Here is a 54,576-nt window from a genome sequence, read left to right as displayed (position 1 = left end):
AACCTCAACCCTTTTTTTCCATACATGAAAATAACTTGAAGGGATCTATGAACCTAAATAAGAAAGCCTAAAAGTATAAAACTTTAAGAAGAAATTGAAAGGGAACATATTCATGAATTCAGGGTAGGCAAGAACTACCTAGGATACAAAAGACAAGATATATAAAAGAAAAAAATTGATAAATGGGATTCCATCAAAATTTAGAACTTTAAATGACATCATTAAAATGAAAAGTAGTCCTTAAACAGACCATATTTACAATGCATATAACCTATGACCAGAATATATAAAGAATTCTTAGAGCTCATTAATAGACAACCCAATTAAAATGTAGACATAAGAAGATGATAAATAGCCAGTATAGCACAAGGAATGGTGTGCAACTCTAGAATCAGAAAAATACTAATCAGTACAATAATAAGACTGAATTATACACTCATTAGGGAGATGAAGTCAAAAGTTTTAAAAGCCTTGTCATGACTTTTTCTTTTTGTTGGATTCTCCCCCTTTGCGTTTACTTTGTCACACCCAAAGGATTCATTCTGCTGGGTTTCCTGGGGTTGTGATCCTCATTGTCTTTTCCTAGGGTATTGTCTAAAAGTTTTTGGAGTGCCAATTTGGTATTCATGAAGTTCCTGAGGTGCTCTTTATCATCAAAGTATCTTATTTCTCCATCCATTTTGAAAGATAGTTTTGCAGGGTACATCAATCTGGTTTGGAGGCTGTTTTCCTTTGAGGCTTGAAATACATCACTCCAAGCTCTTCTCGCCTTGAGGGTTTGCATTGAGAAGTCTGCTGTGATTCTGATGGGCTTTCCTTTGTATGTGATTTGTTTCTTTTCTCTCATTGCTTGTAGAATTTTATTCTTCTGTTGGATTTCCGGAATCCTAACTATTATATGCCTATGTGTAGAGTTTTTTTGATTAAGGCTAGCTGGAGTCCTATATGCCTCACTTATCTGTATGTCAAGTTCTTTTCCCCTCCTTGGGAAATGTTCTGCCATCACTTCTGTGAAGAGTTTTTTGATGTCATCTGCACTCTCTCCTCTTTCTTCATTGACTCCAATCAGTCTTATGTTATTCTTCTTTGCATCATCTAGCAGCTGCTGGATTGATTTCTCATGTTCCCTTACAATTTTAAAGCAATTTTTCTTTTCCTCCTCACTAATTGCAATCTTATCTTCTATATGTGAAATTCTATCCTCACATTGGTTCATTCTGCTGCGCAGACTTCCGATGGAGTTTTTAATCTCTTGGAAATCTGTTTGTATCTGTTTTATGGATTCCATTTGTTTCCTATGTTGGGATTCCATCATATTCCTCAGATCCTCTGTTTTTTGGTCTGTATCCTCTCTAGATTTATTAATCATGTCTTGCACCATGAGCAAAATCTTTGCTGTTATCTGAGTAATTATTTCTGATTTCATTTTTCCCAGATCCTCTTTTGTTGCCAGTTCAGAGAGTCCAGGTGGTTGAGTATCAGAGTGTTTCATCTTGTTTCCCTTTGGAGTTGCTGTAGGTGATCCAGAAGTCTGTTTTTGAGGCTTGTTTATGTGTCTTCTCATTTCCATGTTGGGGGGCTCCTTCTGGCACCCACGAGGCTCACCTTCTCTGCCCTAGGAGCTTGGGATGGCAGTGGGGGAGCTTCCTTCTGGGCCCTGAGACCGGCTGAGCTTCAGTGCCCTAGGAGCCTGGGATGGAGGCGGGGAGCTTCCCTCCGGGTGCTGGGACCAGCTCACCCTCTCTGTCCTGCCATCTTCTGAAGCAGTTTGGGATGTCCTTTTTCATGAGTGTCTTTACAAAGTGTGATCAAAAATACGGTGAATGAATGTTCCTGCTGAGTGCCATTCAAAGGAAAGGCAGGCTCATGAAAATGTTACGGCATGTCTTCAACTCCTTTATTCAGCAGACCTGGCACTGAGCGCTTCTGGCTCTTCCCCAAAGTCAAAGTGCCCATGGAAGGCCAGCATTTTGAATCAATTCGTCGAAGCTGCCATGACAATCCAACAGTAGCAGGAATAATGGGATGAGTATGTTCGAGCTGAGGGGTAAGATTTTGAGGGAGATTCATGGTAATGTGTCTGCTATTGCAGTAATTTTTAAAATTTAAACATTAACCATATACATCAGCCTTTTATAAGGCAGAAATTCTATCACATGCTACAATATGGAGGAACCTTGAAAACATTATGCTAAAAAAGTAAAACAAAGCATTTGCAAAAAAAGATAAATATTGCATGATTTCACTCACATTAGGTATCTAAAGTAGCGAAAATCATAGAAACAGAGAGAAGGCAGTTGCCAGAGCTGGAGAGAAGGGAAAGGAAACATTAATGTTTAACAAGCTTAGAGCTTCAGTTCTGCAAAATGAAGAAGTATTGGAGCTCTGTTGCACAATACCATTAATGTACTTAATGCTATTGATCCGTATACTTAAAAATGATCAAAATAGTAAATTTAGTGTAGTATGTTTACCACCATAATTTTAAAAATAAAATTTGGCAATGTGTATGCATACATGTTTGTAAGATACATGTAGTAAGTCTATAAATATATTCCTTATTGGGGAAGAAAAATAGGCAAAGAAAATAAGGGGAAATGTAAATGACACCAATAGTAAATGTTAATAATTGTGTTTCTGTGTTATCTTTCCAATTTTCAAAAAAATGAGACAGTGGGGATTTGTGACTCACTTAGAGTCGTGTGGCAAGGCCCTCGGCCAATCTATGATTATAGCATGTTTTACATTAAGACAGCAACCCCATGGGAAGAGGGGCTCAGCCCACAGGTCTCCACTCTGGAGGATCTGCCCATCCCCCTGAGAGCATGCACCTGTTCCGAGTAGGACCTCCGTGCCAGTGCTGGCCAGCACACCTGGCCCTGCACATGGAGCCCCTTCCACTCCACACAGCTGTCCGGGCCTCGACGGAGAGAGGGCTGTTCATGCAAAGTTTGCTGGGTGGGATCCACACACCCCCAGGAGGTTGTGTGGGCGGAGAGGTGCAGGCCAGCACCTGCTTCTCACACCAGCCACCAGAAATAACCCACACTCGCATCGTGTCCTGCTCAGCAGCGGGGCAGCAACTGTGGAATGTGTGAGCCTCAGAGCCCAGGGAGGTATCGGTGATGTCATGTAGGGGAGAGCTGTGTGTGCAGGAGGAAGATGAGAAGGAAGGAGGGAGGAAGGCGGGGGAGGAGGAGGAAAAGGAAGGTAGGAAAGAAAAGAAAAAGAAACGCCCTCTCTCTGGAGATCTGCATGTATGTATTTATGATGTGCATATATATATACACACACACATAAAAATCTGAAAATATAGACATCAAACTGTGGTTATTCTTAGAGTGTATTTGAAGGTAAGAATAAGGATTTCATTTTTAATACTATTTCCTTGTAGAGTGTATAAATTGCCCAAACTGGTTTATTATAATTTGAAATTTCCCATGAAGAAAAATTAAAACACTGAACTCTTTAGAGAGGGGGCTCCCCCTGAGGGAAAAGGGCGGCAGCTGCTGCCACTTGAAACAATTTAAGCAAAGAGGATTCTGGTTTAGATGCCAGCAAATAACAACTGGCGGGCCTCGTGGGGGCGGCCCCAGGTTTGGTTATTAAAGCTATGTTGGAACACAGCTGCCCCCATTGTGCTAGAAACTGCCCTCTTCTGCAGTTGTGGCAGAGCCCGTCTTAGCCCACAAAGCCAAAAATGTTCATTATGAACTTGCCCATCCCTGCTCTAGATTCTTCTTAGCCCCCAGAATGGGAGCTGTGCAGTCCACATTAGGCCACTGGCCCACAACGTCAAACTTGGAAAGGTAGGGAGAAAGGGCAACTTTAAATTTATTTTATGAAATCTGAAAGTTCAAATCAGTAGATGTTACCTCATCACCCACCCCTGTTTATCATTCTTCTTGCCTTTCCCATCATAGTGCAAGAACATGACCACAAGAATCTTCTCAGGCTTGTTTATCCTGATATCCCCAGGGCCAAGAACACTGCCAGAAACAGAGTGAGAGCGCTGTCTAATACTGGGTGGGTGGATAGGTGGATGGATGGATGGATGGATGGATGGATGGATAAATGGATGGATGGGTGGATGGATGGATGGATGGATTGATGGATGGATGGATACACAGGCAGATGGATGGGAAGGTGGGTGGGTGGATGGATAAATGGATGGATGGGCGGATGGATGGATGGATGGGCGGATGGATGGATGGATGGATGGATGAGTGGATGGATTTCCAATTCTCTGGCAAACTTTTAAATCAGGGTGAGGAAAAGAAAGATGTGGTCAATAGCAATAGGAAACAGACTCTAAGGGTAAACAAAAAGAGTAGCCAATCTACAAACATATTTTAAAGCTATAAACTAAAATGCTTTGTGCTTGTGTACATGTGACTCTATTTTTCAGTTGAATTCAAAACTAATAAGGAGAAAAGTGCCTGCCTGGGAGAACAGACACTAACAAAATGCAATAACTTTGGCCACAGGGTGGGGGTCCTGTATTAGGATTTGCTTGTCTGAGGTAGGTCCCAGGGGTCTTTGCCTGTAGAGGAAAGTGGGAGGAGCCATTTCCTGGGCTGGGGTGGTCTGACTAGAGGAGAAAGGAAGTGGCAGAAGCATAAGCTGGAAATCCTTCCTACCTCTTGACCTTTTGAATGACAAAGCTACCAGGTGGAGTCCAACACATTCCCAGGTCCTTCCTTCCCTCAGACATAAACCGTGCACAGAGGCGGATAAACCAGGAGGCCATGTCCTTGAGGCCCAGCTGTCCCAGGATGTCTTGGCGCCTGAGAGGGATGCCCCACGAGCTCTTTTCCAACTCTCCAGTGATCCCGCTGAGGCCAAAGTGAGTCCTCAGATGCTTGGGTTACCAGTTACTTTCCAGCCTTCTCCACACTCCACTCCTGGGTCCCTTCTGAAGGGAGCAGAGCCTAGAATCGTCCCTCTTTTGCCAGGCAGAGCAATAGCTGGAAGAAGACCTTGAAAGAAATTAGAACATTGTGCTTAAGAACACAGAGAAAAGATAAAGGAACTGTGAAGCCTTCCCCCTCTGGGAAGAGAGCTCAGAGGTCTCCTGAGAATTGTTATTAGGTTTCGCCACGGATCAAAACTATCTCCACAGGGAACCTCGAGCTGTTCAGTCTCCCCAAGAACTGTTGGGTAAAATCGTCATTATTCATTAAACTTTCGCTGCCTTAGATTTGCTTCTGGGGAATGATAACAAAGTTCCTGCCTCGAGGTGGGTGTAGGGTCAAGAACAGAGATTACTCACTGTGCCCGGTGACATCTGAGGTACAAGAATAGCCTATTGTGTTCTGCAGCCCTGGAGTTCTTATCTCAGCCTTAGACGGAATGCAGAAAAATGTGCAACCTTGAAATACAGAGACCCATTCACTTTTGTAGGTGAAACCCAAAAACCTTGTACTGTTTTAGAAACAAATTAACTCCCAGTTGGCTTGCAGATAGGGAGGAAGACAACAACTCATTGAAAGGTAAATTAATCTTTTGTACAAATAAGCAAACTCGAATACCAAAACTAGAGGGAACTCACACACCCATTTCAAATCTCTCCAAACTCCCCACAATATGCCCATTCTCTCCTGTGAACAATCCGAGTGTTTGTCTAAAGCAACCTGCATATATAAGCCTAGAATCCTGTATTTCTGTTAACCTTCTCACTGCAGAGCCTCCCTCAGGCAGACACCTGATTAGCTTCCACTTTGATGAGAAAATAGGAAAGTTGGACACTCAGATTTAGTTTACAATCTTAAAAGAATCCAGTTCAAAGATCCTTACCTTTTTTCATCTTCAGGCCTCTGCTTTGTCCTGCAGTCACAGCATTTCTCTGCTACAGCTTCCCCACGGGTGATAGGGTATTTATAACCATCTTCATTACTGACTTGGGCCTCCAGGAAATAAAATATACAGATGTACCTTCTCCCTCCGAGCCTGTCACAAAAATAAATATACAGATTTACTTTTTCCCTCATTCCCTATCTTTGTTTCCATTTCAATTTAGCAGCCTCTGTTTCAGAGATTCCTCTAGACTGACATCAGCCTTTGCCAGTATTTGCTCCAAGTTTTCAGTAATCACCTCTTTCTCCCTCACCTGGGTCAGGTGTCCTTATTATTTCCTTTCTGTTTGTGGTTGGGGTTGAGGCGGGTAGAGAGGGAGGTTGGTAAAGTAATACAAAATGTGATTTAAAAATATAGTTAAGGGCCAGGGATTTAGCTCGGTGGTTTCGCTGCCTGCTGCGCAAGCGCAAAGACCCGAGTTCGATCCCTGGTACCAAAAAATAATAATAATAATACAGTTAAAGTTTAAATTTAAAAAAATTATTACAGTAAAAGACACATTGCCACTCGTCCCCCCTCAAAATATTCCCTATCACTATAAACACACTTATCCCATTCTTTTCACTACTTCCTGCAGCACCTCTGGAGTCCTCTTTCATGAGTGTCTTTAGTTGTGCTGTCATGGCTGCCTCAGTGTCCTGAATTGAATCAAAACATTTCCCTTTCATGGTTCTTTGGATTTAGGGGAAGAGCCAGATGTCACACAATGGCAGATCCAGGGAATAAGGTGGATGAGGACACAGTGTCACATTTTCACAAGCTGCATGCCTGTCGGATGGCACTCAGCAGTGGCATTCATTCACTGTGCATACTTTCAATCACACCTTATAAAGACACTCATGAAAGAGGACTCCCAAAATTGCCTCAGAAAGAGGCAAGAATGATGGGATGAGTGTGCTTGAAGTGAGAGGAGGATTTTGAGGGGGATTAGTGACAATGTGTTTTCTGTATAAATCTTTTTTATTTAAACAAGTACCAAATATTTTGATCGCCCCTTGTCTATGACAGTGGAAAAGAATTCAGACGTACAAACAAGGGCACAAAATGAGAGACTCACCCACATTCCCCAGCCCGGAATAACCTTGTCAGCATGTGGGCATGTGTCTTACAGCCCCGTACACATGGTCTATGCACCCACAGACACATAAACACCGGGGAATGGGCCTTGTGCCCCGCAGCTCCCTGGAATTCATAAACTCCGTATCAGTAAAGCATCAAAGATACAAAGTTTAAGGAAAGGAAAACTTTTATTGGAAAGAGGTGAGAGGGGCTAGATGGCTACTCCAGTAAGAACTGGAGCGGGGGCCAAAGAGCTGGTCACGGGTGGGCCTTTATTCCCAGCTGCGTTTATAGGGCCGTCAGAGACCCTTCCCCCGCCTGAAACACGCCCTAACCCGACTGGCTTCCGGGTCCTCTGCCTGTGTCACCTCTTCCAGTGGTCTATGTCCACCTTCTGTCTGTCTGTCTGTCTGTCTGTCTGTCGCTGACCTACTTTTCAGGGCCTTATCCCTAGGGTGGGTGGCGGGTTGGCGAGGGGGTGCCTTATTCATGGTTAGCTTAGAGTTACTGAGGAGGCACGTGGACGTCTATTGTAGTAATGTAGAGCGGCTCTATAGTGAAGACCCGTGCATGTGACATATGTGTTAGTGCACAGGTGTGAGCACACACATACATCAGAGCTTCTCCCAAAGCTGGTCAGCCCCTCCCTGATGTCTGCCCTGTACAGTACAGGAGAGAGAGGCTAGCTCGGGTTTTTGCATTTGGCTCTCTGTGCCCTGCCTGTCAGCTCTCTCTCTCTCTCTGGTCTCTTGGTGCAAGTCCCAAGGCCATTTGGTGCCTTTCTTTATTGAGTTTGTCTCTTTCTCTATCCCTGTCCTCGATCTATTTCCCAGGGGAATTTCCCTGGTACAGTTCTCACTCCTTCTCGTCAGGACTGACCAGAAGACCTGCAAGGCCCTTACTCTACACTTGCCCTGCTTACAGACCCTCCGCCGAAAGACGTGTGCACACACAGGGTCCTACTGGGTTTGCGTTGTGCGATTTGCTATTCTTTTCAGCTTCTCTATATATTCATTCATTCCTCACATATTTCATGAGTGTCTACTCTACCTCAATGCCCTCCCGGTCCTGGGAAGACACCAGTGACCTAAATAGACAGTAATCCTGTCCTCATGGAGTCTGTGGAGAACACAGACAAGAAAAAAAGTAAGGACAGTGCTCCAAGTGGTAATAAGTGCTGTTAAAAAGGAGGAGAGGAAAGATAGAGTGGAATATTACTATTTAAGGAAGGTCATAACCCAAGTGTGGTACCACATGTCAGTAATCCTAGCACGAGGGAGGCTGAGGCAGGAGGATTGTCATGAGTTCAAGGCCAGCCTGAACTACATAGCAAGACCCCGTCTCAAAAATCAAATAAATAAATAAAATCAGACATCTTCTCTTTAGTAATAAGATAATTGAAGGGAAATGTGAGGCTCAGGTCACACAGGGAAGGTGGAGTAGCCGGAGAAACTGGGCCAAAGGGAGGCACAAGAAACCAGGCCAGAGGTCAGGTGCAACGTCAGGGGCTGTGGCAGGAGCCCAAGTGCCAGGGCTGTGAGCGCAGGAAGGCCTCGTCTCCTTGCAGCCCTCAGAAGCCACGTTTGCTCCCCCATCGCTCCACCGCCTGCCCTGAACATTTTAAAAGTACCCTCGCGTCCGCTGAGTGCGCCACTTAGCTGGAGAGCCACAGACCCTTCAAGGCCTCCAGTGTAAGTCAGCAGCTCTCCGTCCTGGCTGAACATCACAAGCACCCGGGAGCTTTGTGAAAAACGTACCCATGGGGTTTGGGTACAGTCTGCAGAGATTCTGCCTCGCTTGGCCTAAGAAGGACCAAGGCACCAAAATTTCTTAACTCTCTAGGTGATTACAATAAGCAAACAAGACATCATTACAGAGAGAGATGACAGATAGATAGATGTGCATTATCTGCAGTGTACTATGCGAAGAAGACAGGACATGCGGTTACAACATGGAGAACAGTATCGTAATTGATCTTTCTTATACCCTCGAGCTTCAGCTCTGACCTCCTTCGTGCAGCCCATCTCTTCAGCTATTCATCGCTATGACGATACCTAGACATGAACCCTATATAACAGTCTCTCTGTAAGGTCAAGTTTAAGTCTCCCACTCGCCCGACAACTCTCCTAGCTCCAGTTCCAGTTCTACAACTCTCGTAACTCCCAGACCTCCCGGAGGTCTGTCCATGCAGCCTCACCAGCAAAGTCTCTCCACCTCCTGCCCAGCCCTCGAGGTCTCCCCGGCTTCCTTACCCAGCTTGATCCCCTTTATCAGCAATCCCTGCACACACCCTCAGCTCCCTGGTCCCTTACCACTTCTTTCCCTCCCTGGAAATTACCAAAACTGATGAAGAAGCAGTCTTCACTTATCCACCAATGTCCAGAGAGTTGGATTCTTCATTGTTCCCTCTGCGCCTCTTTCAGTCTCCTGCACATAAGCCAAAGACTCGCAAGACCATTTCCTTTTTCCTAGAACTTCAGACCGTTTTAACTGAGGACCCTACTTCTCCCACTCTGCGCTGTACAGTCTCTCATCTGAGTCTCCGCTGGGACTTGCTGACTCAGAATGTCAGCCTAATAACATCCAAAAATACTTATGTTTCTAAATGACCAAACTGATACAAGCTTATACCACCACAAAACATAGGGGAATTATTGTAAACATTGCTAGAATGACCCGGTTGTTTGTGTCCACCTCCCGGTTCTGTCATGGCCCCACTGGCGCAGAAAAAGCACAGTAGTGTGTCCTAACCTTGTGAAGGACACAGAGCTACTGGAGCGATCTCAGTCAGATGCACATAGAAATACTGTGAATTTTAGTTTCATCCCTGTTATATTCCTTGTTCCTCTCACCATGATAATTTCCTGCCAAACACAGAGCACAGTCTTGGGCCCGTTAGTGACACCTGGGGTTCCTTACACACATCTAGGGCTGCTGCCCCCATGGACAAAGGAATGAAGCCCATGTGGACTTTACCTGAGCATCTTTAATATCTAACAGTAAAGCTGACACAAACAGAATAACAACGTATCTAGTCCTATAACTCATGGAGAACTTGGATTCAGGTGAAAAACCTTCCCCAGAGAAAACAACTGACCCAGAAGATTTCACCAGTGAGAATTCTCAAATATTTAAAGAAACAATAAAGTGGATCATTTCCCATCATAATCTGAACCCATAATATAAAAAGAATACACAGGAAAGGAAGATGTTAGGTCAGTCTCTCTCGTGAAAATGGATCCAAAGAAATCTAAGCAAAATAGTTGACTAAACTCTCACGGTTGGTCTGAAGTCCTCATTGAAAGGGGCATAAATGCAGCCTGAGGTGCAGAATTGGAGCCAACAATTCATCTACTGTGGGTCCTTGCGGTTTTACTTGAAAGGTGCTTTTTCATACCCAAGCCACCATCAAGGGAGAGGGAAGGGAGTCCTGTCTCAGTAGGTCGAGCAAGTAGTAAGAAGAAAAATGCAGCCACTTTGTGTGTCACCCTGTTTGGTTGTTCGGTGGAATTTCAGGGCCAGCGTATGACTCCGCGCAGGGATCACCGAGGAAGAGGAGCGTGGCTCCCCAGCACGGGGCCTGGCACTGGAGCGCACGCCAGACTCAGCCCCAGAGAGGCGCGGTCTGCAGGGCGCGTCCACTGCCTTCTCCGAGTGTGCAGCATCTCAGCGCCAGCGCTGCATCCAGGAGTCTAGAAACGGGCTTTCTTCACACAAACCAGCCTAAAACAAGCCTTTGCCTTACTGATAGTTTCCCAGAGAACTGGGGAAGACAAGGTCCCCAGCTGCCTCAGAGAGGGGCCAGCGCCCCACTTCTCCTCTGGGACCTGCCTCCCCGCTGTGCTCCATTCCCGTGGCCCTCCCCGGCCTCACATCCGCCCTGGAGGAGCCAAATCCAGAGGACCAGGCGGGACTCCCAGCTCGGAGCAGAGGCTCCACCACCACACGAGAAGGTGACTTCCCTCCGGCACCGGGCAAAAAGTCGGCATCCGCAGTGGAGCCCAGGCGGAGGATCAGCGCACGGAACTGTCACATGGACGGGCCTGGCGGGGAGACAAGACTCACCTCGGCCTCTCCCTTCCCATCTGCCGTTTCCATCGTGTGTTGCAGGAGCCGCTAATGGGACCCAGCCTGCTGCTGCTCAGGAGCCGGAGTTAAATGCTGCTGCTGTGCTGAGAAGCACCCCGGTCCACGTGGGCTCCTGACACCCCATCGGGAGGATACCCAAAGAGGCGATCCCCGCCTCCTAAGGTCTATCTTCCTCTGCATCCTTCTTCCCCTAAAGCCCCCTGCTCAGAAATACAGTAGCACCAAGCGTGGAATACCTCCTCCGTGCCAAGCGCTTCAAACCCACTGCCTCATGTAATCTTCACAGTGCCCCAGGGCAGGGACTATTATTTCTACTTTGCAGAAAACAAAACTGAGTGAGTGAGGTTAAAAAAAAGTGGTCCTGGGTCACGAAACTACTAAGGTCTGGGACTGGCATTCAAATCCAGATCTGGTAGATATCGAGTCTCATGCTTTTAATTACGAGGCCGTGGTGCTCCTCAGAAACAAGTGTCCAAGGCCAGGAGCCAGGAGCAGAAGGAAAACAGCATTGCCTAAAGCTAATGAAAGCTTCCACTCTTTGGCAGGACGTTCACAATGGCTGGGGAGGTAAGGAAGAGGGATGGAGCTCCTCTACCCCTGCAACTGTTCCAGGGCATTCCAACGTGCAACACTGCTCCCGGGAGCTGGGTTCTCAGGCTGGTGACTTCCTGGACCCCGGACCCCTGACACCCACCAGTTAGGCTGCCCTGTACAGCATGATTAAGTTCAATATTTCTGTGCTACAAAGACAGGGACTTGTCACCCATCGTGGCCAGAGGCTCTCTAACATCCCAGTCCAGGCTACAGGAGAGGAAGTCCTTCTCCGGGGCCCACGGCCTTCACGACACTCCCCAGCAGCCCCTCCCCGGTCACTTTCAGAGGCTCGGGCCAACTTGGTGCCCTTTAGGATCCACCCTAACATGGAGGTCTCAGCTGTGGGCCTCCGGCAGGTCCTTCTGCTAGTAGGAGGTTTTATGCACGCAGACCAGGAGCCTCTGGTCTCCACTCCTCTCTGTTCCTCTGTCCCTGACTCCTGCTCTAATCCCACCCTGCTGCTGGCCCACCAGTGTCAGACTCTAAGGACAGGGGCTCTGATTCAGGGGGTCTGGGGCGAAGCCACTTCTGCATTTCTCAGGAGTACCAGTGTGGTTGATGCTGCTGGTGCAGGTCACACTTCAGCGACAAGGTGCTAAAGATCAGCGTCCACAGTGGGTATCTGTCACATCTGGCTGAAGGGAAGAAGAGCAAGAGCAAAGAGCAAACCAGGCAGAGCCCCTCTGCCAGTGCCTCTGTCTGCTCCCCAAAAGGCAACACTGAAAAGTCCAGCAAGCTTGGGAGCTCGGGCATGAAAAAGCCAGAAGTTGCACACCGAGGTGTCTTGCAGAGGATCTCCAAGGTGCAAGATGCCAAACTGCTTCAACCCAACTGGTTTATGGCAGGGGCTGTTTTGTGGGTGAGTGCAAAAGAGTGGCAGCTGTCTAAATGTCCCCCACTAGGGGATGGCTCAAATGGACATTCATAAAATGCAACATTGAGCAAACTCTCCCCCAAAATGGCCAGCCTTTAACTACTGACATAGGAAGATTCCCATTATGTGTTATTAAATTTAAAAAGCAAAGTGCAGAGAAATATAGAGAGTTTGTCACATGCGTATTTTCGTGCTTTTGAATCATTTACAAAGGGAGAGGAGAGTACGTAGGCACACACTGCTTATGTAAGCAATGACTAAGCATGGAAAGATACTCAAGAAAAAGGGAAGTTCTGAGGAAGAAAGCTGCGTGTCTGGAGAATTGAAGGCAAGAGACGAGGGGAAGGGTTTATTTTCACGCTTGTCCCTTCTGAATTCTACAGCACTGAAACATATTTCATACTTGAACCAAAAACTCAAATTGAGGCCGGGGATTTAGCTCAGTGGTTCTGCCGCCTGCCTCGCAAGCAAAAGGTCCCGAGTTCAATCCCCACTACCAAACATAAAACTGAAATTGAAAGATAGTTTCCTTGTTCTTCTTTCGTTGGTCCAGCCACTGAAAAATTCAATGACACTGTTTTATGCAACAGACACTGTGGAGTATCCTCTTGGTGAGTCCCCTGCAGAATTAATTGTTGGAACAGCACTGTCTCATGTCATTGCTAGGGAGCCCCAAAAGCGTATGTCCAGAGTCCCAGGTTCTGAGGGTCTCCCATGAGGGACCCAAGAGACCTGGCACTGGGAGAGCAACGGAAGCTTGAAGAAATCCTACATACCTGAGTCCAGGCTGGTCCCTCAGAGGACAGGGGACACAGGGGCTGGGGACCCTTCCACACAGGCAGGGCTGAGCTGGAGTCTGTGCCCAGCGACTGACAGTGGAAGAACAATTGCTTCCAAAACGCTTTCTTGTGACACACCGTGCTTCCTCCGGGACACGCCCCCTCTTCCTGATGATTTCTGGTTTAAATGTCTGACTTCGGCTGTCCAGTTCCGGGTTGGCCTGCACTTCCCTGGTTACCGTATCACCACAGTTCTCCCAAAGTCATCTCTCTCCCTTATGCATCCACTTTCTTCCTGAGCCAGATCCCAAGCCAGAGAAGAGGGGATGGCGCCCAGGCCTGGCCATCAGGCCAAACTTCAGCTCATGTATTTGAGGCCTGTGCAGGTCAGGTGCTTCACTGATGGGTCAGGCCAGGAGAGCACAACACCATCTTCGCCTACTCTGTCATCGGATCCCTCGCCGCTCAGCATGGTTAGAAGCACGTCTTTCTTTCCAAAGCGGCTTGCTCCCCTGTATCCCAAAAGCACACCCAAAAGTCGCCTTCTCCCCTTCACAGAGGCCACATCCTGGGACTGGGGGTGCTCACAGTGGCTGCCGCTGTCGCGCCTCAGAGCCTGAGGCACTGGGCGGCTCGCGCTCCTCGAGCAGCTCGCTCTCCTGGCTCCTCGCAGAACGCAGAGTCTCAATGCAAACCGGAAACCCTGTGGCCTCCGCAGCGCCAGACACCAGCAGCATGCTTTAACATTTAGGTGTTCTGTGCACTCCAAGAACTATCTAAAGCTCTTTACTAACTGGTTGTAATATTTTAAGTTGTAAACTTAGACCTTTTTCCCTAGACCACTCAAGTATTTTTCAAATATCTGAAGTGTAATTATATATTCACTAATATTTGTGTTAAAATCTAAAACGATCACAATTTATCTTTGACTAACGTTCCCCTAGCCAAAAATTGTAACACATTAAGTCCCCTCAAATAATTTAAATACTGTTTATAATCAAGTTCTTTTCATTCAAAGTTACCAAAAAAAAAATCAAAGGAAACAAATTCTCCTAAATATTTAAGCACTATTTATAAACTTAATTAATTAAATTCTCTTAAAGTTTTTAAACTACAGTCACAAATTTAATGCATCTGATTCCTGAAGTTCTTCAAACGGCTTCATAAGCACTTAAACAACTTAGGAAAAATCCACCAAATTAAATCATATACATTGAATAAAGCAAATGCTTGTCTCCATTTTAGCAGTCAAATCAAACATAAATTTAGTTAATTCAACTGAACTAATCGCCTTCAATATTTCGAGTCAAATTAAGCGAATACTCTTCAACGTTTCAAACACCTTAAGCAGTATACACATTCAGTATTCATATACTCAAATTTGCTTTAAATAACATAATTCTTTCTTTTCTCTTGGTACCAGGCATCGAACTCAGGTCCTTGAGCTTTCAAGACAGGTGGCAGAACCACTGAGTTAAATCCCCAGCCCTGAATAGTATAATTCTGACAGAATGTATGCATTGTATAAATAGATCACACACAGAATTACTAATAAAGAAGGCAAAACACACATCCATCTAAAAAGAATCAACCCAAGGTTTCCACAGCCTCTGAAGCTACAAACTAATGGTTGTCAGAAGCTCGAGACAGGGGAGGCAGAGATTCAAGGATAGAGCCCAAAATCAAGACAGTCGGAGGGGAACGTGGATGCCTTCCTGGAGGATGCAGCCACCCTAGCAATTGTCACGCTGGGCCTCCTACAACCAGGCTCTGCTGCCATGGCAACAAGGCTGAGCCCTCCTACACCAGCTTCTGTTGGCATGACGACAAGGTACCACAGGCCAGTCCTGAGTTTCATGGCAGGGTGCATTGTGGTCTGATTTCTCCTCTTTCTCAATCTTTACCATAACCATTGTATGCTTTGTATTTATTTATTTATTTATTTAGGTAGTGGGGATCGAACTCCAGACCTTGCTTTTGCGAGGCAGACGGTGGAACCACTGAGCTAAATCCTCTGCCACCATTGTATAATTTTTATCTCCCGCACACAGCAAATGGAATTCTGGGTAGTAATTACTCTGTCTCCTGATCTGCTCTGAAGAGGCTCTTCGTCTTCTTTTTTTTTTTTTTTTTTTTGGTACCAGGGATTGAACTCAGGTCCTTGCGCTTGCACAGCAGGCAGAGAAACCACTTAGCTAAATCCCCAGCCCCATCTTCCTCTTCTTTGTAGATTCCACTCTCTCATTCATTCCGCAGCTGTTTAGTGAGGGCCTACTGTGTGCCGATCACTAGAGATAGAACAATAAGCAAAATCCTAATGTCTGCACCAAGATTAGTAAGTTGTGTGTGTGTGACGTTAGGAGAGTAAGTGTGTTAGAGAACAGAGAAGCCAAGTGGACCGGCAGTAGAGGGTAATCACAGTGACCCATGCATGGCATCTTCTCCAGAAGCTACAGCCAATGTCATCTGCTGACAGTCAATGAAGGCTCGGGGGAAAAAGGGCAAAAGTGGCTCAGAGTTTTGGCCCAAACAACCGAAAAGACTGCACTGTGATTACCTGAGTGAGGAAAGCTCCCCTACCGGGCACCTTGACAGACAGGAGGCCACCTACAGGGAGCCAGAAATCCAAAAAGGAAGATGCATCATTCAAGACGATGGCCTCATTGTGCATCCACTTAGCTATAAATGTCTCTAGTTTCTCATTCTTTATGGCTGAGTAGTACTCCATTTTATAAAAATACATATATATCTTCTTTATCCAGTCACCAGTTGATGGGCAACTGGGCTGTTTCCAAGTAATTGAAATAAATAGGACACACGTGTGTAAATACCAAATAGTTTCTCTGGTGTGAGAAACAAAGTGTAAATGAGGATAAAAATGTGTAATTGATAATGTGAAATAGGAAGAAAAGGTCCAAAGGGAAGGGGAAGTGGGAGGGGTAAGTGGAGGAAAGAAGGGAAAAGAAAAAATATGAGAAAAGGAAAAAATGGAAACAAAGTCTTTGTAAATAGGGAGGGGTGGAGGGAGTGAAGGGAGGGCAGGGGAAGGGGGAAAAAACAAGATACATCGTAAAGGTACAAATCTCCAATGATGAATGTCATCATACTGTAAACCTAAAATGTACCAATAAAATTAATAAATAAAAAATTAGTGTCATTAATTCAGGTAAGGGACTATATCTATAAACTCCATGGGGAGAGAGGAAGACAACAGAGCTCTGAATGGGTTTAGAGACCAAAAGACACTCCAAGAGGAAATCACAGAATGTGGGAAGGTGTAGACCATGAAGCTTGTAGGAGAAAGGTGTTCAGAACTGCAGTTGGGTAAAGAGGACAAGGTAGAAGGTAGGTGTGTCACAGGGGAAGCCGGGAGGCTAAAGAGTTCAGACGTTCACTGTTAAAGCATGGAGCCGACACAAGTGTCCGTTGGTGGGTCAATGACAAGCAAGAGATGTCACATGCACACCACACTCTACAGTTCAGCTGCCCCTCGTCACACCATTACGCGGTGCATCGCAATAATGAAACATCTGAGGCTGGGTACCTTTAGAAAGAAAAGAGGCTTATGTAGCTGACAGTACTGGAGGGTCCAGGGCCTGCATCTGCTGGTGACCTTCTTGCTAGAAAAATCCCAAGACAGCCCAGTGCATCAGATACTAACAGACAGGGAGCAGGAATGGGGGTCTGCCCTGCTCTCCTCTTCTCCCCTTGTTTGTTGTTTTTGTTTTGTTTTGGGGGCGTAGGGGTTAAACTCAGGGCCTGGCCCATGGTAAGCCAACGCTCTACCACTGAGCTGCATCCCTAGCCCCTGCCTCTTCTTGTAAAGCACCTGTATTCAACCAAGAGGGCTCCACCTTGGTCCCCTTATCAAATCTCAATCACCTCCCAAGAGCCCGCCTCTATACCGGGTTAAATTCCCACCTTCTTGATACTGCCCAGAGGGGGTTAAATGTCAGCACATGCATCTCCTATGCAAACCACAGCACCCCACGTGGGATGTCTGTCCCGGCATTTCCTCCAGGCACAGCTGGGAGATGCCACTCATCAACTCCAGCTGTGCCCAGAGTAACCACCTCTCTGCCCTCCCTATGGACTGGATGGGAACTAAGGGGCACAAGATGAAGGCCAAAGGTAGGCGAGAAAGAATCCCACAGCAGTCTTTGGGCTACAGCATAGGGAGACTCCCAGGCCCTGCCTCCTCCGTGGGCCAGGGCCCTGGACTCTGACCCTTCCTGTACAGGGTCACAGATCCGGTTTCACCCTGACTCTTCCAGACCTCAGAGAGACTGGCCACCAGCTGAGCACGCCAGAAGCGAGCCTGGCTCTCTGGTGTGCCCGGAAGAGGTCTGTGAAGAGGCATCTGCTCCGTGGAAGGTGAGCAGTCACTCAGAGCCCTGCTCCTCCACTCCAAGATGCCGATGAGCGTGATGCCTGCCAGCCCTCCAGAGTGGTCGTCACTGAGTAAACTCCATGCCCACAGTCTGTGGGTGCTGCGGGATTCGTGATGTGTCTGAGATGTGATCTCAGGGTCTGGATAGGAGGGTTTCGCTCCTGGGTTATTTTTGATCTGACAGCGTAGTCTGCTTTTCTGTTATCTTGTGACTTCAAGCCCAAAACTACAAGTCTTTGTAAAAATGACTCAGACCACTCTATGTACACACAAAGCACCAGCAAACAACAGCTGCGAGCAAGGCTGGAGGGCCCTTGAACTGAGCCGTCTGTCGGTCGTAGGTCGAACGGACCAGGGAGGAGGAGCAGAGACAGACTCGGGTCTGCAGCCAGGCTGGGTCCTCCACAGTCTCGGGAGCTTCTGCTCCAGCATCGCTGCTTGGGACCCTGCCTCTCTGGCTGCCCCAGTCACAGGGCTCGGGGTCCCAGTGCCCAGGTGTCCCCAGTGCCAAAGCCCCAGACACCCTCCCATTCTCAGCATTGGTTTTTCAGCCAGAGATTTGCACTCAGTGCGGCAGTCGCCCCTCACGGTTAAATCCAGCTCGTGTGTTCCCAAGCACTCTCAGTGTCCCCGAGATCAGCACCTCTGGGTCACTGGTCTCCTCACCACTTCGAGTCTGAGGCAGCTTAGAATTCTGGAAAAGGCAAAAACTCCATCTTGAGGGTAAAGCAAAGCTGCCTGTTCGTTCACGCTTCCTCCACAGCAGAAATCGCTGCTCAGGTTGTTCCCACATCTCAAAGAGCTGAGTCTTCACAGCAAGCACCGGCTGGAAGATTCCTACAATCCCAGACCTCTCGGCCTCACCTTCGCCAACACAGTACTTGCTTCACGGTTCACTGCATTTCCTCTGTGCTGCTTCCTGAGGCCCTGTCTTCTGTCCTGCCTTCTCAGATTGCAGCGACCAGGACGATCACAGCTTGGGAAAGCGCTGAAGCTGAGCTATGAGGTGTCACACGGGGAATCTCCAAGTGTCCGCGCGTCCACCGTGGATGAGTGGCCTTGTTTCCAGGGTGAGACCGAGGGAAGTGCCAAAGTACTGGCACCGACAACAGTGCGGGCAAGAAGCACTTGGAGGTGAAAAAGTGGGATGAGGAGGCCTATGGGCCTGGGGCCCTGTGCCCGATGACTGTGCCACCTGCAGAAACCGCACTGTGGAGCTCTGCACAGAGCGCCAAGCCAGCCAGGCGCCCTCGGGTCTGAAGAGGGCACCATGGCCTGGGAGTCGCAACAGTGACTTTTGCTCACTGCATCCCTCCCTGGCTGAAAACCCAGCAGGTGTGTGTGCAGGACAGCAGAGTAGGAATGCCAAACTATGGGCACTAGGAGGGTTCTTCCACCCAGATGAGAGGCTGTTAAGCGACCCACCTCCTGGTGTTACAGGTTAGACAGCACCGTGTCTTCCCGCTCCTCTTCCAGTTTGCTGTCTCCCAGCCGTGGTTGTGCCTGTGTCAAATAAAGTTCCACTGGGTTCTTAAAAAAGGTATGGCCAATGCTGCTGCCAAGCACCATCCAGCTGAAAGCAGGCTCCAAAAACAGGACGCCTGTCACAAAAGAGAAATGTTTTGAATAGACTCAGGGGTTTTTTTTTTTTTTTTTTTTTTGGTACCAGGGATCGAACTCAGGTCCTTGCACTTGCGCAGCAGACAGCGAAACCACTGAGCTACATCCCAGCCCTTAAATCAACTCAGGACATGGAGGCAGCCAGGACAGTACAATGAAAGACACTCTCGAAAGAGGACTCCAGAGCTGCTGCAGGAAGTGGCCAGGACGATGGGTGAGTGTGTTTGAAGTGAGGGCCCGGGTTTTGAGGGGATCCGTGGCAGGTTGTCTTTTACTGTGATAAGTGTGTTTTTAAACATTTGCCGTATGTTTGAATCACACTTGCTTTGCTCAGCCAAGCTCACAATCTCCGGTCGATGAGCTCAGCCAGGGCTCCCACAGTGCAGCGGAAACAGGATGCGTTCATTATCAGCTCCTGGAGGGCAGAGTGGTGACCTGGACCCAAGGCCAGCCAGGAGCCAAATACAGAAGAAGGCTGGGACTCCAGAGCCTAGGACAAGAAAAGAGCTCCATGCGTCAGCGTCAGAGGTGAAGCAAGAGCAGAGCTGCCCCTGGGGGCGGCAGAACATGGGATTCCTCGTCCTAGACACCTCTCCAGGGGAAATCGGCTCACAAGGAGAGATTCCTCCAGGCTGGAGCTTTACAGACGCCTGTTTGGAGTGAAGCTTCTTTTGAAAGCTCCTCTCATACACAGGGTGCTAACGTGGACCTCTCTGCCCCCTCCGTGTGGCCCAGAATAAAGACGGTGGCAGCAACAGCGCTTCTGAGACAGGGGGCACACTACTGCTCAATAGCAGCTCCTTCCCAGGACCCTGGCTGGTCGTGAGCACTCCACTCCCAGGGACACACAGAGACACAAGAACGTCTGTCCCAGGGACCCTGCTGGCGTGTTCCTGCAGATTCACATTCTACAGCCCTGTGCACCACTCTGCCTGCCTGTGGATCTCCCCTCCCACCTAAACTGTGGGTCCCGGAGTAAAAATCAAACCCAGGCCTGGAGCAGTGCCTCGTACTTGATCAGGGATTCGGGAATGTTTCTTTACATGTAGCTAATCTCTCCCACTTTGGATTTTAGGCTTCTAGGTAACAAATGATAAAAAGAATACAAGGTGGGTTTCTTCCATAAGGATCAGGAATTTACTCAAATATTGTTGCTCCCTGAGGAAGGTCCTTTCCCAAAGATGATAAGTACTAGCTCGTATTTATTGACTATGTTATATGCCAGGCATTGCAGGAAGCACCATTCATAATATCCATCGTAGCACCGAACACACTGTTTAATTAAACACTGACCGTTCTGAGAGTGGATGATGCCTATATCACATATGAAGAACTAAGGAAATCAAGAAATGAACTTGCCTCAGTTCTTAGATCAGCATTGGAAGAACCAGGTCAGGTGACCCTAAAGCCATGGTCTCTTATGGTACCTAAAACCTCTTCAGGTTTTCCAGAGAATTATGCAACAAGTTTGCATCTCTTCTGCCTTCAAAAAATCCGAAGATCTGGCCCAATGTTTGCCCTCAGCGTTCACCTTCCTGTTAACCCAATAGAGCCTGACTACTACCAAACGTCTTGACGTTCTATAGAGAATAGGAGGAAAGAAATGGGGTAGAGGGGACAGAGAAAATCAATGGGTTTGGAGGCACCATGGTAGCCAACATGGTGCCTCTGGCCACCACAGAAAATCCTAATTCCCCTAAGCTAGTTCCCTCTTCCTCCTCAGTCCCTTCCTGTACATCTTTGTAACGCTCACATGGAACTGTCTTTGTGAGTCACAGCAAATAATGAGGCTGCTTCTTCTCACAAAAGAAGTCCAGCCTGGCTCCAAGAACAGACAAGCAGTGATTCACTGATTAGATCAAAACTTCAGGACTAGAGGTGATGTTGCTTAAAGAAGCCTGCTTTAGTGTTTCTCCCCCAAAAAGAGGGTGAGCTCTTGCTCCAGAACAGCATTTCTTCTTGTGAAAAGATGATGTTTATAAGATGCTTTCCAGCCCTGGCATTTACATTTAATCTGAACCCTCTTGGCAACGCCAGTGGTTTCACCCACTGATGAGGTAAGTTCTGTGCACAGAAGCAATGGTAACTGCGTTCCTCAGCAGTTGTCTTAGAGAAATAGAGATGTGCCAAACAAGAAGAAGCAAAATATCCTCAAGTTACCCTAGGGAAACCGTAGATTGTCAACTGGTAGCTGTTGAAAAGACACCATTGAGGCTACATGTGGGGGCCCACGCCTACATTCCCAGCACACAGGAGGCTGAGGCAGGAGGATGGTGAACTCCAGGCCACCTTGGACTATATAGTGAGACCCTCTCTCAAACGAAGAAGGGGCCGGGGATTTAGCTCAGTGGCACTGCACCTGCCTTCAAGCACGAGGTCCTAAGTTCGATCCCTGCTACCAAAAGAAAAGAGGGAGAAAAAAAGATCACATTGACCAACCAAAGCTAAGTTTCCGAGGCCTACCATCATAAGAACCTTACTAATATCTCAAAAAGAAGAGGTCAATGAAAGATATTTAACGGATTTGGGGCTCTGGGCTCAAGTGATTTTTTTTTTGTATTAAATTCTTTTATTGGTACATTGTAGGTATACAACACAATTACATTTCTCATTGGGAATTGTACCTTTACATAATGCATCTCGGTTCTTATTTTTTCCCCATTCCTAGCCCTCCCTTCACTCCCTCCACCCTTCCCTATTTACAAAGACTTTATTTACATTTTTCCATTTCTCATCATTTTTCCTTTCCCTTCTTTCCTTTCCCCTGCCCCTCCCACTACCCCTACCCCTTTGGACCTTTTCTTCCTATTTTACATTATCGATTATTCATTCTAATCATTGGTACAGTTTAGGTATACGATATAATGACATTCATCATTGGAAATTTGCACCTTTACATAATCTCTCTTGGTTCTTATTTTTTCACCCTTGCCCAGCCCTCCCTTCAACCCCTCCAGTCCTATTTACAAAGATTTTGTTCCTATTTTTCCATTTTCTCATATTAATCCCATTCCCTTCTATCCTTTCCCCTAGCCCTCCCACTTCCTTCCCCTTTGCCCCTTTTCTTCCTATTTCACATGACCTATTATACATTTAGTCCTTATTTACACTTTCAGTTTCTCACACCAGAGAAACTATTCGGTATTTACACATGTGTGTCCTATTTATTTCACTTAAGAGTATCGCCTCAATGTGCATCCACTTAGCTATAAATGTCTCTAATTTCTCATTTTTTATGGCTGACTAGTACTCCATTTTATAAAAAACCACATTTTCTTTATCCAGTCTCCAGTTGATGGGCATTTGGGCTGTTTCCAAGTTTTAGCTATTACAAACTGCGCTGCTATGAACATGGGTGCACATATATCACTGTGGTATGATTCTTTTAATTCTTTGGGGAAGATCCCCAGCAGTGGAATAGCGGGGTCAAATGGGATTTCCAGTCCTAGTTCTTTGAGGTATCTCCATACTGATTTCCACAGTGCTTGCACCAGTGGACACTCCCACCAGCAGTGGAGCAGGGTTCCTCTTTCCCCACAGCCCCACCAGCATTGGTTATTGGTGGATATCATGATAGTAGCCATTCTTTCTGGAGTAAAGTGGAATCTCAGCATTGTTTTCATTTGCTTCTCTCGAATGACCAGTGATGTTGAGCATTTTTTCATGTATTTATTTGCTATTTCTACTTCTTTGTGTGAGAAATGTCTGTTCATTTCAGATGCCCATTTTTAGATTGGGTCTTTAAATTTGGGAGGTCTGATCTTTTAAAGTTCTTTATAGATTCGAGATAGTAGACCTTTGTCTGAGGAAGAGCAGGTGAAGATTTTTTCCCACATTGTGGGTTGTCTCTTCACACTGCTGGTGGTTTCTCTTGCTGTGCAGAAGCTTTTTAATAAGAAAAGATCTCATTTGTTGATTGTTTGTGCTAGTTCATGGGCAACTGAGGTTTTGTTCATAAAATCTTTTCCTACACCAATGTCTTCAAGGGTTCTACCTAACCTCTGTTCCAACTGGTTCAGAGTTTCTATTTTAATATTTAGATCTTTAATCCATTTTGATTTTAGTTTAGTGCATGGTGAGAGATATAGGTCTAGTTTTAATCTTTGGCAAGTTGAAGCCCAATTTTTCCAGCACCATTTATTAAAGAGGCTATCTTTCCTCCAGTGAGGGTGTTTGGCTCCTTTGTTGGAGATGGCTGAGTGTGTCTGGCGTTATTTCTGCATCTTCTAATCTGTTCCACTGGTCCTCAAGTCTGTTTCTTTGCCAGTACCATTGGGCTCAAGTGATTTAAAGTGGAGTTTTCAAGGTAGGGAAGGGGTTAGGGCTGGACAAGGCTTGTTTCGCTACAGCTTAGCATGGCCTTCAGGGGGAGGGAAGGGTCAGGAGCAGCCCCCAGGGGTACACGTGTGTGTCAGGTGCACCATGTGGCCCGGTGGGCCTTCCATTCTCCTGACAGGGTGCTGTCTGCCCGAGGACAGAGGCTTGCATGGAATCCATGCACTACCCAGGGAAGCTACACAGAGAGGCTCAGCACTCTCTCCCTTGGCCTGGATTCCCAGAACCATTGGTTAAGTCATTTAGTCTTAGTACCTCGTCCCAGTAGTTAAGCCATGTGGACATGGAAGATCTCAATTCTCACATTCAACTTGCTACTTTTAAAATCTACTATAAAATAAAATAAAATAAAATAAAATAAAATAAAATCTACTATAAGACGCTATACCATTCCCATGGAAACAGAAAGGCACTCCCACCCACCGCTGCCGCTGTGCCTGGCTGTAAAACTGCCCGTATGTCCCACGCCACTCCACGGGAACAGTTCACTGGGAACTGGTTCCACTGGAGGGATCCTTCCATGCCCTAGAGCCTTCATGAATCATCAGCAAAATGGCTCCAGGACACCTAGTGCACCTAGGAACATCCGTTCTGTACTAAGGTAGTATCCAGGAATGTCTAGGCTACATATTCTTTATCCAGAAAGAGCAGTCTCCAGCCCCGGGATACCTTAACTTGCACAAATTTTGGCAAGCGCCTTTCCCTCTCTGGCCACTTCCCACCCCCACTCATCCCTGCTTGACATTCCCTGAGGGTCTTGCAACTCAAGCCTTCTGGGACTCTTGGACTTGACTTCTCTAATATATATCTACCCTGTACCAAAAGAGAAGTGAAGATGATGAAGGACAACCATTGGGCTGCCCCCATCACTGGACAGGGTCTGAAGGATCCCCCAAAGAAGAGATGGGGCCCTCAGTTCACCCCACCGATGGGACAGATGGTGGGTTCACTGCATTACATCACAGGAAAGAATTGCAGAATGTAGCAGCGAGGGGCGCAAAGATTTATTAGGCAGAAAGAAATCTATGCTCAGGAGGGGTGTGCGTGCTCACAAAGCTCGGCACATCACCATCTGGGGTTGCGGTTTTATGGGGTCTTGGTGGGTCCTCAAGATGGGTGACCTAGGATGTGTATTCCTGCTGTCTGCCAGGGTTTCCCAATCAAGGGCTGCTTAGCATGCAAGCCACCTGCATGTGTTTGAAGCTTAGAAATATGGCGCCCACTTCACCGAGCCGTTTCTGAGGGTGGAGGTCTGTGGAATCCACGTCTGCAGCATCTGAGGAGAAACTGCAGGCCCCATCCTCAGGTGAAAAGCACAGGCCCACTTCACAGGCCTACTGGGTCTTTAAGATCCTTGGGAATTTTTAGTTTTTGAATGAGTTTCCAGAAAGGAAAAAGGTATTGTGACCTTGGGTAATTTTGATTGGGATCCAAAGCTGCAGTTTTCTTAAAAGTTCGACTGAAAAACTGATTTTTCTTGTGTTCTTCATTCTCTCTGTCCTACCTCATTATCTGTCCTTCATGAGCTTAGCATCCAAGACCATGGAGACGCAACTCAGAGAAGTCACCACCGTGCCCGGCACCAGGGACATGGAGCAGACTGCTGGCTTCTGCATCCTGCCCAGTAACACAGACGGACGCATGGATGGATGAATGGACGGACGACCCTTGGTTCTGCACCTCTCACTTCCTGGAGGACCCTGCCAGCAGATCTGACTGCAAGAACATAAATATTTCACTTTAAGAGAGCTTTTCATGAGAGTTCTGCTGGTCAGGCTAGCTGGGGGCAAGAAAGGGAATCCTCCCAATCACAGATGGGCCTGCAGGCGGCTGGTGCTTGCTTCCTGGCTAGGCAGTTCGCTTGGCAGAACGCTTAGGGGGGAAGAATCCAAGCGAGACTTTCTCTCGGCAACAGATCACCTGTCAATCTGGCTTACAAGAAAAGGCTCACAGAGAACCTGCCATTGCAGAATAGTCTCATATAAAAAGGACACAGTGGAGGTGGCAGGTTTGGAAGATGTACCAGGCAACTTGGGCTATTTGGGTGGCAGCAGCAAGATGGGAGGGCCCAGCCCTGCATGCCCTCTGTCCCAAGGAACAAACCCTCTCTTTCCCGCAGAAAACCTGAGCCATCCATCCTCTGCAGGCAAGACCCCTTCTGGGCGGCAGCCTGGAGTCTGAACCTCTTGCACACAAATAAGCATTTGCCGGACAAGGCCCTGTGCTTTGCAGGGAGACTCCCTCTGAGTTGTGAGTTGTGAAAATGGGAAGTGCCAGGCTCCCGGGGAGGGGCTCGGGCTTCTTTCCCACTGGGAAAGCAGGATCTCTGGGGGCCTCCAGGCCCACACCCATCCCAGGAGGCGTCTGAGTCCTTCAGTGAGGTGGACACAGCTCACTGTCAACCAGTGCCCACAAGATGAAGACCACAAAGCCGCACATGCAGCGAGTGATCCACAGCTATAAAATACGAGGCAGTGCTGGAGGCTGTTGTTTTTGATGTGGGAAAATGCGTGCACCGGCCTGCTGAGTGGGAAGGTAGGCGACAGAACAGCTTGTACAGTGTGGATCTGCTCTGCTCCGTCATGAGCCCTGGGAGGGACTCACAGAAAGGAAGCGCTCACCAGCTCCCGTCCTCTGCTCTGGTCAGGATCCAGATGACATTGATGATTCTTTTCCATGGTGATTAAATCTGTTTTGCAACATGTGGTTTTGTTTTTTGTTTTTTGGTACCGGGGATCGAACTCGGGTCCTTGCACTTGCACAGCAGATGGCAAAACCACTGAGCTAAATCCCTGGCTCCAATACGTGTTGTTTTTATAAAGACAATAAAGTTTGGGCTGGGGATTTTGCTCCACGGGTTCCGCCAGCCGGCTTGGAAGTGCAAGGTCCCAGGTTCAATCCCCAGTACCAAAAAAAAAAAAAAAAAAAGACAATAAAGCTATTTGGTGAACCGGAGAATCATGCTTTTTACAAGGTAGAGTTGTATCTTCAATATTAAGTGCACGTATATCTGCATGTATGTGTATCTGTGTATATCTGAATATATATCCGTACCTGTGTGTATTTGACCCTGCGTTATTGTGGACTTAACTAACCAAAGATCAAAAATACCAAGGGAAAAGTTATGTCTGTACTGAACATGGACAGACCTTTTTTTCTTGCTATTATTCCCTAAACACTGCAGTTAATGACTGTTTACATAACATTTACATCGTATTTGGTACTGAGTAGCCCAGAGGTGACTGAAAGACATGGGAGGGTGTGCATAGATACTACACAAATGCTTCACCATTTCCTACAAGGGCTTGGGCATCTGTGGTTTTAGAGGGGCCCTGAAGATGATCCCCCATAGCTATGGGGAAAGAGACAGAGACAGAGAATAAAATATCAGCAACCAATATCACCGGGCATCTTTCCCAAGGATATTCTGAGGGTGAATGGCTTAACACTTGGGGAAGTCACACCTGGACCTTCAAAGACCCTGCGGTGTTGCTTACTGCCATCATGAGCACTGCCAGCCATCCCTTGTGGAGATCTCCTCTTGGCCTGGAGAGCCCCTGCTGGCAGGAGTGACTGGGATTGAGCCCGGGAGTTCTGAGCTACATCTCCAGCCCTTTCTCATTTTCTGACAGGGCTCTGCTACACGGCCCAGACTGGCCTCAAACTTGCAGTCCTTTTGCCTCAGCCTCCCAAGCAGCTGGCATTCCAAGTGTGCACCGTCAGCCTTGGCCTGAGGAGCCTTTCGAGGCTCGGTAAAGTGCAGGGAACGGACCCTGAGAGTGAAGAGGCTCTGTCCCAGTTTCCCAGGTCCCCAGATCTCCCCGAAGTCCCTGGGTGGCCTGCAGCTCTGTGTCTGTCCCAGGAGAAGCAGCTACAAATTCCCACAGGTGTCTGTGTGACACACGCCCCAGGCATCTGGAGACAGGCACTTTCCCGGGGCCTTCATTACAACTGTCTGAGGCAGTCCCCTGAGGAAGCTGGTCAGAGGCCACCCACAAAAAAGGAAGAGGAATGTCCCCAGGAGTGTCCGGTGACAAAGGCTGTGGCCAGACGGTTTCCAGTCAACCACAGGTAAGTGGGCTGAGGGTGAAATGGCGTCACGAAGAGGCCGCACACTTCCCCAAGTCCCTTCCGCCTGAATCACTCTCGGGGTTCTTTAGACTCCATCCCAGCACCTGGGTGAGTGGGGGAAAGAGCTCAGAAGCAGTGTGCAATCAGTTTGAAACATATTTCCTGAGGAATGTTCCCGGAGCCTCCTGTAATCGACCCACATTCTCCCTAGCACACCCTAACCTCTCACGGTGCCCACTCCCGGCTCTCGTTTGACCCGGGAGACTTTGGGGTTCACCCTGACAGCCCTCTCTAACCTCTCACCAAATCCTGGTGTCTCCCAGATCCATTTACCACTCGCTGTCCGTCTCCAGCGCCCTGGTTTAAGCCATGAGCCCCACCTGAATGGCTGCCACATGCCCCCAGCCCAGGTCGCCGCTCCCTGCCAGCCTGTGTCACTTCTCTGCAACTGCAGAGCGCACAGTGATCTTGTCCACGCTGTCTGTAACGGTAACCCACCAAAAAGCACACCCCTGAACATGGTCTAGGGCGCTGGGTGACTGCATGGAACTTGACCACCTCTACCCAAACCCCAGCTCTGCACTTACGAGCTGTGTCTCTCGGCGAGTGATTTAACTTCCTTTTGCCTCGGTTTCCTCGGGTGTAAAATGGAGACGTCCTAGCACCTCCTGTAAGGTTGTTGAGAGGATTGAAAGCAATCATAGACATTTGAAATGCTGCTTGACACACACAAGCACTCAACACGTACAAACCTCTCTGCCGCCCAGGCTCGGCTTCCACCACATCCCTCTCTCTGCCCTCCTCCCACCTGGGCCTGACTTAGCTCCAGTCCCTCGCAGCGACCCTCAGACCTCAGGGCCGTGGTAGGCTCAGCTCACTGTCCCCGGCCACAGAAGTCCGCCCTGGGAGGACTCCCTTCGCCCCAACCCCATCCTCCAGGCCTAGGCTCACAGCATTGGGCTCCTCCACTCTAGAACTGTTGTCCCAGCTGACATCTGTATGATTATTTTATTAATTTCCGTCTCTTCTTCTAAACTGTACAGAAGCAGGGGCCATGTCTGCTCCTTCCTTCTCTCTACCTGCTACGCTGGGCCTAGCACATGGGAGAGGCACAGGAAGCATATTTTCAGTGACGGCCACACCAACCACCTTTAAACTTCATCTTTTGTAGGAAACTCCCTTCTAAGCCCCAAGGAAGTGTAAACAACCTGTCCCATGACCAGTGTATTTGAATCCCCCAAACTCACCCTCTCAGGAAAGGCCTTCAACACGTCCTGCCTCAGACCGTTACCTACAGGAGGGTCCATCGCCCCTGTCGCCTGCTCCCCAAACCAGGAAGCTGGAACAGCTCCCTGACCATCCTTCAGCCCACACATCCAACGAATGAGCAAGGACTGGAAAATCTGTGAGCCAGGCGTGGTGGCACACGCCTGTGATCCTAGCACTCCAGAGGCTGAGGCAGGAGGCTTGCTGCAAGTTCAAAGCCAGCCTGGACTGCATAGTGAGACCCGATGTCAGTAATAACCAAAAAAAAATGATAAATCCATCCCCTACATGTTTCCTGCATCTTTCAATTCTTCAACTCTGAGGGCAAAGATCCTGCATACTTTAATCACCATTATTTCCCGTGTTAACAATAGGACTTAACTACTTGCGCGTAAATAGAAACCCTACTCCAGCTAAGGCCCCAGTGACTGTTGCCTCCTGTATCCCCTGTCTCCTCTCTGCTTCCCTCAAATGCATTCTTATAGCTTAGTCTGGCAGCATCACCGTCCTGCTTAAAACCCTTCTACAACTCTGCAGAGGTCCAAGCCAGTCCCCAGAAGATGGACACCCTGTCCTGCAACTCAGCGATGACCAGGACGGGTTAACAAATGTTTGATTGTCTACTTTGGTTTTTGTTATTGTTATTTCTTCTCTTAAATTCATTTTTGTATTGGTCCATGCTCGCAGTACTTTTTCTTTTTTTTTTTTTGAGATTAAAGAGATACCTTTAAGGCCTTAAGGCTTATTTTAGGTTGAAGGCCTAACTCTATCTGGTTATCACAATTCTTTTTTTTGTTTCTTTGTTTGTTTTTTGTGTTTTTGTGTTTTTCCCCCCCCATTAACTTTATTGGTACATTTTAGGTATAAAATACACTTACATTCATCATTGGGATCTTGTACCATTACATGAGTCTCTTGGCTCTTATGTTTTTTTCCCCTTCCCTTGCCCTCCCTTCACCCCCTCCACCCGTTCTTATTTGCAAAGACCTTGTTTCCATTTTTTTTCTCTTCTCATATTTTTTCCTTTCCCTTTTTTCCCTTCCCCTACCCCTCCCAATTCCCCTGCTCTTTTAGACCTTTTCTTCCTGTTACACAATATCAGTTATACATTTTTAAAATTACAATTTTAAGATCTAGGAGACATTACCACAGATTTTACAGAATTTAAAAGGATATAGAAATCATATTACAAAAATCTTTTTGAAATAAATTTGACAACTTCTAAGAAGTAACTTAGAAGACAAATTAATGAAACTAATTCTGGAGGAAATATAAAATTTGAATAGTGCCTATTAAAGAAAGTATATTCCTAGCTTGAAAACCTACCTATATGACAACAGCAGGCTCATAAACATTTTAACTGATAAATTGTATCAAACATTTAAAGCAGAAAAAAGAAGGAACACTTCTCCCCTCATTTTAGGAACTCAACATTGTGCTAATCCTAAAACTGGATAAAGATAATAGAAGAAAAAAGTATGAACCTAGATAGAAATTTGTTTAACAAAGCAAACTCTTAGAAGTCAGATCTGGCAGGATGTAGAAAGTTTTATTATAAGGATGGCAGTGTTGGTTCAGCATTGGAAGATCCACCCCCAAAAGTCATCATTTTAACAGAGGAAAGGAGAAAGCCATATGATCCTGTCACTAGTTGGAGAAAGAGTATTAGACTAAATTCTACAGCTGTTCATGGTAAAAGCTATCAGGAGACTAGAAGTAGAACAGAAGCTTCTCAACAGATCAAAGAGATGTACTCCATACTTCCAACAAAAACTCCTTCTATGAATGGAGACGATACAATGTTTTCTCCCTAAAGTGGGGAACAAGGGCAGATATGCCTACTCTTCATCTGTCCATTAGACTTTGAAACATAGGTCTAAACCAAAATAGTCTGGCAATAAAATGACACAACTAGGATAGGATTGGCATGGCAGAAGCAAAATCTTTATATGTAGATGAAATGATCATCTACAGAGAAAATACTAAGAAATCTCTAGGAGCCCCTAGAACTTGTACTTGAATTTAGCAGGATTAGAAAACACAAGATATATATAAAAATTCAGGTCTGTGTATACTTGCTATAAATGAAGAACTGGATATTGAAATTTTAAAGTTATGTGGGAGTACAAAGGACCCAGAAAAGCCAAAAACAAAAACAGTGTTGGAAGACGTTTAGAACCCAATTTTAAGACTTCTTCTAAAGCTACAGTAATCAAGGCAGTGTTGGTGTAAGGAAAGACATATAGATCATTTGAATAAAACAGAGAATATAGAAATAGAACCACACATACATGGTCCACTGAGTTTTGAAAGCTTATTTAACATTAGCATTTTATAGAATATAAACTCAATTCAAGAGCCGAGGAAGAGATAGTGTCTTCAGCAAATGGCACTAGAACATCTGGTATCCGTATGTAAAAAATTAACCTCAACCCTTTTTTTCCATACATGAAAATAACTTGAAGGGATCTATGAACATAAATAAGAAAGCCTAAAAGTATAAAACTTTAAGAAGAAATTATAAGGGAAAATATTTATGAATTCAGGGTAGGCAAGAACTACCTAGGATACAAAAAACATGATGTATAAAAGAAAAAAATTGATAAATGAGATTCCATCAAAATTTAGAACTTTTGGGCCAGGGATTTAGCTCAATGGTTCCGGTGCCTGCCTCGCAAGCACAAGGTTCCGAGTTCGATCCCCGGTACCAAAAAAAAACAAAACAAAACAAAATTTAGAACTTTAAATGACATCATTAAAATGAAAAGTAGTCCTTAAACAGACCATATTTACAATGCATATAACCTATGACCAGAATATATAAAGAATTCTTAGAGCTCATTAATAGACAACCCAATTAAAATGTAGACATAAGAAGATGATAAATAGCCAGTATAGCACAAGGAATGGTGTGCAACTCTAGAATCAGAAAAATACTAATCAGTACAATAATAAGATTGAATTATAAACTCATTAGGGAGATGAAGTTCAAAGTTTTAAAAGCCTTGTCATGACTTTTTCTTTTTGTTGGATTCTCCCCCTTTGCGTTTAATTTGTCACACCCAATGGATTCATTCTGCTGGGTTTCCTGGGGTTGTGATCCTCATTGTCTTTTCCTAGGGTATTGTCTAAAAGTTTTTGGAGTGCTGGTTTGGTATTCACGAAGTTCCTGGGTGCTCTTTATCATCAAAGTATCTTATTTCTCCATCAATTTTGAAAGATAGTTTTGCAGGGTACATCAATCTGGGTTGGAGGCTGTTTTCCTTTAGGGCTTGAAATACATCACTCCAAGCTCTTCTTGCCTTGAGGGTTTGCACTGAGAAGTCTGCTGTGATTCTGATGGGCTTTCCTTTGTATGTGATTTGTTTCTTTTCTCTCATTGCTTGTAGAATTTTATTCTTCTGTTGGATTTCCGGAATCCTAACTATTATATGCCTATGTGTAGAGTTTTTTTGATTAAGGCTAGCTGGAGTCCTATATGTCTCACTTATCTGTATGTCAAGTTCTTTTCCCCTCCTTGGGAAGTTTTCTGCCATCACTTCTGTGAAGAGTTTTTTTATGTCATCTGCACTCTCTCCTCTTTCTTCATTGACTCCAATCAGTCTTATGTTATTCTTCTTTGCATCACCTAGCAGCTGCTGGATTGATTTCTCATGTTCCCTTACAATTTTAAAGCAATTTTTCTTTTCCTCCTCACTAATTGCAATCTTATCTTCTATATGTGAAATTCTATCCTCACATTGGTTCATTCTGCTGCGCAGACTTCCGATGGAGTTTTTAATCTCTTGGAAATCTGTTTGTATCTGTTTTATGGATTCCATTTGTTTCCTATGTTGGGATTCCATCATGTTCCTGAGATCCTCTATTTTTTATCTGTGTCCTCTCTAGATTTATTAATCATGTCTTGCACCATGAGCAAAATCTTTGCTGTTATCTGAGTAATTATTTCTGATTTCATTTTTCCCAGATCCTCTTTTGTTGCCAGTTCAGAGAGTCCAGGTGGTTGAGTATCAGAGTGTTCCATCTCATTTCCCTTTGGGGTTGCTGTAGGTGATCTGGAAGTCTGTTTTTGAGGCTTGTTTATGTGTCTTCTCATTTCCACGGGGGTGGGTTGCTTCTGGCACCCACGCAGCTCACCTTGTCTGCCCTAGGAGCTTGGGATGGCAGTGGAGGAGCTTCCTTCCAGGCGCTGGGACCAGCTCAGCTTCACTGCCCTAGGAGCCTGGGATGGAGGCGGGGAGCTTCCTTCATGCTTGCAGTACTTAATGATTACAGACCTCGTATGGAGTTGGTCTGCAGACATGACACATCTCAATTCCCTTTTCATCCTCTTCATCTCCCTTTCTCCAGTTCTTGGCCCCCTGCCTTTTTGCAAAAGATCTGGCTCCCTATTTCCTTTTATCTGTCTTTTATTTTGCTCTTTGTTTATATTTTGGGTTTCTCATATCAAAGAAACCATCCACTATTTAAGCTTGTGTGGCTGACTTATTTCACTTAACATCATATCTCAAAGTGCATCCGTTTTCCTACAAATGACTCACGTTTGCCCTTTTTATGGCAGAGTAGAATTCTATTGTGTGTAAATACCACATTTTCTTCATCTGTTCATCTGTTGATGGGCACACAGGCTGTTTCCAAGATCTAGTTATTATGAGTCATGCTCCTATAAACATGGGTGTGCATGGATTGCTGTAACATGATGGCTTTCACTCTTTTGGGAAGATATCTAGTAAAGGAATAACTGAGTCTAATGGAATTTCTAGTTTTAGATTTTTGAGGAATCTCCATTCTGATTTCTATAGTTGGTTGTACTAATTTATATTCCCACCAACAATGCAGAAGTGTTCCTTTTTCCCTCACAGCCTTGCCAGCATTTGTTATTATTTGATTTCTTGATGATAGCCATTCTTTTTGGAGTAAAATGAAATTGAATTCTCAGTGTTGTTTTTTAATTTGCATTTCTCTAATGGTCACCAACATTGAGCATTTTTTCAGGCATTTATTGGCCACTTGTACTTCTGAGAATTGTCTATTCATTTCAATTCCCCATTTTTTCATTGGGGATCTTTTATTTGAGGGATCTAATGTTTTTGAGTTCTTTATATATTCTAGATATTAGTCATCTGTCCAAAGAATAGCTGACAAATTTTTTTCCCATTCTGTAGGCTGTCTCTTCACTCTGTTGGTGGTTTCCTTTGCTGTGTAGAAGCTTTTTAATTTAATATGATCCTATTTGTTGATTCTTGATGTTATTTCTTGTGCAATTGGGGTTCTGTCCAGAAAGTCCTTGCCTATGCCTATGACTTTAAGAATTTTACCTATCTTGTCTTCCAGCAGGTTAAGTGTTTCTGTTTTAACATTTAAATCTATGATCCATTTTTATTTTAGTTTAGTGCTTGGTGAGAGGTACATGTCTAGATTCAATCCTTTGCTTGTGGAGAGCCAGTTTTCCCAGCAGCATTTGTTAAAGTGACTATCTTTCCTCTAGGGCAGGTTTTGGTCCCTTGGTCAAAGGTCAGACAACTGAATGTGCCTTGAATTCTTTCCCATCCTCTACTTTCTGTTCCACTGGTTTGCTCGTCTGTCTTTTTACTGATGCTATGCTTTTTTTCTCACTGTAGCTTTGTAATATAATTTGAAGGCCAAAATTGTGACTCTCTGCATTGCCTTGTTGCCCAGGACTTTTTCTGTTCTGGTGTTTACTTTGGAAGGAAGAAACAATAAGACTCCCTGGGGGTGTAAGACCTGCAGTCTCTTCTCCCAATCCCTAGAGCTCTTTCTATAGAAGGAAAATTATTTATGAAGGCAGCTGAGACTGCACACCGGTAATCACTGTGCTTACACAAAGAGTCCCAGGTACAGCCCCCAGCACGAGTCCCCATCTGGTGCCCGGAAAAGAGGGGCAGTGTAGGAGAAAGAACTGGAATATGTCCGTGGGGGCAAAGGATGGTCAGACATTCTCGGGGACTCTCCCATCTTTCAGGAACTTCCTCTCCAGCTGTGCTGAGCCCCTCTCTCCTCCAGCCAGGACACTTCTGCTCGCAGTCCAAGTCACTCTCAGTGCCGCGGCTGCTGCTCAGCTCACCAGAGCCTCCACAGAGAAGCGCGATTATTCCTGGGAGCCAGAGTCCTCTCGGGCCCCCCAGCCCCGGGTTCCCACCACTCCTCCCTCAGCCCAGGCAGCTCAGGGTGCGGGCACCTGTGAGCCCCGCTCCTGGAGTCATCACAGAGTCAGGGTGAACAGAGCACCCCGACAGCCTCCCTCCTGTCTCTCTGCCGAGGTCTTCAAGGACCACAATTAGAGATCCTGGTTCTCCGTGCAAATTCTGAACCAATTAGGACAGAAAGTGTAGAGGCGAGGCAGACAGGCAGCAGCACGTTACCCGTATCGCTGACAAAGCTCGGTAATGTGCAGTGTGACTCAGACCCGTGGGCAAGTGGTCTTTTTAATACTGAGCCCAGAAGTAGGCAGACTGATCGACCCAGTTCTAAGATCCACGTTACAGAGGAGCGGGACGGAGCAGAACCAGACTTGCGGACAACCTCGTCCCAGGCGGAGGCAGAGGGTCAGGCACCCGCTGGCCCTCCACGGGCAGGAAGCCCTGAGTGGAGACCTTCTCTGTCCCCGCTGAGTCCACCCACAGATTCCAGTTCAGGCGGCCGCACGCGTCGACGGGATGCTGGCAGCAAAGCCCTGGGCGCTCCAGGGAGGCTCAGCTCATTTCCCCTTCCTCCTCGGCGCCGCTCCCCCGCTCAGCACACCGGCCAGTCGCAGCGATGACCCGCAGCGGGAAGGCCCCCTGGACCAAGCCGAGCAGGCTCCAGAGGCCGTGCCCCATGCCACCTGCCCTCGCCCCGTGTTGGAAAGCGAGAGCCCAAGGGTGCCGGGCGGGGGGAGTCCTCGGGCACCGTGGTCTCTTCAGCCTCCGTGCTTAGCCCGAGACCCCGTCTCCATTCTCCTTCGATAGCCGGCCCCTCACCGGACGCCAAAGCCCTGGGACAGAGGCGCTGCGAGCTGTGTTTCCAGCCTGAGTTTGCAGCTGTTCTCCGTCCTGGTTCTGTCCAGAACTTTTACTATTTTACTGTCCAAAACTATTTACTGTCGCAACCTGTTCTCCCGGCCAAAGAGTTTACAATTTCCTATTGTAAATAAAAACACAAACTCTGTTTTATTTTAACTTGTCTCATTTTGTCTCCCTAGATCATTAGCTCTATCCATAGTGAGCAGCAATGCGCAGAGGGGCCTCAAATCGCTGGGCAAGTGACCCTCCTGTCTCAGCCTCCCAGGGAGCGGGGACTACAGGTACCTGCCATAGTGCCCCACTTGAGCCCCAACTTCTGACTCAGGACCCCACAGCTGAAGGGTCCCTAACCGGATGTGTTCGTTTCCTGTGGCCCCTGCAACAAGGACCTCCAAGCTGGGGCTCACCCGGGAGCGCCTTCTCCCTCTTCCGACGCGAGTCTGGAGTCAGAAGCAGCTCTGACCCAGCGGACCCCTGGCTTCCAGAAGCCTCGGGCAGGCCGCTCCTGGCAGCCCGACTCTCTGTGGCCCCTCCTCACCTGCTGGCTCCTTCTGAACCAGCCTCCTCCCGGGTCTGTGTTCACACAGCTCCTCCATGAGGCTTCTGCCTTCTGTCCCTAGGAGGCCGCAGCCGTGTGGCCGAGAGGCCCAGCGTCCTCTGCCATGGCTGCCTCCAACTCGAGGGCATCAGCCAAAGCCGGACTCCCCGCTTCCTGGGTTAGGGCTGTGGGCTCGGCGTCAAGTCCTCCAGAGATGCAGCTGGCCCTGCCACACTGGCAGCAGCGACTGCTCGGCTGAGTAGCCTCACATCCCGACCACGTGAGCCATCTGACTGCCTTTGTCCCCAAACATGCCCAGAGGATCCTGATTCCCTCTCCAGGCCTCCAACGCTCACCCTGATGCTGGGTCCCATGGAGCAGGAGCGCTGAGGATGCCACATGCAACCGTGCAGTCCCCGGACAGACTGAGCCCTAAGCCCCTCTCCTCAGGCTCTGGGTGTCTGACAATCTCCCTAAATGTGAATGACAAGACAGCCATTCTGGGGGTGTCGGGCACTGTCCAGCTTTCCATCCCAGCATCATGGGCTGAACTGTGCTTGCCCCAAATTCATACGCTGAAGCCCTGACCCCCTGCGCCCCAGAGACTGACAGGACACGGAGGCTGGGCCATGGAGGAGCTGGGCAGAGGCCCCCACGTCAGTCTCCCCTATGAGAAGCAGAAATTTAGACACAAAATGGTCCCCAGGGTATGTGCATAAAGGACAGACCCTGGAGGTCTCGGAAGAAGGTGGCCATGCAGAAGCCAAGGAGAGAAACCTCAGAAGCAATCTGGGGCTTTGCCCTCCGGAGCTGTGACATTTCTGTTGTCTAAGCACTCAGCCTGTGGCATTTTCTCACAGAAGGCCTAGCAAAGTCACAGTTTCCACAGTCAAAGCTGCCTCTCCGGCCAGTATGGCCGCTGAGACCCTGCTCATGGCTGTGGTGTTTGAAGAAGAAAGCTGGAAGCCGAGTGTGGTGGTGCACACCTGTAATCCCAGAACTCAGGAGGCTGAGGCAGGAGGATCGTGAGTTTGAGGCCAGCCTGGACTACATAGCCAGACCCTGTCTCAAGAAACCAAAGAGGAAAAGGGGAAGGGGATGAAGAAGAGCAAGGAGAGGGGGAAGAGGAGGAGGAGGAGGAGGACGAGGGACAAGAGAAAGCTGGGAGAACAGGGAAATGGCCGGGGTTCTCCTCCATGTGGGCAGGCCTCCCAGGAACAGCCAGGAACAGCCATTTCCTCTTGGTCACTGGAACTCAGCCTCATGGAAGCCACACAGCTTCGAGGGAAGCTGAAACAGTGGTCGCTGGCTGGACAGTCATCACCCTTAGCGTCTGGGCATCTGTGCCTGGACAGGCCAAGGAGAGCCCTGGTCTCAAACTCGTACAGGGAGCTCATCTTGCTCAGTCTCTGCCCTTGAGCTGCCCGCCTCCGAGGACCCGCCTTGAGGTATGTGCCGCAGCTTGAAGGGTGGGATTTCAACCCGGGGGACACAGCTCAGACTTCAGCAGGTCCCGCTGTGAGACCCCACAGCCTGGCTCCGTGGGGCAGCGCCTGGTTAACCACGCCACTGTCGCGGGGCGAGGGCCACAGCTCCCGTCCCCCACACAGGCATCCAGCCCTCCGCAAGCCCAGCCTCTCCCCCACCCTGCCAGCATCTCTCTCCTCTTTAGCCCACCCGGAGCTTCGCCTGTGTAAATCTATGACAGTCACAACCCGGCAAGTGGAGAAAACCCTGACCTACGGTCCGTGTCAGGACAAGCAGACAAGGCCTGGAACCACGCCTGGCCGGCGAGGTCACGCACATGCTTTGGAGAAGAGAAGGAAAGCAAGTAGGAAATGGGAGGTCCCCCTTGTGTGAATGGAAGGGGCTGACAGATGGAGGGTGGGAAGAGGGCAGGGGAGAAGGGCAAAAAGAACTAAGAGGCTGCGTTAGAAACACGTCCCAGCTCCACCCCGTGAATGTGGACATTATGTGCTGCAAACACGGACTAAGAAAGAATTTCAAATGCTCTTTGAATGGGTGACAGATAAAGAGAAGGGTCCTTTTCAAACATAAGGAATGTCCCTATAAGTTTTATATGAGCCCTTTCCTCCCCCCCCAAAAGTGCATCCATACAGAAAAAATAAATTCTGCTTTTCATTCAATTAAGGTTTCTCAGCCACTTGTCAGCATTCAAATGGGCAAGCTTTGGCTCTCGAGCAAAGTTCTTGACAATTTGGGATCATTGCACTAGAGGCTGTCCCACTTGCCTCCCGGAGTCACCTGCACTTCCGGGCCCCCTGGCCTGGCCGGAGCAGACTGCTGCTGGCCCAGAGCTCTGCCTATGTGGTGTCTGCCTCGGGGATGACCCCTCCCGCTGTGCAACCTCTTCCGGTATCCTTCTCGCTCCTCCACCTAGAAGCCATCTCCCCGCCCCAAAGCTTACTCCACACCAGATGGTGAGCGCTGTCTTTCCACCAAGAGCCTGAGTGTCAAATGAGTTTATTATTACCTGTTAGTTCGTTTCTTCTTCTCTTATGTCCCAGTCACCCAGGCCCTGGCCCAATGTTGGAAGCTGAAAGAATGCTCCAGTAATGCTTGGTGTTTGACCTGATGCGGTACTGCAGCAAAGGGCCAGGCAGAACGTCTGGAGCAGAGTAAGTGGTCCGGAAATTATAGCTCTTGCCATGGATGCAAGAGGCCAATAGTGGTGGACAGGAATCTGATACTCTCCCCCTCCTAATTAGTGAGCCATGCTGCTGAGCCTTTTCCCATAGAGACAGCAACCTGGGGACACCCAGCCGCCCCCGTGGGGCAGCTCCCCCCAGCTGGACACAATCAATGGAAGCAGACAGCATTCAAAATCTCACTTCAGGACCGGGGATTAGCTCAGTGGTTCTGCGGCCTGCCTCGCAAACGCAAGGTCCCGAGTTCGATCCCCAGTACCAAAAAAAGAAAAAATCTCACTTCATTCTAGAGTCCAATTAATTCACTGTTGGTGGAAGGGCCACAGAGTTTGGAAACAATCACATCAGAATGTGGCCAAAGCACAAAAACAGACTTATGGATCAGTGGAACAGAATAGAGAATTCAAAAACAACCCCAGGCACATTCTGGCCTTTGACAAAGGGACCAAAGACATACCTGGGGGAAGGCAGCCCCTGTAACAAACTGGCTGTCCACTCGCAGAGCACAGAATGCAGACACATATCTCTCACCCTGTAAACAAGGTTAACAATGGCATGGCTTTTTTTTCTCTTGGTACCGGAGATCGAACTCAGGACCTTGTGCTTGCAAGGCAGGCAGCAGAACCACTGAGCTAAATCCCCGGCCCTGGCATGGCTTTTCTTATATGAGAAACCCACAGTTTAAATAAAGAGCAAACTAAAAGACAGATGGTGGGAGATGGGGGATCAACCTTTTGCAAACAGCAGAGGGACCCAGAGAGGGAGGGAGGGAGGGAGGGCTCGGGAAGGGATGAAGATGCGTTGTGGGCCTGCACCACCTCCCTGCCAGGGACGTAATCCTCATGCACTGCATGCAACGCGGACTAATAAAAAATAAAAATTGGAAAACACTTAAAATTTTTCAAAAAAGGTGCAGCCAAAGGCGGGGCCCACAGCACAGGCTCCCTCCACAGCCAGGACGGCCCTGCCCCTCCTCCCAGCCTCCCTGTCTGCTCCCTGAGGCCTCTGCTCCTACCTCTTCCTCTCCAAACCGTCCTAGGCCAGGAGTGTGGCTCCGCCAGGGTTCGACTGAGGGTGGCGGGGAGTGTGCCCTACCCACCTAGAATCCGCACTCGGTGCATCTCCTTGGAGAATGCAGGGTGACCGCCCAAAGGCCAAGCTCGCTGCTCCCCAGGACCTGGCTTTCTGCACAAAGCTAAGGCTTCAGGTCATAGCCTCATTCCCGGGGAGAAAACCCTCCTGCGCCCACCCTCCCTCCCCCAGGACTCTGAAGTGCAGCGCCGGCCTGAGCAGGAGGTCGTGGTGAGCAAGGACAGCGGCAGAGGGAGGAGGGAAGAGGACAAAGGCCCGGGGAAATCACCACGGCCCCTCTGGCCCGGACGCCTCTCTAGACTCACCCAGGGCGAGCTCAGGCAGGAGCGGCCTCCCCCCCAAGGCGCTGGACCTGTGGCTCACACCTGGAAGGACAGGCAAGCTCGGGAGTGCAGGGAGGGTGAGGAGCCAGATGGAGAGAGCGACCAGGTCTCCTCCGCTGACTCAGCATCCAGCATCTAAACCCTAACCCTCCCCCGAGCCCTGTCCAGCGACAGCGGCCAGCCCAGGGCAGACCCTCCTGGTCTCCGCACTGCTGGCAGCGTTAGGGGCTGTGCGGCTCCTGGTCGTCGTGGGAGAGGTCCTGTGTGTCATACAAGGTTTAGCAGCCCCAAGTGGGCTAATAGTGAGTTCAAGACCTGTCTGAACTACACAGCGAGACCCCGTGTCGGAAAAAAGGAAGCCTCTTCAGTTCTGAATCTTGGGGGTTTCTTTCTATAGTTGTGAACTCGGCCATATCTTTGAAATTATCTTGTGATTATTCTCTTTCTGTATTTCTGTGCCTGAGACTGGAAGGAGTTCCTCCTTCTGCTGAATCACCCGTCCTGGCGACAGTGCCAGGCTGATGTACGAAAGCAAATCAGTCTGTGGGTCCCCGATTCCTCCCGAGCAGAGTCCAGAGAACAGACCCTTCTGGACCCGGCCCAGCTTGACTTCCTGGGCTACTTCTCATGCGATCCCAACTTCACTCCTTGCTCCACAAGTCATTAAAATATTTGCTGCCCCAAGATCAACTATGGTCCCCACACTGGAGTCCACATGTACCTGCCCACCTGGAATTTTCTTCCCCTCCCTCCTCTTCTTCCCTTTGCATTCTCCCAAGGAAAACTCATGGAATTCAGAGATGAAGTCTCCAGCAGCCATTCTGCTTGACAATCCTTCCTAGGAGGGCAAACTTCCCACGAAACGAAATCCTCAGACACCTGCCTCACCGGCCTGGATTTTCCCAAGCCCTGGGGATGCCACAGCTATAGGCTCACAGGGCCCTATCTTATTTTCTTTTTTTATTTTAAAAGAAGATATTTTCACCACCATTGGTTAAAACAAACTACTGTGTCTTTCTACCTTGCTTTCCGCTCCTGAAGCCTCAAAGTGGCTGCAGTCACCAGCGGAGGGGAGCTGGGTTCGGGCAATTGCATGTATCCATGTGGTCTTCGAGTGTGTTGGCAGTACGCTCCTAGCAGTTGCCCCGGTGGAGAACAGCTGCCCAGCACACTGGCCTCGCCCAGCACCCACTCCCTCAGCGCCATGCTGAGGGCTCCATCTCCGCACACCCGAGGCTGCTGCACGGGTGGGGGTGTGTGCAGTGGAGCGGAATGGAGGTCTGAAATGAACAGGGAGAGACAGTCTCCGGAAATGTCTCCCAGCCATCAGTGCCAACCGCTACAAATATTCTGTGGGCTTCTTTTTCTTTATGTCTTTACAGCATTTGTAATTGTTGTGATCTATTTTCTCGTACATTGCGAGTCATCATTCTGCAGTTAGGTAATCTCGTTCTTTATCTTTTCTATCCTTTCCTTTCACTCTACCCCAAGGCTGGGGATCAAACCCAGGGCACACTAGGCATGTGCTCTACAACTGGGCTATGCCATAGTGCTTTTTTTCTTAAAGACCTCCCGGGTGGTAGAATCCTCAACCCTCGGGAAACATGGGGTTTCCCTGACTGCCCTTTCACCATAGCTGATCCATGGTAGACCCCACCTTCTTTCACTCAGGGGATCAGATTTCACTTGGAAACCGGGATTTCTGTGTAGCTGGGGCTGTAACAGGCAAACCCAGAAGACAGGGGTAAGCATGGCTCTGCGTGTGGGTAAAGTGCTGGAGAAAACCAGTGGGTGGAATTCTGTCTGCTCTCTGGACTATGGTTCCCACCTTCTCCCTTCCCAGGGGTCTGCTTCAGTCATCTATTGCTGAATAACAAATGACCCTAAAACATAGTGGCTTTAGACAGCATCCAGTACCTGCAGTTTCTGTGAATTGGGAATCTGAGGGCGCTGCTTGGGTTCCTCACACAGCAGCAGACAAGGCGTTGACTGAAGCTGCAGTCAGCCACAGCTTCTTCTCCAGGAGCTGCCGTCCATGGAGCTCATCCACTCAATTGCTACCTCAGTTCCGGCCAGCTGGACCTGGCCACGCGTCTGCTTGGGTGTCCTCACAGCATGGCGGCTGGGTTCTCCTGGAGAAAGTGATCGGAGAGAAAATGGAGTGGAAGCCACAGAGATGGGTTGGATTGTGTCCTCTCAAAAATTCCCATATTGCAGTTCTAACCCCAGTACCTCACAATGTAACCTTATTTTACAGAAGTTAAAATGAGGTCATTGGGGGCACCCTAGCCCAATATGCCTGGAGTCCTTATACAAAGGGGAAACTTGGACACAAGACAGACATACACACAAGGGGAGGAAGGCAGGGGATCACAGTGACGCTTCCACAAACCAAGGAGTACCGCAGATGGAGGGCACACCACCAGAAGCTAGGAAATGCCAGGGAAGAGATTCTCTCTCAAAAGAACCCAAGCCTGCCAACTCTTGGTCTCAGATATCCAGGCTTCAAAACTGGGAAACAATCAATTCCTGTTGACTAAGCTACCCCAACGGGAGTACTTCCTTCCACAGACCTAACAACCAATACCGTGACCAGGCACGGATGCTATACAGCATCACTTCTATTTGCTACAAGTGGCCCAGCCATGACCAAAGGGATGAAATGAAGCTCTACTTCCCGAAAGGAGGACCATCGGAGAGGGTGTGGACATATTGTAAAACCACTCTGTAAGACATCTCTGAAACCTTATGATAATTTCTCCTCTTCTGTTTTATTGAATTCCTTAGGTCTTCATTCCAAAGTCTTTATTAAAAAATTTATTTATGGCCCAGGGATTTAGCTCACCTGCCTCACAAGCTCAAGATCCTGAGTTCGATCCCCTATACCAAAAAAAAAATTTATTTATGTTACTCTAATAGTTTTTTAAAGATATTTTGTAACTCTGCCTTTTAGAAACCTAATCTAGAACTGAAAATGTTTCTCTCTTTTTTGTATATCTTTTTATTGGTACATTTCAGGTACACAATATAATGACATTCATCATTGGAGATATGCACCTTCACACAATCTCTCTTGGTTCTTATTTTTTCCCCCTTCCTTGCCCTCCCTTCAACCCCTCCATCCCTCCCTATTTATAAAGACTTTGTTTCCATTTTCTCATATTAATTCCATTCCCTTCTTTCCTTTCCCCTACCCCTCCCACTCAAAATGTTCCTTAAAAAAAAAATTATTCCAAAGGGTAATAAGGAATAGATATGGCTAAAATACATTATATGCATGTATGAAAAGAATTTTTTCTAATGATGAGTTATTTCACTAACTATGCCAAAAGTAAAACAACATTGTCCACTTGTGTAGCATTTTGGACTTCACATAGTACCTTCCCAGTAAATATCTACTGCAGAACCCTATGGTAGAGACCAACTGAGAGAATGGAGTTTTCTAAAAACATGAAACATCATTTTTTCTCTAGAGATGATCCATCCATTCAGTAGATCATGGATATCTGGCTCCTATACCCTTATGTAGGGTCATCAAGCTTTTCATAAACTTCATACCTTCATGCTTTCAGCAAGTACATATGAGTTGACCACATAGCTCTTGCTGAACTCAGCACTAGAGATAATGTGTATTCTTGCATTAAAACCCTCATCAGACTGTGTCCCGAATTGAAGCTCAAAAAACATCCTGGGTGCCTGTGCCCGCCCACCTGCCCCTGACCCGGCTTCCTCACCGACTGGGCAGCCCGCTTTCTGGGCAGCGGATGGTACACAAGGCCAAGATCCCACAGGGATGGCTGCGTTAGCAGGCACCATATGGCCAGAGAGACACAGTCGTCTGAAGTTTAATTTTAAAGCTCTGTGAATACTTTTTCCCCTTTCATGCTATGGGAGATCTGGGCCAAAGTCTGTGAGTGGGCAGAGGGAGAGAGAAATGGAAAACTAAAAATGACAAACAAGGGAAGCAATGGTACATTCACACTTGAGAAATAACTGAAGGCATTGCTGGGGGCTGCTGTTGGTGTATGCAAATAATATGTAAATTGATATCCATACCAGCCCATATTATGACAACCCTTTCGTTTTACATATTTGCTTTGTAAATACTCTCCTCGTGTCTGGTGTGTGAACTTAATGACCACTAACTTCACTTTCCCTGTCTATTTGATCAGGGGTGAAACATTTCCCCACTCTGTCCCTTTGTGTCTCCTTTTACATGTCAGAATTGGACACAGAATCTTTAAGGTGGGGATGGGGATTTAGCTGAGTGGTTTCGCCACCTGGTGCACAAGTGCAAGGACCTGAGTTCGATCCCCAGTACCAAAAAAAAAGGTTAGAATCTTTAAGGTTTCTTCTAGCTTTTCTATACACCCTTGGTGTAGGGAGTAAAAGTTTCCTTTACACTCAGTATTTCCAAGAAACTGACCCCAGAGATAGAATAAAAGTCCAAATCATGGTGAAGATATGGGGGGGAAAGGAGAGAACAGGAAAATAAAGTTATATGAAAGAATCACCCACACAAAGATAGGCGAGAGCAGAAAATGGAGCTATACCCAGCACAACTTCCTATGATCCTCAAGCCACGGAGCATGGGCCGTCCGAGTCTCTCCAGCAAGTGCACCTATCAAATGCCAGGTATGCACTGGTTGTCAAGTTTCTTAAGTTGTTGAGCTGAGAAAATTCCACCTGATTTACTGTCTCTGTAAAATTCCCAATACTAGAAACTGAGCTTTGATTCCGACCTGGGGTGACTTTGTAAAAGATGAACCATCAGCCAATGCCCTTCAGAGTAAGCTCTGATGTCCCCTCCAGCAACACGAAAGTTTCCATGAAAGTTGAATCAAATTAGATTGAATTGAATTCCCTGAAACTCAAGTGTGAGGCCTATCAAACTTTAGTTGGTATTGGTAAGGCCTCTTGTAGCCTGCTCTGCATCAACTTCAACCAGTGTTGGGTCATTCTTCCCATCTCCAATCCCCAATACTCTTTTTTTGCCTATTCTGGACAAATGTAACAACCCATCCTGTTCTTTGGCCTGATCCCTTCCTGACATACCTCTGGTCAATTTTCCAATTTTTACTCTTTGGTGCTTTTCATTTCCCAAAGTCATTCCATTCCATTAGTCAACCAATAAATATTTACTGAGCATCACTGTGTATCCTGCTGTGTGCTTGGAATTGTATGGAATATAGAACATGTAAATACTTTGGTCCCTGTCTTCCAAGGTGCCTATAGTTTAGCTGGAGAGACAAAATTATCACTTGTTTAATAATCTCTAAAATAAGTTTTTAACCAAGAGATAAGCGGCACGTTTAAAATGAAGATGCTGTAGGATTTCTGAAGAAAGAAATAACTGCTTTCACTCAGGATGGTCCGGAGAAAAAAAAGTTTAAATTAGACATTTAAATGTAGGAAAAATAAATCTTTTTTGGGAGAAGGAAGGCCATTGAGAGCCCGAGGAACAACTAGAAGAGAGAAGTCAGAGCAGGGTCTCCCATGCAGGGGGCTGGCTGGCTGGAGCACTGGGCGGTCCATGCTGAGTTCTGCAGACAGAGACTGAAGGACCCCAAACGCAGTAGGCCACCGCTAAGGCCGCGTTTCTCAAAGCTGCCGTCCTCCACGTCTTCAGTCCTGGAGGCTGTGATCCAACCGACTGTGGGGCTGTTTATGCCTGCAGGAAGCCAGGCTGTGAGCCACCAGCCTCAGGAGCTCATCTGAGCTGCTTCCCACTCTCAGCACCATTCTCAGAAGGAAGCGTGCGCTGGCAGCAGCGAGCATGGTCAGGAAAGGTCAGCCTTCAGCCAGGCGAGGAGAGGACGGGCAGGCGGCGGCGCTGAGTCATTTCGGCACCCGAGACTGGACAGCACCCGCCCACATGCTCCTCCCTCCCGCCCCCGGCTACGTAGGACATCTTGTCCCGGTTCTGCCGCTGTCACTTTTCTCTTCTTGCCAATGACCATCTCCACAACTGTTCCGCAGTCCTCAGTGGTGGCTCTGATGGAGAGCCCGGCACTCAACAACCCAACAAAAACTCATTCTACTAAATGGAGTCAGATTATTCACTTTTGGTGTAGATACAATCAGCAATCCGGACTCGATATAAGCTGTTATTCACTGGGAGCCTAGTTGGTGCCAGGCATTGCACTAATACATGCACTACAAGTGCTGGGTGGAGATTTTCAGTCATTTCACAGAAGATAAACACAGTTGTCATAGTTTATCCAAGGCAACACCACCAAAAAAATATCAGAGCCAGGATTTACACCTGGTTTAAGGGATTTCCTAGACCATGTTAGGACTGACAAGCAGATTTGGGGTGAAACACAAATTAACAAATTTATTTTTTAAATTTATATACAGGAAGTCCCTGGCTTAACGAACGATTTCCATTCCAGAACACTGATAAGTTGGATTCATTCATAAGTCCAACAAAGTGAGTCTTACACACCTTTGACACAAATACACAATTATTATTGTTGACTCCATTGGCACTGCAGACTTCTCATGTTCTATGATCTTGTCCTTGTTTTTAGAATTATCCCAGTGGTTGAACGATTCACGTTATAAGAATGAGCGATATCTAACATCTTTTTGCCTTGCTCCAATCTCTCAATTATTTTCACTTTTATTTCCATGGCTATTGCTTTGAGCTTCCCAGCAGTCCCCTTCACATCACAGCTGCTTTTCCTCTTGCTTCCAGGCAGCCTGAGCTCTGGCTGCACAGTACTGCTGTCCACTCACACAGCAGCACCACTGGAACAGTGTCTGGCAGACACAGGGGCTACTTCCATGATTTGTTCACATTTATGAATGTTTGAAATTCGAGGTCTGTTTGTATCTATGAAAGTTCGCAACTCAAATATTCATAAGTCAGGGACTTACTGTATTTCTTTTAACATGTATTAAAAATATGACTGTTGCAGTAAATCCATGCATTTTAGGCATACTATTTCTTAAGAGAGAGCTAGATTTGTTTCCTTTTTAAGTGAGTTGGTTTTTTAAATATTAAGTAAATATTGCAAGTAGCATGTAAATTCAGCAAAACTCATGACTAACTTTTGGAAAACATGACACCAACCTGTGTCTTGCAAATGTTGAGTGATGTTTCTATGAGTCTCTCCAATCCCTAGTTTTGCAAGTGCACTGAGCTTATATAATTTTTCTATAAAAGTCATAGTCAACCAAGACATGCTGAGATGCAAAAGATAAGGGCTCAGCTACTTTCACTCAGTAGGAAACTGGCTCTAAACACCACTGGGGTGGTGCAGGTGGTTCAAATTCATATCTCAGCAAAACTGCATGTTTTACCTCTGAGAAAGCTTCAAAGCCAGGAAACTGGACATGTTACTTGGATGAGTTCCTAGAGTCTTCTGCAGTCAGATCCTGCCAGATGCCTCTTCCTGCTTCCTTTATATCAATGTCCCCAGCCTGGGATCTTCGAGCCCCTACTGATCCATGAACATGTTCTCAGGGCTATCTTAGAGCAATTATTTCCCCCTTTTTATTATGATAAAATATATATAGCATACAGTTACTATTTAAAACATTTCTAAGTATACAATTTTTTTTCTGGTGTTTGATTTTTAGTTTTTGATTTTTGGTTTTCTGAGACAAGGTCTTGCTATGTAGTCCAGGCTGGAGCACCCTGGATGGAATATAAAGGGACAGAAATAAGGCAGGCTGCTGCTTGCTGCTCACAGCCTTCTGCCTGCCACACCATGGACTGTTTCTCTTCCCTGATGCCCCTCTGCCATGCTACCCTGCCTTGGAGCCAGACAACTATGGACTGAAATGTCTACAAACTGTGAGCCAAATAAACCTTTCCTCCTTTAACTTTGGGTGTCAGATATTTTGTCTCAGCAATAAAAAAGTAATTAAGACAGCCTCTTTCCTTCCAACCCCTGGTATCACTACTCTAATTTCTGTATCTATAAAATTGCTTATTCAAGGTGTCTCCTGTGAGTGGCATCAGATAATATTCATCCTTTTATTTCTGATTCATTTAGCATAAAGTTTTCAAAGTTCATTCATGTTGTGTATATATATTCAGCTTTCACTCCATGTATGGCTGAGTGATATTCCACTGTGTGTAGACCACATCTCATTTACCCATTCATCTGGCAGTGGAGAATTGGTTTGTTCCCACTTTTGACCATTGTGAATAGGCTGCTCTGAATGTTGTTGTGCCCACACTAGGCCTCTGCCATGGGCTGAGCTGACTCCCTCTCAGTATTTGAACGTTCAAGTCCTAATTCCCAGTATCCCAAAAGTTTACAGCAGTTGAAGACAGGGACTTTAAAGAAGGCAGAATGAGATCATCAGGATGGGCTCTAACCCAAAGTAACCAATGACCTCATAGAGAGAGAAGCGTAGGAAACAGGCACACAGAGAAGAGAGAGCCCTGAAGACACAGGGGTAGGAGAGCCATCTGCCAGCCACCCAGGGCACAGAAGAAACATCCCAGCCACATCTTCATCTTAGACTCCACAGCTGTGAGGGAATACATTCTATTATTCAAGTGTCACAGGTTGTGGTCATTTGTTAGGCAGATCTAGCAGCCTAATACACACTGCTTTCAACTGAGAAGGAGTGTACTATATCTTTAAGCAGAATTCCTATAGCCTATGGCAATTATATATATATATATATATATATATATATATATATATATTTCTTTTTTTTTTAGTACCAGGGATCAAACTCGGGACCTTGTGCTTGCGAAGCAGGTGGCAGAACCACTGAGCTAAATCCCCGGCCCCTCTACATTTAATTTTTGAGAAACCATCATACTCTTTTCAACAGCAGTTACATTACTTTACATTGCCCCCCAGTAATGCATCAGGTTTCCAATTTCTCCACATCCTCACCAACACCAATTATTTTCCTTTTTGAAAAACAGTAAACATTCTAATGGCTATGACAGACTGTCTTTTCTCTTAAAGAATCAAATGAGTTGTTGTTACTCAGCCAAACCCAGGTACAAGGGTCTGCTTCAGTCTCCACCTGTCTTTTCCAGTTGGAAGACAGGAAGAGTCACCTGCCTCCTGCCAGATGTATCTGTGCCCACGTTGGGCCCAGGCACGAGCTTTGGAAAGATCACTTCAGAGCCCATTAGTTCCCTCGAAAGTAAAAAAAAAAAGAGCAGTTTATCACTTTGAGGCAATCAGTCTGAGACCCTCAGACACTTGTACCGAGAGGCACATCCAAGGGTATCCATGGCACACTGTAGTAATGAAACTCTTCCCAAACCCATCCACTGATCCAATGCAATTCCCATCAAAATGGACAGAAATTTTTTAAATCCTATAATTTTTGTATAACCATAAAAGATTCCAAGTAAGAAAAATCTTGAGAGATAAAGAAAAACAAAGCAAAAGGCATCATACTCCCTGACGTTCAAAGATGCTGTAAAGCTATAGTCACCAAAACAGCACAGTACTGGCATAAAACAGACACACCAAGCAGTGGAAAAGAAGAAGTGCCCAGACAGAAACCCACAATTTTACAGAAAATTGGTTTTCAACAAAAGTTCTGAGAATGGACAATGAGGAGAAGATACTCTACTCTACAAATGATGTTGGGAAAACTGTATAGCTACACATGGACAAATGAAATCAGACCTCTCTGTATCAGCATAAACAAAAATGGGTTAAAGACTTAAATGTACCATATAAATTATGGAACTACTAGGAAAAACATAGGGCATATCTCCATGACATTGGTCTGGGCAATGATTTCTTAAAATATGACTTCACAGACAAAAAAAAAAAAAAAAAAGTAAAATAGACAAATGGGATTTCATTAAACTAAAAAGCTCTGCTTCTGGGCTGCCATACCATGGCCCAGCGCCCGAGGAACAGAGCTGCCCCCAGTGCTGAAAAGGAGCCCTCAGGGCCACCATACCATGGCCCCTGAGCTGAGGAGGTGAGCTGCACAGGCACCAGCAGCACACACAGCCCCACCCTCACCCCGCTGAAATGAGAAGACATGTAAACAAGTCTCAAAACCAGTCTTCCAGATCACCTAAGGAAACCTCAAAGGGAAATGAGATGGAACAATCTGATACTGAACCACCTGGACTCCCTAACTGGCAACAAAAGAGGATCTGGGAAAAATGAAATCAGAAATAATTTCTCAGATAACAGCAGAACTTGTGCCCATAGTACAAGACATGATTAAAAAAATCTAGAGAGGACACAGATAAAAAAAAAATAGAGGGGCTGAGGCACATGATGGAATCCCAACATAGAAAACAAATGGAATCCATGAAACAGATGCAAACAGATTTCCAGGAGATTAAAAACTCCACTGGAAGTTTATGCAGCAGAAGGAGCCAATGTGAGGACAGAATTTCAGATATAGAAGATAAGATTGCAATTAGTGACCAGGAAAAGAAAAATTTCTGTAAAACAGTAAGGGACCACAAGAAATCAATCCAGTAGCTGGTAGATGATGAAAAGAAGAATAACATAAAATTGATCGGAGTCAAAGAAGAAACAGGAGAGAGTGCAGATGACATAAAAATACTGTTCAGTGGGGCCAGGGATTTAGCTCAGTGGTTCCAGTGCCTGCCACCCAAGTGCAAGGTCCTGACTTTGATCCCTGGTACCAGAAAAAAAGCAACTGTTCAGAGAAGCAATGGCAGAAAACATACCAAACAGGGGGAAAGTACTTGACATACAGATAAATGAGGCATAAAGGACTGCAACTAACCTTGATCAAAAAGAAATCTACACATAGGCATATAACAGTTAAGATTCCAGAAACCCAACAGAACAAAGTTCTACAAGCAGTTAGAGAAAGGAAACAAATCTCCATACAAAGGAAAGCCTATCAGAATAACAGCAGACGTCTCAACGCAAAACCTGAAGGCAAGAAGAGCTTGGAGTGATGTATTTCAAGCCTCAAAGAATGCATTTCAAGCCTCCAACCCAGATTGATGTACCCTGCAAAACTATCTTTCAAAATAAATGGAGAAACAAGATCTTTTCATGACAAAGAGCACCTTAGGAACTTCATGAATACCAAACCAGCACTCCAAAAAATTTTAGACAATACCTGAGGAAAAGACAATGAGGATCACAACCATAGAAAGCCCAGCAGAATTAATCTATCGGGCATGACAAGAAATTAAATCCAAAGGGGGGAAACCCAACAAAAAGAAAAAGTCATGACAAGGATAAGTCAATATATATCAGTTATAACCATCAATGTTAAAGGTCTCAATTCACCAATCAAAAGAAATAGACTGTCAGAATGGGTCAACAAGCAAGATCCAACAATATGCTGCATACAAGAAACACATTTAATTCATAAAGAAACTCATAGACTGAAAGTTAAAGGATGGAAAACAATACTCCATGCGACAGGAACCTGAAAAAAAGCAGGAGTTTTAGAATTTAGTTCAGTGGTTTCGCCACCTACTGCACAAGCTCAAGGACCCAAGTTCGATCCCCTGTACCAAAAAAAAAAAAAAAACAGGAGTAGCTATCCTCTTTGCAGATCAAGTGGAATTCAAACCAACACTGATTAAGGGAGACAAAGAGACACTATATCCTTGTAAAGGGAACAATCCAACAGGAAGAGATGACAATCATAAATACATATTCACCAAACACTAGTGCACCCAACTATATAAAACAAATATTACTGGAGATGAAAAATCAAATAAGCACTAATACAATAGTAGTGGGGGAACTCAATACCCCACTGTCATAAATAGTTAGATCAATTAGACAAAAAATAAACAGGAAAATACTAGAACTCAATCAAACTCTTAAACAAATGAACTTAACAGATGTTTACAGAGTGTTCCACCCCACCAAATCAGAATACACATTCTTTTCAGCTGCACAGAGGTCGTTCTGCAAAATAGAACACATACTCGCTCATAGAACATGTTTAAGTAAGTGCAAAGGAATTGAAGTTATCCCCTGTATATTATCAGACCATACTGAAATGAAATTGGAGATCAATAGCAAAAGAAACTGCAAGATTTTCATAAACACATGGAAATTGAACAACACACTTCTGAATAACCAATGGGTCACAGAGGAAATTAAAGAAATCAGACAGTTCCTACAATTAAATGACAATGACAATACAACATATCCGAATCTATGGGACACAATGAAAGCAGTCTTATGAGGGAAATTCATAACAGTGACTACTCATATTAGGAAAACAGAGCAAGCCAAACTAAACAACCTGATGCTGAACCTCAAGCTTCTAGAAAAAGAAGAGAAGGACAAACCTAAATCTCATACAATAGAGGAAATTATAAAGATCAGAGGAGAAATCAATGCAATGGAGACTAAGAGAATGATACAAAAAATCAATGAAGCCAAGACTTGGTTCTTCGAAAGAATAAACAAAATTGACAAACCCTTAGCCAATCTTATCAGAAAAAGGAAAGAAAAGGCCCAAATCCATGCAATTAGGAATGAAAAGGGTGAAATTACAACGGACCCAGCAGAAATCCAGAGGATCATCAATACCTACTTCAAGAACCTATACCCAATAAGATGGACAGCACAGAAGAAATGGACAGATTCCTAGATACATATGAATTACCAAAGTTGAATGAAGAAGACCTAAAAATTCTAAACAACCCAATATCAATCAATGAAATTGAAAACATAATTAAAAACTTACCAACTAAGAAAAGGCCGGGTCCTGATGGCTTCACTGCCAAATTCTACAAGACATTTAGAGAGGAGCTACTCCCACTACTATTTAAACCCTTCAATGAAATTGAAAGGGAAGCAATACTCCCGAATCATTCCTGGAAGCAAGCATCACCTTGATCCCCAAAGCAGAGAAAGAACCAACCGAAAAAGAGAACTATAGGCCAATCTCACTAATGAACATAGATGCAAAAATCCTTAATAAGGGCCGGGGATTTAGCTCAGTGGTTCTGCCACCTGCCTCACAAGCACAAGGACCTGAGTTTGATTCCTGCTATCAAAAAAAAAAAATCCTTAATCAGATACCAACAAATAGAATGCAGAAGATCATCAAGAAGATTATACAGCCTGACCAAGTGAGATTCATCCCAGGGATGCAGGGATGGTTCAACATATGCAAATCAATTATATCAATAGAGCCAAGGACAAAAACCATATGATCATCTCAATAGATGCAGAAAAAGCATTTGACAAAATCCAACACACATTTATGATAAAAACCCTAAAAAATATTGAAATAGACGGTCTCTACCTCAATTTGATAAAAGCCATCTTTGAAAAACTAACAGCCAATATCATACTAAATGGTCTAAAACTGAAATACTTCACACTCAAATCAGGAACAAGACAAGGATGTCCACTATCACCACTCCTGTTCAATATAGTTTTTTGCCACCATAATTAGACAAGAGAAAGAAATAAAAGGAAAAAAGATAGGAAGTGAAGTCAAATTGTCATTATTTGCAGATGACATGATACTCTATATAGAAGACTCTAAGAACTCCACCAGAAGTCTTCTAGACTTAATAACCAAATTCAGTAGATTAACTGGATATAAGGTCAACACACAAAAATCAATAGCTTTTCTGTATACAAACTACAGACTCACAGAGAGAGAAATGGGACAATGAATTCCTTTCACAAAGGATCCAAAAAACCAAAATACTTAGGAATCAACCTAACCAAAGAAATCAAAGACCTCTTCTCTGAAAACTATAACACTCTGAAAAGAGAGATTGAAGATGATATCAGAAAATGGAAAGACATCCCCTGCTCCTGGGTAGGAGGATCAATATAGTGAAAATGGCCATACTTCCAAAACTGTTATACAGAGTCAATGCAATCCCAATTGAAATCCCAGCAGCATACTTCACAGACCTGTAGAAAACAATCCAAAAATTCATTTGGAACAAGAAGAGACCCAGAATAGCAAAAGATATTCTAGGCAACAGATACATGGCAGGGGGTAACACAATCCCCAACCTGCAACTATACTACAAAGCTACTGTGATAAAAACAGCATGGTACTGGCA

At 46.3% G+C, this 54,576-nt stretch overlaps 1 long non-coding RNA gene across 1 annotated transcript; it reads right to left on the bottom strand.

Moving 5' to 3' along the window:
• Positions 1-326: 326 nt before the first annotated feature.
• Positions 327-13,513, bottom strand: LOC147820747 (uncharacterized). Its single transcript, XR_015448251.1, has 5 exons — positions 13,249-13,513; positions 5,797-5,949; positions 5,273-5,371; positions 4,641-4,979; positions 327-2,040 (listed from the first exon to the last, which is right to left on the bottom strand). It is a non-coding gene; the product is annotated as an uncharacterized LOC147820747 (long non-coding RNA).
• Positions 13,514-54,576: the final 41,063 nt, after the last annotated feature.

The sequence above is a fragment of the Heterocephalus glaber genome, unplaced genomic scaffold (genome assembly GCF_053883595.1).
Source record: "Heterocephalus glaber isolate CG9 unplaced genomic scaffold, H.glaber_assembly_v1.0 deba00001805, whole genome shotgun sequence".
Lineage (NCBI taxonomy): Eukaryota > Metazoa > Chordata > Mammalia > Rodentia > Bathyergidae > Heterocephalus > Heterocephalus glaber.
Note: the sequence above shows the minus strand (reverse complement) of the source record. Positions and strands in the feature narration are given on the sequence as shown.